The sequence below is a fragment of the Camellia sinensis genome, chromosome 10, assembly GCF_055761805.1.
Source record: "Camellia sinensis isolate YWXY chromosome 10, ASM5576180v1, whole genome shotgun sequence".
Taxonomy (NCBI): Eukaryota; Viridiplantae; Streptophyta; class Magnoliopsida; order Ericales; family Theaceae; genus Camellia; species Camellia sinensis.
In genome coordinates, this window is record NC_138970.1 from 142,226,034 (window position 1) to 142,298,122 (window position 72,089).

Consider the following 72,089-nt stretch of genomic DNA (forward strand, 5'->3'; position numbering starts at 1 on the left):
TCCTTACCAGCATATACCTAGGGTTTCGCCGAGGTCCCGATAACCCCTTAAAAATATCTTTCTTTCTGAAACCTAGCCCTCTGTCTTTAGGCCGACGTTATGGGTATGTAGAGACATAGGGTAGATACCCCGACCAAACTTGAGTACTTTAGGCGAGAGTTCTCTATTCCTGCCGATGTCCATCTGAGGTTAGCTGAAGATAATGACTCTATCATGCCCACAGATGATTCAATGCCCTTTCCTATAGTAGCTTTTACTGAGTGCGGACTCCGGCTCCCACTTAACATTCTCTTTCGCGAAATTCTTCACTTTTACAAGTTGAACCCTATGCAACTTGCCATAAACTCTTATCGAGTGATCAATGGCATCATAGCTTTAGCTAGGCAGGAGAACGCTAGGATTACCTTGGCCGACATTCAGTACTGTTATACCATGTGCCCCCTTAGCCTGAAGGAAAAAGGCTTCGTTTATTATCTTAAGCCGAGGTCGACAGAATACAAAATCGTAGCTGACCTCCCAGACTCCAACAAGGGGGCTGGAGATGACTATGTTATTGCTTCGGGAAATTGGGAGTTTGGCCCAGACGAGGATGCCTATCTCTATCCTCTTCCTCGATCTATTAAAGAGGGCAAGGGTAAGAGCCCAATGTCAATACTTTAGTTGTTTCTGTTCAAGTCTCCAATATTTTATCTGTTTCTAATGTTTGTCTCTTCTTGCAGACGTTCGTAAATTACCAAAAGACTTCCGCCAATCCTACGTTCCCAGCAGAGACTTAAAGAAGCTCCTAGATTTGCCAATCCAAAAGCGCAAGGCCCCACTGGTACTGAATTTTATTCCGACGTACAAGTTGACTTTGCCCGACGTTCCCAAACGAAAGAAGAAAAGACTTTCTCCTCCTATTGCCACAACTCAAACCACCTCTTCACGAACAGATCAAGAGTCAACATCTGACCAAGCTGATCTGCTATCTACTTCAGCCCCATACTTAATCCCAATACCAGAAAGAAAACGTCGGCGACGACTTGTCAAGACTGCTGAGATGGGTCACCCGAAGCCTGTCGTTGTTGATCTCTTAGCAGACCTACCTGCCGACGTTGATGCTGTTCCAGCTCAATCCATGCCCCCACCAAAGCCAAAAAGAATAAAAAAGGCTCAGCCCAAGGCCAAAGCTACTGAGGTTGAGGCTGAGGATGCTCTTCCCATCTCACAATTGGCTGAGAGTAAAAAGAGTGCTTCTGCTTCTGCCAAGAGGTCTGCTGAGGCCCAGCCGTCAGAGTCCACTCAATCGAAGAAGCCGAGGTCATCGTCTGCGACGACCTCGGGTTCCAAAATACCAAGAGTCCCCTGGGTGCCTGAAATCACCCTGGAGGATAAGCCTGTTCTAGCTTCTGACAGTGCCGAAGACATAAACGTCGGCGTGGCACTCAGTACTGCTGTTCTTCTTCGTGGTGATCTTGAGCGAAATGCCAAGATGAGCGAGTACGAGAACTACACCCTCATGCTCCAACGCTCTGTACAAGTAAGTTCCCCCATTTGGTAACTTGTCTTTCTGTCCCTTTTTCTATACTTGCAAGGTTTGTGTAATAACTTTTCCCTTGGGTTCTTTCAGGCCATTCAACATGCGCATTCTCTCTCCATGCAAGCTTTTGAAACAAGGGAGAAGTTGGCCGATATGAGGCGAGAGGCTTCTGCCTTGAAAAAGGAAAACAAAACTGTTCTGACAAAGATGAAGAAGCTGGAAGACCAGGCCGAGGCTGCCACTAAGGCCTAACAGATGGCCGAAGAAAAAGCGGAGTCTGCTGAGGCTATCAGAAAAGTTGCCGAGGCCGAGGTAAAAAAGGCCCAAGCCGAAAAAGAGCTTCAGAAGGCTCTGGTCACCAAAAAATCCGAAATCAAGGAAGCTGATGAGAAGGCTTACACCCAGGGGATGGCCGACGTCACTGAGGAATATAAACTTCAAGTCAGGCAGGCATGCAACAGGGGCTTCTCTCTTGGTTTGATGGCCCTTGCCAAGAAGCTTAACATTCCTGACGATTCGCCACTGCGCAAAGCCGACGCTATTCCTCTGCCGTTCCCCCCACCTCCTCCATCAAGTCAACCTGAAGGAGAATCTGAATCTGAGTCTGAAGGTGAGGACGAGGCTTTAGTAAGGAAGTCCAAGAAGGCTGGTGAGATTAAGTCCCCTTCTCAGGATGATCAAGTCCTAGACTTGACTCATGAGGAGGATGAGGAGGTTATCAAGGAGACCACTCCTGAGCAAGCGTCATCTGATGTTCCTCCAGTCAGTAAGAGCGTTGATGAAACCCTTGCTGAGATTGACGCCGAGATTGCTGCAGATAAAGAAGCCGATGTATCTCTTCAGGAGACTTCTCAGGTTCAGATCCAGCCAGTTACTGATGCTGAAAAGCCTTAGCTTTCATGTCTTTTCTTTTGCACCCTTGTACTTTGTTTTATTTTCTGGACAATGTAAGCTTCCTTTCATAGCCGATGTGCCTTTCTTTTGTACACAACTGCAAGTCTTTCTATGGATGCTTTAATCTTTTAATTTCTCTTAATTTGCTTCTGCATAGTTCTATACTTAGAATATTTTGTATGCCTTTCATACTTTGCCATCTTTGTGCAATCTTCTCGGGGTTACATATCTCGGGTGTAAGCTTTACTTCGGCAGGATACTGACCTGCAATCTTTTCATAAATTTTAACAAGTATGAAACATATACTATTTGATGTTTAACTTTTGCAAACTTTTTCTCAAGTTTCAACAAGTATTTAAACAGTGATCTTGGTCTAACCTACTTGTAAATTGCTACAAATTTCAACAAGTGTTATATACTGTAAATTTTTCTCAAGTTATAACAATGATCTACTTGTAAATTGCTACAAATTTTAACAAGTGTTTAAACAATATACTTTAACTTTTACCTCAACTTGTAAATTGCTGCAAATTTCAACAGATGATCACATGTCGGCTTAACATTATCTTGTAAATTGCTACAAATTTCAACAAGTGTTAAGCATCTTCTTTGGTTGGATCAACCTGTAGATTGCTATAGGTGTGCAAACTATAACATCGGCTTTACTTCGACTTGTAAATTGCTACAAATTTCAACAAGTGAAGAGAAACAGTAATCTCGGCTTAACTTCAACTTGTAAATTGCTACAAATTTCAACAAGTGAAGATAAGGAATAATCTCAGCTTAATTTTAACTTGTAAATTGCTACAAATTTCAACAAGTGAAGATAAAGAATCAGCTTAATTCCAACTTGTAAATTGCTACAAATTTCAACAAGTGAATTAAGGAATAATCTCGGCTTAACTTCGACTTGTAAATTGCTACAAATTTCAACAAGTGAAGATAAGGAATCAGCTTAATTCCAACTTGTAAATTGCTACAAATTTCAGCAAGTGAATTAAATGTCTCTGTCTTCTCTCTGTCCCCAATGTGAACCTGAGTTCTACTTGGGTTCTCATTACTCATGTCTTCCAAAAATACCAATATGTAACTTTATCCATCATATGTGTTTTAAAGAAAAGGGAAAAGATTTTATTGATGACATCGGCCAAAAATAGTGCACATCTAATGATAAAAGAATTTCAAATTACAAGTGTTCCAAGGTCTTGACAGTGCTTTGCCCTCTTTATCTTCAAGCCGATAAGCTCCATTGCCTAATACCAAAGTAATTCTGTACAGTCCTTCCCAGTTTGGGCCAAGCTTGCCCTCTCTGGGATCCTTCTTGTTGCCGGCGACTTTTCTCAGGACTAGGTCGCCGACTTGAAAATCTCTTGGATTGACCTTCTTGTTGTAAGCTTTGGAAAGCTGTTGCTGGTATACTGCGAGCTGAATTGCAACTTTTTCTCTTCGTTCTTCCAAAACATCCAGATCTCGGGCTAAGAGTATGTCGTTGGTGCCATTTTCTACTCCCTAGGTCCTGATACCTGGGATGCCGATCCCCAATGGGATGACAGCTTCTGTGCCATAAGCCATGGCAAAGGGGGATTCCCCTGTTGATCTTCTCAGCGTAGTCTGATATGCCCAAAGCACGTTGGGCAACTCATCTACCCATTTTCCTTTTGCTGCCTGCAGCCTCTTCTTTATTCCATCCAAAATTACTTTGTTGGATGCTTCTGCTTGCCCATTACTTTGGGAAAAACTTGGTGTTGAGAAGTAATTCTTGATCTTGAATTTCGCACAAAAGTTCTTGATGAGTTTGCTGTCAAACTGTGTTCCGTTGTCGGCAACTATTGCTCTTGGAATCCCAAATCTGGTGATGATGTTTCTCCATATAAAGTTCTTGACGTCCACATCTCAGATTTTGGCATGAGGTTCTGCCTCTATCCATTTTGTAAAGTAATCTGTTGCCACCAGCAAGTATTTTCTCTGCCCAATTGCCTGGGGAAGTTGCCTAACCAGATCCATGCCCCATTGAGCAAACAGCCAACAGCTGGACACTGGGTTTAGGTCAGCAGCTGACTGATGTATCAAAGGTGCAAACTTTTGGCATTGTTCACACTTCTTTACGTAGGCTTCAGCATCCTTTTGCATGTAGGGCCACCAATACCCTTGGGTAATGGCCCTGTGGGCTGATGATCTGCCCCCAGCATGGCTTCCACAAATTCCTTCATGAATTTCATATAGGAAATCTTCAACCTGCAAAGGGTGTACGCACCTTAAAAGTGGTCCAGTGAAGGACCTTCTGTAGAGGTGTCCATCTTCTGTCAGACAGAATCTTGCCGATTTCAGTCTGACTTTGTGTGCCTCCTTACGATCTTCTGGCAGCTTTCCTTCTTTTACGAATGCAACAATTGCATCCATCCAACTTGGCCCCATGTCCACACACATTGCTTGCTGCTCTGTGTTCTCTGGTTCTATGCTCGGGCCCAACATATAGTCGATCATAATTGTCCTTGTTTTTCCAATCTGCATTGAACTTGCCAGGTTAGCCAACGCGTCGGTGTGGGTGTTGTCATCTCGGCTAACTTGGAGTAGTCGGCAGTTCTGAAATAGGGCTGCCAATCTGATGACCTCTTTTGCATATGCCGACATCCTTTCGTCCCTGGCTGCAAATTCACCTGTTGACTGGTTAACAATAAGTTGTGAATCACAAAAAACTATTACCTCATCTGCTTCTGCTGCTGCTGCCAGTTTTAGCCCTGCAATTAATGCTTCGTATTCCGCTTCATTGTTTGAGGCCTTGAACCCCAAACGGATGGACTGTTCTATTATTTCTCCATCTGGAGATATCAGCAGTACTCCTGCCCCCTCTCCTTGTCGGTTCGAACTTCCATCGATGAATAGTCTGAATGAGTCGCCGATGTAGATACTGCAGGGTCTGAGCTTTTCCTTCCTTTGCTCTTTTGCCTTTGGCTGGGATTCTCCTTGCTTGCTGGGACAATGCTCATCCTGGCTCAACGGAGCCCGATGTTCGATGGTTTCGGGGGTGAATTCTGCCACGAAGTCGGCCAAAACTTGGCCTTTAACTGCTGTTCTCGGCCTGAACTCCAGGTCATACTGACCTAGGGCTACGGCCCATCTTGCTATCCTTCTTGTTAAGTCTCCTTGCTGTAACAAGGACTTCAGTGGATGCTCTGTTAAGACCACAATCTTGTGCGCCTGAAAGTAATGGTTCAACTTCTTTGAAGCTATTACTAAGGCTAGCATTAATTTCTCCAGTGGTAGATACCTTGTTTCTGCATCGGTCAAGGTTTTACTTACATAATAAACAACCTTTTGCTCCTCTTTTTTTTCTCGGATTAGTACTGCACTGACTGCGTGTTCTGAAACTGCCAAGTACAAGAACAGTTCTTCCCCTGGTTCTGGATTGGAAAGAACCGGAGTTGTGGTCAAGTACTTCTTTAGGTCGGTTAAAGCAGCTTCGCATTCTTCTGTCCACAGAAAGTCTGTGGCTTTTTTCACCAAGTTGAAGAAGGGTCTGCATTTATCTGAGCTTCTGCTGATGAATCTATTTATTTCTGCGGCCCTTCCAGTAAGCATCTGAACCTGTTTTGCCGACGTTGGGCTCTTTAGCTCTAGGATGGCCTTGATTTGGTCTGGGTTGGCCTCAATGCCCTTTCTTGTTACCAGATACCCTAAAAACTTACCTGATCCAACTCCAAACGCGCACTTTGATGCGTTGAGTCGGAGCCGGTATGTTTTAAGTATGTCAAAGACTTCTTTTAGGTCGGCAAGATGACCCTTAGATTCCTTGGTCTTCACGACCATGTCATCGATGTAGACTTCTACCGTTTTGCCAATCAGGTGCTTGAACATCTTTGTTACTAACCTTTGGTAAGTTGCTCTTGCGTTTTTCAACCCAAAAGGCATTACCTTATAACAGTACAGGCCTTTAGGGGTGATGAACGCGGTCTTCTCCTCGTCTGGAGGGTACATGGCAATCTAGTGGTACCGCCTGTATGCATCCAAAAAACTCATTCTTTCATGCCCTGAAGTTGCATCTACTAGCTGGTCAATCTTGGGCAGAGGAAAGCTGTCTTTGGGGCAAGCTTTGTTGAGGCTGGTAAAGTCTACACAGACCCTCCATTTGCCGTTCTTCTTCTTCACTACTACTGTGTTGGACAGCCATGTCGGGTAGTGAACTTCTCGGATGGCCCTGGCCTCTAGAAGTCTATCTACTTCTTCTTCTACTACTTCGACGTGCATCAACGTCGGTCTTCTGACTCGTTGAATCACAGGTTTTGCCGACCTGTCGACATTCAGTCTGTGACAAGTGACCTCGGGGTCAATGCCAGGCATTTCGTAAGGTGTCCAGGCGAACACCTCAATGTTGGCTCTCAAAAAATCTTCCAGTTCGCTTTCCTCTTCTTTGGCTAAGCCTGAGCCGAGAAGAAAAAAGCGTTCTTCATCGCCCTCCTGGACAAGGATTTTCTTTAGTGTCTCTTCACTCTTTTCGGTTGGCTCCTTGCCGACATCATCTAGGACCTCCATGTCCTCATCTTCAATCTCTGCCTCTTTTGGCTCTCGAATGCAGCAAGTAGACTTCATTGCTACCATGGAGCAACTTTTTGCCTGCAGTTGATCTCCTCTGAATTCTTCAATCCCATGCTCTGTTGGGAACCGTAGTAGTTGATGCAATGTTGAGGGAACTGCCCCCATTGCATGCAACCATGGTCTTCCCAAAATAATGTTATATGGCGAGGGTGTGTCAATCACCATAAATTCTGTCTTGATCTTCTTAGTACCAGCTTGTACTTCCACGCTTGCTACGCCCAGTGGTCATATCAGCGTTCCATTGAAGCCGACCATTGGGTTGCTGGATCGTTCCAGGTCGTCGGGATGAAGGCCCAGCTCCTTGTAACATCTGACGTACATGATGTCACAAGAGCTGCCTTGATCTATTAGGATGCGTTTTACTTGGCACTCCCCAACCTGGAGGGATACTACCAAGGCATCATTATGCGGATGCTGGACCATCTCTAGGTCGGCTTCAGTGAAGGTTATCATCGGTCCTTGGCATTCTTCAGGCCGAGGTCTTTTGTGTCCGACCTGGTTCACGTGCTGCAGGTGTTTTACTCTTTGGGTTTCTCCCCGAATGTCGTTTTCGCTTACTCTTGAGTGGATGACATTAACCACCCGTGGTCCTCCTGCCTGTGGTTGTTGTGCTGGGGGAGGCGGAGCTGCGGGTGCTTGAGGCAATCTTGCCTGTTCTTCTCTTGTCCTGGCCTCATCAACAAGGTTCCTTAGATGGCCTTGCCTTACCAGATCTTCTAAGTGTGCTTTTAAGGCTCTGCAGCCTTGAGTTGGGTGTCCTTCTTCATTGTGGTAAGCACAGCGCCTACCAACGTTTCTTCTCATAAATTCCCCTGGTGCTCTTGCCGATGTCCTGAAATAGGGCTGGTTTCGTATTTGATCCACAACTTTATGGATAGGGATTCGGAACACCGTCGTCACTGCCTGTTTACCCTTCAATTCCGTTTCTTGTTTGGTTGGCCCGTTGTTACCCAGGCCTCGCTTCGGCGAGCCGTTTCCTTTCTCCTGCTTTATCTCTTTGTTTCCCGATGTATCTTCCTCGGCTCTAGCGTACTTCTCGATTCTTGCCATGAGTTCTTCCATGGTTTTTGGCAGTGTTTTTGCCAAAGACTTCCGTAGTGGGCAGTCATCTTTCAGGCCATTCTTGAAAGAGATGACCGCTACTTCTTGGTTGCATTCGGGTATTCGATTGAACACCTCGTAGTACCTCTTCGCGTAGGCCCTAAGGCCTTCTTCCTTGGTGATTCTTAAAGCCATCAGGGCGTCGACCCTCAAGGGTTGTAGTTTGTTCGTCACAAACCTGGCCACAAACATCTCGGCCAGGCCTTCTCATGTCTTTACGCTTCCCTTCGGTAGTTTATGGAACCAATCGGATGCAATCTCCCCGAAAGATGAGGGGAATACTTTGCAGAGCAACGGCTCGTTCCCACTATATAATGCCATTGAATTCAGGTATAGTCCAACATGAAAGTTAGGATTTGACTTACCATCATAAATTTGGAATCTCAGCATACTGAATCTTTTTGGTGCTTCAAATTTGCCCAGTTCCACTGAGAATGGTGTTCTCGGCTTAACTGGGGAAGTCACCTCGACTTCAACATTCTGTTGCCTCCTTTTGAGGTAATCTCTCAAGTCTTCTTTACTCCTACCTGGAGCTCGGCTATCTCTGGACTTCAATCTTTTTGGTACACTACTTTCAGCCTCGTGGTGGGCCCGTTTGGATCTTTCTCCATGGGTTGTGTCAAAGCAGAGTACTTGCCCTTGAACATGCCGATGTTCTTTGGGCCTTGGATCCTTCATGTGATGTGTCCTTCGGGACTCTTCTTACCTCGGCTCCTCTCGTCCGACTTCCCTGGAAGGTCGGTGAGAGTGCCTTCCACTCCTAGTGTGCTGAGGGGCATCGGGGATTGCTTTCCTTCCTCCCTTCTGGGCATTGGTTGCTGGCATCGGTGTGTCCTGCAGCGGGTATGGTGGCTGCATGACATTATTTTGCATCATGAAGTTGACGACCGACTGTAGGTCCGCCAACTTGTTTGCCAAGTCTTTTACTTCCTCATCCCTCCGTAGGCACCTATCCCTCCATACCTGAAGGTTATCTTCGTTATAGTACTTGCCTTGGTCTGTCTTCTTTGAAGTGTTGCCCTCTTGGCCGACGTCTTTCTCTCCGTGGCCCTGGCCATGAGTTTCTGTGTTGTGGTTGTCTCCTTCAAAGTCAAGATCAATTGGTCTGCCACTCCCAGCAGGAGTGTCGCCCCCAATGTTTTCCCTCTGTTCGTCACTGGCCATCTATTCTTCTAAGTTCCCACAGACGGCGCCAGATTGTGTGGGTAATTTTCTGACCACACTGCCCGCCTAGTAATCAGTTGGAGAGCACCGGCAGAATAGATGGCTTCAGCAAACCTACAACAGAAAGAAAAGGCTCCGGCGGTGGCTCTTCCACCCGGGGGCACTCCGACGATCAAGTCAGTATATCTCTCGAAGACAAATCAAGTGCTAAACTCACAAGCTTGAGTATAAAACTGCATACCTTAGATCCACGAGGGTGCCTCTCTCTTATAACCAACTCAATCCTAGTCCCACTAGAAGCATGACTTCTATGGACTCCCATTCAGTGCTTTCTTTGGACTCCTCAAGAGATAAAGATAAACTCCCTAAGAGCTTTATCATTATCTCAGCAAAGTCTTCTCTTTACTCTAGGACTCTTGTTCCTTATCCGCTTATTTCGGATTTCGATATCTTCGGAGATCACCTCGGCCTTGCCTAGGTAACCTCGGCATAACTACCAGGACACGTGGCACCTCGGCTGACACGTCGGCGTCACCATGTCACGTGTTGGTATTCAGAAAATACATCCCCACATTAAGTATATGAAATGTTTTTAGTTTTAAATTTTTTGATTTAATGGATTAGTTTAATAATGATATCAAAGTTGTTGCCATCTTTGACTTTTAGAAAAAAAAAAGAAACTAATTTAATGAAAATAAAAACAATCACACATTACATGATCATCATTCAAACACATAAAAAAAAAATTAATTTGGTAAAATAAATAAATGTCTAAAACATTTATTAATTTTATCTTTAGTAGGTTGAAATAATTTTTAAAAATTCAAAAATATTTTTTTGACATTTATTTTTATCAAATTAGTTTATATTTTATCAAATTGATAACTTTGCCCTTGAAATTGAGCAATGGTATCTTCAATTATCCTTATTTGGAACAAGAAATAAAATTCAAAATTCAAGATCAAATGTGTCATAATTAAAAAGTCAAGGATCAAAATGACATAAAACCCAAACTATAGGAACCATTAGTGTAATTCACCTATTAATTTTTTTAAAGTGCAATAATTGTACTATAAAAAAAATTAAATTCTCCAAAATACACCATTGTTTTGTTTTTTTTTTTTTATCCAAAAAATAAACCACTATTTTGAAACAAAGGGAGTAAGCATTATCAACCAAAATGGGCTTTTCTTTGTTACAAAATGGAAACAATATGTTTAATGCCAACATAAGTGTAAGTTTTGTTGCATCAAGAGCAAGCTCCAAGAAGGCGCACACAATGCAAAATTTGTTTACTAAAATGTCCCTTTTTTGATTTTTCAAACTTTTAAAAATTTATCACTTTTGATGTAGATATGTATTTATTTATTTTTTTAATAAAATTAATATTTTTAAAATTCCCTCAATGAAACAAATTATGCAAAATCTATACCAGCTATGAAATTCTTTAAAAAAAAAAGAGAGTAAAATTTCACCGTCAAAGTTAATGTTAATAGAGAATAATTTTTCTATGTTAGGGTTAATTTAGATAATAAAATTTTACTATTTTCAACATTTAAACTGTGAAATTCTCACAACCACAACTAATCACCACGCACTATCACCAAATATTTAAGGAGAAATTTATCAAAACAATGTAAGTACGTTTACATAGTAAAATTTCACAGTCTAACGTTTAAACAATGAAATTCCACCAACAACATCAACACCCTCAGAAATATCAAAAAAATAAAATGGTACACTTACAGAGTAAAATTTTATTGCCCGAATTAAACTAACGAAATAACTTCTATGTTTGAGATCCCAATGCATGTATGTATATGTACGAAAATGTACCCATGTTTACCCAGATGACACCGCACTACCATTTTCCAACTCCAACCCTTCATCAAAACCGTCGGCATCGGCCAAGCCAAATGAGCTGTAAAACATACGATTATCAAATGAAGTAAAAGAAGGAATACATATAATACTACAAGGAACACATATACCGATTGCTTAATAAATAACATTGAGAATGATTCCTTTTCAATCTGGGAGATCCTTTCAATGACCTTATATATATATATAAACAAAATTTTATTAAAAATAAATGAAATAGAAGTATACAAAAAATAAAAGGCGACAATAAGAATGAAAATAAAGCAAAATTATGATTGACAAACAAACTTCAAATCTCTAGCTGTCAAAAACAAAGGAATCCCCTAAAATGAGACTGCATTGAAGACTTAAAAAAGCAAAAAAATTATAATAAACCATTCTTAATTCCAAACTTACTTCCATTCATGACCTTATCGATCACCATTTCTATATGCACTACTCACTCTATAAATGTAGGATGGCAGTGACGGTGGATATAGATTTTAGGGAAAATTACAACATCTAATAATTGTTCAAATTACAATTAATTGGCCATTAAATGACTCCAGCCTTCCTCAATATTTGACTTGTATTTCACCGCACCCCTCACTGTTAGGGATCCATTATACTTGGACAGAATATGATGTCATCAATTTATACATTAAATTTATTATTAATTAGCAATTTCTGATGAAATGAAAGTTATCGATTTGAACTTTCACATGAAATGCTTTTAATGTACTAGGTACAAAGGATCGAGGGAAGGATGGACTATTTGATTAATACTGAACCCCCTGTCCCTGTCCCTGTCCCTGTCCCTGTCCCCTAATTTTCGGTGACATTCAGCTTTCAATTTCATAGCATCAGATGTTAAAACTCATAATTCCGTTGTCCAACTCAGAGGGTTACAGAAAATAATATGTCACTACCTCGTTAAATAAAGAGTCCGTTGTCTAGTCATGTCACAAGAATTCATCATTATAATTTGATTACGATATAAGCAGTATGACATATTAAAGTGCTCACAGTTATATAATTTGACAGAAGATAATATGAAGTCCACCTATGGCACAGACTTCGGTATTTTTGATTATCTCTTTCCTCTTTTAGCATTTTGACCACAGCATACACAGTAAAGCATTGTCAATACAACTTTCACTAAAAATTAAATTACCTTCTAGAAAATAATAAACAATGTTGAATCTATTTCATCAAAAACACATCATGGCGTAATTATTTATTCCCATTACCCCCCAGAACATTTAATGCACAAAACTGCATGATGGTTCCCCAAAGTTACAATCTTTGTTACTCCCTATAATTACATATTCCTTTCATAATAATTTCTGTTTTGTAAATACCAAGACTCATGCAGACTGCTTTCCTAGATTCCCCTCAAATGAAGAGGTCAAATTTGTCTTTCAATAAAATATATGTGCTCCTTCAAGTTGAAGTATGGAAATGTTAAAGAATTTTTTAAGAATCAATTAGCAATTTCATTGAGAATAAGAACACCTAAGAAAGGGAGGAAGAAAAAAAAAATAATTTTACTCGAAGATCAAAATGATTCAATTTTGGACATCATGCAGCTACAATATATGTTCGAAAGAAATAGGTAAAGATGTTACATGCCTGCCCATTTGCTTGTTAATCCAGTTAAGCAAGCGATCAGCTGTCCGTCGATCATCAATGGCAAGTATCTCACTTTTGTCTTGTCTAGGTTTCCAATCACCAGCAACAAATTTAGAAGAAGGGCCCCATAATAGCATAGGATAATGAACCACAGAGAACCTATCACAAAGTTCCTTATTTACCTGTGATGCCAATAATTGAAGAGAAGAGAGAGTAATTACTACGCCATATATGTTGAAAAAAGGGACTGGATTACAAAGTATGACAAAATTAGAGAATAGAAATACAACAAAAGGAAAGGGTATAGTGTATTCACTACAACAAATTAAGATTTTAGAGACAACTTTAGGGACAAAATCACTTTTTAGGGACGAAATATTTTTGTTGTCAAAAATGTCATTTGTATGTTTAGCGATGACATATTGTGATGAATTATCCTTTTGGGACCAAAATTTGTCTAAAAAAGTAAACTTTTTGGGACCAAATTATTGTCCTAAAAGAGCACTTTTAGTGACATTTTCAAAATTTTGTCACTATAGTCCTTTTTTTAACTTTTCCAGTCGACCTTTCAGAAAATATTCTTGTGACGAAAGGAATTGGTCCCCAAATGTTTTTTGCAATAAAATTTTCACTTTTGGGGATAAAAAAGTTTAGTCTCTAAAACTCATATTCGTTGTAGTGATTATTATTATTTATATGTGCAAATAATAAAATTCCATTAAAGAGAAAAGGGAAGACCCCTGTTCAAAAAGGAGAAGAGGTCAAACCCTATTTGCTTCAAAAAACCAACAAAGCCAGCCAAAACACAGGGCAAGCATAAGTGTCTTTACAAAACTAAAGAATACACAAAAATCAATGAGGTTGTCCAAAGCAAACATGCCTCTCCCAAAAAACCAACCATACAAAATAGCCAAAAAAGCACTCTTCAACTTGTGCACAGTTTCCTCTACACCCTCGAAGGTCCTCTTCCTATGCTCTCTCCAAATAAGCCACATCACGCAAAGTGGCGCAAGGAGCCAAGCCTTGCTTTACACTTCCCCACTCTACTGCCCCACCACCCAAACATGACACTCACAAAGAATGAGCAAATGAGAGAGAGACTCCACATTCCTTTCGCACATAAAACACCAATATAATAGACTGGCTCAGAAGATTAAAAAGTAGAATGTAAGCTTGTACTAAGCCTAGTCAGGACTCATGCCCATGGATATTCAACTCAGGATCAGCACATTTTTTCCATGCAATGGTATTTAAAATGCTTATGCTAAGTGCTTATTTTATTAAAGAATGCTCAAGATATTTGTTTCTTAGGTGACAATAAAAAACAAGGAATATCATCAAGGAAAGAAAAAAGATACAAATGCATAGAAGATGAGAAACCATCAAACCTCCACAACCACTTCCCAAACAAAGCTTGTATAAAGAGAGTTAGCCTACGGGTACCCAAACCCATTTCCCTAATTGAAGAAAATATCGCATCCCAATCTATGGCGTGGTATTTAAACTCTCCCTAAATCTCTCCCAAAAGGAAATCACATTGCATTTTCACCAAACGCTTCACCACCAAGCTGGAATAGTTAACAAAGACATGAAATAGGTGGGAAGGCTAGACAAAGTACGTTTAATGAAAGTTAAAGGGGGAAAATATAAACGGGTCGAATCCAAGCCTTGGGCTAGCCCAATTCATTAAACCCAAGTCCAAGTGGGTCAAATACACATGTGGGCAAGCCAGTTAAGCCCAATTCCATGATCAACAGTCCGCCCAAATCTTCAAGCACTTGGGCCTAACTCGCAATGGAAAGGTCAGTCCAGCCGTGAAGCTGGGCTGGGCCGAGCTGCAGAACTCAATCTTTACATTGAATTGATGGGCCAAACCCATCACCAAAAACCAAAGTGGGCCGAGCCCACACAAATATATCTAAATGGACCAGCCTATCTCTATAAATAGTCTCACAAAGGGCGGAACCGAGGCACAACGGTATCGAGCTGAGGGAACCTCTCAGAGAAATGTGGAAGATGTGAATGCACACATGTGCAGGGTGCCGCCTCAGCTGGTCCCCTCCCCCTATAATCACAGAAATGGTTGATTAGGGGAATGTGGTCTGTTATCAGCATGGTAACAGCGAGTATATGCATCCAATGTCAACTACCAGATGGTCCTCTACCTTGAGCAATGCTAAAAGAAGCTTGGCAACACTAAAGCTTCATGAAACCATCTTGGACAACAAGTAAGGAGTTTTATATAAACCACAAGGACTTCACATTGAAGGTAACTAAGTTGGGTTGTAACATACTCACTTAAACACAACTCTCTACACTTATAGTGCATATTCCATTTTCTTCGATCACTTACTCCCACGCCGGAGGGGTTATCCGGCCAACTCTAGCCGGGCAACTCAAATGGTGTTCATTGTTGTAGGGTCTCAGTTCCTACATAGTCCAATCAGGTGTGGAACTCCGGTCCACAATCATCTAGTGCAGCATTCGGTACGCACAATTGGTGCAGTGAACGTGGACTTCATCCCCGAGTTCTGCATCTGATTCCGGAAATGGGAATTAAGGATATTCCACCCTTGGCGTTAACTCCCCAAACGAAGAAGACGAAGGATAAGGGCTTGGCATTGCAGGCAGCTTTGAAGGAGCAGACCGAAAACAACAACCGGACTCCGAAATCTGTTGAGCATCAACAGCCCTTCCCTGAAGTTTTTTCCCATCATTTTCTGTTGGAGAAGGACTATAGGGATTGTATCATCGATTCCATGGGAATGGAGATACAAGAACTAAAAGCGCAGCTCAAAAGGATGATGGGTGACCTAACGGAGAAGAGGACCGACGCAGAACCCTCTTGTCTGCACCGGGGGAGCCCATCCCTGGAACCACTAGTGAAAAAGGTCCCCAGAAACGAATCTAGGTGGCAAAATCAACCAATCCCGGTGTAAAGTGAAGCAGCGAGCAGCCACACTCGTGGTTCACGCCGGAGAAGAGCTAAGAGGCAGAAAACGGCCAGCTAATAGACAGAGTATCCTCCTTAGGATCTCCGTACTTGGTTGGTCGGGAATAGACAAAATGAACAACGACGAGAGCATCAGGCTCAACACCTTGATCGTACTATCCATCAGAGAGAGCACCGAGCACTGGATCAGCTCGTCTCCTCTCCTTTTCTCCTCGGAAATCGAAGCTATGAGACCCCCCAAGAAGTTCACTCCACCAAAATTCATGTCATACGATGGAAAATCGGACCCACTAACACATATCAGCCACTATAGGCAGATGGTGTCCTTGTGGAGCCGAGACGAGGCACTGAAGTGCAAAGTCTTTCCATCCAGCCTGGGAGAATCCGTACTCCGATAGTTCGATTGTCTCTTCGCCGGATTGATTTACAACTGGAAGCAGCTTTTTGAAGAGTTCTTAGCTAGATTCGTTTCCAACACAAAAATCCCGAAAGAGCCGGACACCTTGTTCGGCCTCTGAAAGAAACAAGAGGAAACGCTGCGTAATTATGCTAGAAGGTATTGGGAAGAGTATAATGATTTGGAGGAAAATGCTTGCAGTGAACAGATGGCCATAATGTCTTTTAAACACAGTCTACGTCCGGAGAGCAAGTTGAGACAATCACTTACCAAACGCCTAGCCACAGCACTGAAAGACTTCCGCACCCGGATTTAGCAGTACGCTCGCCTCGAAGATGATCAGATTCCTATCGAGGTGGTATCGACTGAACAGGCGACTGGGGGAAACAAAAGAAGAGCGAACTGGGGGGAACCCCAAGGACTCACAGTAAATGAAGTAGACAAGTCTAAATCCCATGAAGCAGTTGTTACAGTCTTTAAGGAACCTATCTATCGTATTATGGAAAAAATCAAGAGAGAGTCGTTCTTTACTTAGCCGCCAAAAATGCTAGGAGACCCAGCTCGGCACAACCAAAAGCTTAGATGCACCTATCATCAAGACATGAGGCATATGACTCAAAATTGCAGAGCATTGAAGCAACACCTGGAGGATTTGGTAGCTTCTGGGCACCTCCAAGACTATATTGATCCGGACAAAGTAGTGACCGAACAAGGAAACCCCCCACCAGAACCGAATGTCGAGCATCTGCCTCAATTGGTAATAAATGTAATTCATGGCACAACTAGTCACGAGCGCGAAGAGACACTTCAAGAGGAAATTGCAAAAGCTGTACAAATTCAACAAGTCATGTCAGTCGGACCAGCACCAAAAAAGGAACGAACAATACCTAAGACCCCCTTATGTACTGTTTCATTTACTAAGAAGGATTTGGAAGGCATTCAGCACCCACATATTGACACATTGATTATAACTGTGGGAATTGGAAAACGATTTGACGTGAAACAAGTTTTGGTAGATCAAGGTAGCGCAGCAGATATATTATATTACGACTTGCTTAGGAAGCTCGGTCTCTCTGAGCAGCACCTCACCCCAGCAGTAGCTCCGTTGGTCGGCTTTAATTCGCAGCCTGAATGGCCACTTGGTAGGATAGTATTGCCAGTTGTGGCTGGGACAAAGACCCTTCAGATAGAATTCCTAGTTATTAACACGCCGTCTCCTTACAATGCTGTACTCGATTGGCCTTGGATTCATCAAATGGAAGCAGTCCCCTCAACCTACCACCAACTCATCCGCTTCCCGACAGAATATGGAGTAGAGCAAATCTCATGGGACCAAGTTGCATCAAAACATTATTTCATGGCAGCCATAAAGGCTAAACAGCTTTGCAATCGGGTCCAAACAGTTGAAGTAGCAGAACAGTTGGTTCTAGAGGATGTCGAAGGAATCCCAGCTGAGAAGATAGTAGAAGATCCGGAGAAAGTTTTAGTGAAGGAAGATGACCCGAAAATATACTTCCTTATCGGTACCTTGCTAGGTACTAATGAGAAACTTCAACTGCTGGATTTGTTGAGGGAAAATATAAAGGTATTCGCATAGTCAGCATATGATACTCCGGGGGTTGAATCCAGAATTTGCTTGCCATAAACTCAACGTCAATCCTTCCGCTCGGCCTATTATGCAGAAAAGCCAGAGATCTTCAGTTGAGCACACCAAAGTAGTAATAGCGGAGTTGACAAGCTCCTAGCGGCGGGGGCAATCCGAGAAATCTAGTACCCACAGTGGCTATCCAACACAATCGTAGTCAAAAAGAAAAAAGGAAAATGGAGAGTCTGTGTTGACTTTACTTGCCTCAATAGAGCCTGTCCAAAAGATAGCTTCCCTTTGCCTCGCATAGACCAGCTGGTAGACTTAACCGCCGGGCATGAGTGTATAAGCTTTCTGGACGCTTACAGCAGCTATCACCAGATACCACTGTTCGGCCCAGATCAAGAGAAGACGGCATTTATTACTCCGAGAGGCACCTACTGCTATAAAGTAATGTTGTTCGGCCTTAAGAATGTCGGAGCAACCTATCAACATATGGTAACTCGAATGTTCAAGGAACAGCTCGGCCGGACTATAGAAGCTTACATAGATGATATGGTAGTAAAAAGCAAGCTTGCTACAAATCACCTCACGGATCTGAGAGAAGTTTTCAACATCGTGAAAATCCATCAACTTCGCCTCAATGCCTCGAAATGCGCTTTCGGAGTAAGAACAGGGAAGTTCCTGGGATACATAGTAACTCACAGAGGAATTGAGGCAAATTCGAATCAAATCAGAGCAATACAAGGAATCGAGATACCAACAAAGGCCAAGGAATTGCAAAAACTAGCCGGAAAGGCAGCAACCTTAAATCGATTCATCAGCAAGTCGTCAGATCAGATGAAGCCTTTCTTTCAGCTATTAAGGAAAAAGTTTGCGTTCGAATGAGGTCCAGAATGTATTGAAGCGCTGCAGGATCTCAAGAAATATCTCAGTACACCACCTCTTCTTTCCACTCCAGAACTAAGGGAAAAGTTGTACCTATATTTGGCGGTCTCAGATCATGTGGTAAACACAATACTAATTCGTGAAGTTAAAAAGGAATAGAGACTAGTGTACATCAGCAAGACTCTCCTAGACACCGGAACACGGTATCTACTGTTGGAAATGCTGGCTTATGCTCTGCTCATTGCCTCAAGGAAACTACAACACTACTTCCAAGGTCATACCATCAATGTCGGCACCAAATTCCTCTTCAGATCTGTCTTTGGCCGAGCTAATTTCTTGGGCTGAATGACAAAATGAACGGTTGAGCTTGGTGAGTTTGACATACAGTATCAGCCTAGAATAGCAATCAAAGCCCAGGTTTTGGTGGATTTTGTCGCCGAATTAACCCCCGCCTAGAACATCGAACATCAGAACTCCAGCTTGGTACAAGTGCCACGCACCACCGAACTGAACAAACAGTATGCTTCAGAAGCATGGAAACTCTTCATTGGTGACATCTGGCAGCTCTACGTCGACAAATCATCCAATAACCGAGGCTCAGGGGCAGGAGGGGTACTTATATCCCCAAAAGGATTCATCTGGGAGCAGGCTCTAAAACTTGGATGGAAGGCCTCTAACAATAAGGCAGAATATGAGGCCCTACTAGCTGGGTTGCGTAGTGCCGAACACTTCAGTGCAAATCAACTACTGGTATTCAGTGATTCTCAGTTGGTTGTCAATCAACTCACTGAGGTCTACAAAGCAAGAGACGAAATAATGGCTATGTATGCAGACAAGGCAAGAGATTTGCTTAAGAAATTCCAATCTATACGAGTGGAACAGATCAATCGGGACAAAAACAATCATGTTGATGCCCTCGCGTGTCTTGGCTCATCAGTGGACACTAAAAATATTAGAAAAGTCTAGGTTTAGTTTGCGCCAGAACCGAGCATTGGATCTCCAGATCCAGTCCTTTGCACTAACCTGTGACCGAGCTGGATGGATCCAATACTTGTTTTTCTAAGATCAGGCACTCTCCCTGAAGATAAGAAAGAAGCCAACAAAATTCGGCACCGATCAACTCGATTTTGGATTTCACCATCTGGGAAATTATACCAACGCTCCTACCTTGGCCCTTATCAGTTATGTGTGCATTCAAATCTAGTAGAGAATGTACTTTATAAAATTCACAATGGGATTTGTGGAAGTCACGTTGGTGGAAGGTCATTGGCGCACCGTGCCCTCACTCACGGGTACTGGTGGCCCCAAATGTAGCAAGATACACAGCAGTACGTTCAGAAGTGTGATAAGTATCAGAGGTTTGCTCTGCTAATTCATCAGCCAGCCAAAAATCTAACTCCACTTACTAGCCCATGGCCTTTTGCTCAGTGGGGTTTGGACATTGTTGGACCTTTGGCATGAGGCACTGGAAACAGACGCTTCTTCATCGTTGCAACTGACTATTTCACAAAGTGGGTGGAAGTTGAAGCCCTGGCAAGCATCAAAGAAGCAGACACAAAGCGGTTTGTGATGAGGAGTGTCGTGGTCTGTTTCGACACCCCACAAGTACTGATTGCAGACAATGGAACGCAGTTTGATGGAAAGATTTTTAGGAAGTTCTGTGCTGATCTCAGGATTGAATATCGGAATTCCTCTTCGGGTTACCCACAAAGCAATGGGTAGGTAGAGTCCTCGAACAAGACCATCATTAACAGGGTGAAAAAGCGGCTTGAAAATGTAAAAGGAAAATAGGTTGAAGAGTTACCCCATGTGTTGTGGGCCTACCGAACTACGGCACGGTGCTCGACAGAGGAAACGCCTTACTCCTTGACCTACGGAATGGAGGCTGTTATTCCACTTAAAGTCGGATTCCCAACCATCCGATCAGAATTGTTTGAAGATGCAAGTAATGAAGAAGCCATTGCGCAAGCATTGGACAAGGTAGAAGGCAAAAAAGAAGCAGCACTGATCAGACTTGTAGCCTATCAGTAGCAGCTTATCAAAAGTTTTAACCCAAAAGTATTCCCAAGGAAATTCACACCTGGCGAATTAGTTTTGAGGAAAGTCATGGATCACAAAAAGGTGCTTGGTGAAGGCAAACTGGGACCTAACTGGGAGGGTCCTTATAAGGTTACAATCGTTGCTAGGAATGGAGCGTACTACCTAGAGGATCTCAAGGGCAGAGCCATACCTCAGCCCTGGAATGTAACAAACCTCAAGAAGCACTATCAATAAAATTGTCCCCCAACTTATCTGTCAAAGTGTAAAGACATTTATCTTTTGATTAATGCAAATGTCTCCCCACTTCTTTCAATTTTTTATTCAATATATGAATAGCTTCATTACAAGAGCTTTTCGAAATCAGCTTTGGTGTTTACCAAACGGATTTAGCTTTAGTGTTTACCAAACGGAATCAGTTTTGATGTTTATCAAACGGATTTAGCTTTGGTTTTACCAAATGAACCTAGTTTCGAAGCAAGCAACCGAATAGAATTTAGATTTAGTTAGCGCTCAAGCGTGCCAAGTGGAATTGTTTGGTGGAAACCATACTAACAGTTGGAACAGACTTGGATCATTCTTTTAGCACCAAACTTCCAGCAACAGCCTTACTTAGCTCCAGGTGGGGGCAATCAATTATTTCTCAAAGACCAAACCTGGACCTGAGTAAGACTTCACTTCCTCATATCTTTTCATCAGCACCCCTACTATCAAGAGTTGGAATAGACTTAAACAGTTCTGCCACAAAGAACAAATCTTCAGTACCAAGCTTCAGGTGAGGGCAAACAATTGTTTTCTTAGAAACAACTTGGACCTAAGTAAGACACTCTATTCCAATTACAAGTCAAGCACAGCCCTGCAGCATGTCAAATAAACCAGACTGAGCTGTTAGCATATTATATTAAGTGATATTATATTAGCCGAAAGGTAGCCGAAAGATACACTAGGGTCTGTCTGTAATCATTTTATGCACTCAGGGATAGCACTCAGGGATCATCTTGTAATTGCATTTCTTGTAAACCCTAATCTTAATCTATAAATAGGGGGTGATATTCTATCATTCCCCAAACTGGTTACCCAAGCTTCATGGTATCAGAGCTACACCTCTAGGGTTAGGGTTCAAAACGTACCTAGTTGGATCATCTGCTGGGTTGATCTCCTTCAGCCGTCCTCTGCTTCATCTTCGTCCCTCCGCTCGTCTGCTTCGTCTTCATCTTCGTCTGCTCGTTGTCCTCATCTCCCTCGCCTTCCGTCATCGCCCTCGTCGTCCTCATCTCCCTCGCCTTCGTCACTCTGGTATCTCACACCCTTGATATATATATAAATATATGTATATGTATGCTGATATATATTAATATAACCTGATATATATATTTATATATATAAATACATGTTTATATATAAATAAATCAATATATATATATATATAAAAAAAAAACACAAAAAAAAAACACAAAAACAAAAAATAAAAATAAAAAAATAAAAAATAAATAAAAAATAAAAACACAAAAAAAAAAAGAAAAAGAAGAAGAATGGTTTCTTAATTTTTTTTTTTTTTTTCTTAATTTTTTTTTGTGTTATGTCTTTATAGTAGTCATTGTGCCTGTTATCTCACTACCACCTTCCGGGTTTGTGATTATCACTAGTTTTGTTGCGGGTTCGGTAGTATTGTATCCATGACAGATTCCACCAGTGTGTCCCCTTCTTCTCAAACACCAAAGAGTGAGAGTCCCATTCTACCTACTACCATGACTGAGAACCCCAACCCTAGTCTGAAAATCACCACCTCTCTATTTAATGGTCAAAACTACCTAGCATGGTCTCAAAGTTTGACTTTGTTTTTGAAAAGCAGAAGAAAGATGGGGTATATTGATGGCAGGATACAGGCACCTAGTACCACTGACTCAGGTTATGACCAATGGGAGATTACCAACTCTTTGATTATGAGTTGGCTTATCCATTCGATGGTTCCAGAACTTGGTGAGGGCTACTTGTCTATGGAGACCGCCCAGGACATTTGGGAGGCTGTGGCTGTTACCTATTCCCGCAAAGGAAATTTTTCACAGGCATTTGAGTTGCGCCGCTCTATTGAGAGCTCACTTCAGGGGGAGCAAACTATTCTTCAATACTTCACTTTCCTCACCAACGGCTGGAAACGCCTTGACCACCTGGAAGACTATAAGCCCGTTTGCCCTACTGATTCTATCGGGTTCAAAAAGTTCATCGCACGGGAACGGGTCTTTAAATTTTTGGCCGACTTAAATGTGGAATATGATCCAGTTAGGGGTCGAGTTTTGAGTATGGATACTCTTCCTTCACTACAGGAGGCATTTGCCTATGTACAAAATGAGGAGAGTCGCCGGTCTGCCATGATGTCCCCTGTCTCTACTGACCGTTCCGCATTACTGTCTACTCCTCGAGATGGCCTCAGCCTGCCTCTTTCGTCTGCTAATAAGGAGTCTGTATTCTGTGATTATTACAAGAAGCCGCGGCATACTCGTGAGACGTGTTGGAAGCTTCATGGGACTCCATCCGGGGGTCGAGGTGATCGGTCTGGTTCTCGAGGAGGTCGGTCAGGCCAATCTAGAGGACGTGGTTCATATTCCCGGGCTCATCAGTCAAGTACCGTTGATATCCTTGAGTCTAAATCTACTTCTGTTACCCCAACTTCTGATACTGAACTAGAGGATGCTTTGCGCCAATTGTTGGACCGCCGATCTTCTACTGCTCTCAGTACCGCTTCCTCGTCCTTTGCCCGCTCAGGTAACTTAGCATCTTCTCCTTGTGCTTTCCTGTGTCATACATCATTGCCTTGGATTATTGATTCTGGTGCCTCAGATCATATGTCTGGCTCCTCTGATCTTTTCTCTGTCTATAAGCCCTCTTCAGGTCAGGACAAAGTTAGGATTGCCGATGGTACTGTTTCTTCCATTTTTGGAAAAGGTTTAGTCCAAGTCACTCCTACCATACATCTATCTTCTGTTCTCCATATTCCCAAGTTTTCTGTTAATCTGTTATCTTTAAGTCGTCTTACCCAAGATTTGAATTGTAGTGTGACGTTTTTTCATGATCATTGTCTTTTTCAGGACCTTGTCACGGGGAGGACGATTGGCAGTGATAGTGCAGAAAATGGTCTCTACTTCCTAGATCAACCGGACAAACTTGCTTATTCTTCCACCACGTCTTCTACTACCCCCGCTGATTTATGGCTGTGGCATCGGCGTCTTGGGCATCCCTCATTTCATTTACTTAAGCATTTATTTCCTTCTAGTTTTACAAAACATCATGTGTCTGACTTTCTTTGTGAGTCTTGTCAACTTGGAAAACAACATAGAGCTTCTTTTGCTCCCAGTTTGAATAAAAGCTCCGTTCCTTTTTCATTAATACATTCTGATGTTTGGGGTCCCTCTCGTGTTCTGTCTGTGAAAGGTCATCGCTGGTTTGTTACATTTATTGATGATTTTTCTCGTGCTACTTGGGTGTATCTCATGAAAGATAAGAGTGAGGTTTTCTCTGTGTTTCGCACTTTTCATAAGATGATTTGTACTCAGTTTGGGGCCACTATCAAAATATTTCGTTCTGATAATGGCGGGGAATACATAGATTCTGGGTTAGGACAATATTTCTTTACTCATGGCATTATCCATCAGACCTCTTGCACCAATACCCCTCAACAAAATGGGGTGGCCGAACGCAAGAATCGGCACCTCCTTGACATGGCTCGGTGTATGTGTTTTTTTATGAATGTACCTCGGCCCTATTGGGGTGACGCTGTTCTCACCGCTGCCCATCTTATTAATCGTCTTCCTACCCAGGTCTTGGACAAACAGGCTCCGCTTCATGTCCTCCTTGGTTCTCCGTCCTTGTTTTCTATTCCTCCCAAAATATTTGGTTGTGTCTGTTTTGTCCATAATCACTCTCCCTCTCGTGGTAAGTTGGACCCTCACTCCCTCAAGTGTGTTTTCCTTGGTTACTCTCCTACTCAAAAGGGGTATAAATGTTACCACCCTTCTTCTCGTAAGTGGTTTGTGTCCATGGATGTCACTTTCTTTGAATCCCAGTCCTATTTCTTGTCCTCTCCGGTGTCACCGTCCTCATTTCCGGGGGAGCCTTGGTGTGAAGTGAGTCCTGTGCCTCCTATGGAGGAACCAGTTGTTCTTGCACCACCCTCTACTACTGTGCTTCCTATGGTGGAACCAGTTGTTCTTGAACCTCCCTCTTCTACTGGGACTCTAGAACCCACTGTCACCAAGAATACGGACGGGCATGTTTATGTTCGGGACATAGACAGAAAACAAGTTAACTGGATACACGGGACCGTTTCTGCTACCCCACTGCCATCTCCTGCTTCTGATGAGAGTCGAGGTAACTTTGAATCTCTCGAATCCATTGATCTTGATATTCCTATTGCCAAGAGGAAGGGTGTGAGATATTGTACTCAACATCCTATCTCACAGTTTGTATCATACTCTCATTTGTCATCCTCATACAGAGCGTTTGTGTCCAATATTTCTTCTGTTAGCATTCCTAACCATTTTCAGGATGCTCTTGCTACCTCTGAATGGAAACTAGCCATGATTGAGGAAATGAAAGCACTTAGGAAGAATGGCACTTGGGAATTGACTGAGTTACCTCCGGGCAAACGACCAGTGGGATGTAAATGGGTATATACTGTGAAACACAAAGCAGATGGGTCTATTGAGCGTTACAAGGCAAGACTTGTGGCAAAAGGGTTTACTCAGACATATGGCATTGATTATCAGGAGACCTTCGCACCCGTGGCTAAAATGAATTCAGTCAGAATACTTCTCTCTCTAGCAGCTAATCTGGATTGGCCGCTTTATCAGTTTGATGTCAAGAATGCTTTTCTCCATGGTGACCTCGAAGAAGAAGTATATATGGACATCCCTCCGGGTTTTGAGGATCATCAAACATAAGGCAAAGTATACAAACTTCGAAAGTCATTATATGGTCTCAAACAGTCTCCAAGGGCTTGGTTTGAGAGATTTACTCAGGCTATGTTTAAATATGGCTTCAAACAAAGTCAGGCAGATCACACATTGTTTGTGAAACATTCCTCACACGGTAAGACTACAGCACTTATTGTTTATGTAGATGACATAGTTCTTACAGGCAATGATAGTGGGGAAATACCTCTGTTGAAGAAATATTTAGCTAAAGAGTTTGAAATCAAAGACTTGGGCAGCTTGAAGTATTTTCTGGGAATTGAAGTTGCTCGCTCTAAGGATGGGATATTTATCTCACAGAGAAAATATGTGCTTGACCTGTTGAAGGAAACTGGGATGCTTGGCTGCAAGGCATGTGCCACCCCCCTGGAACCCAATCAGAAATTAGGGGATGATGAAGGATGAGAAGTTGTGGATAGGGGGAGCTATCAACGACTAGTGGGTAAGCTCATTTACCTATCTCACTCCCGTCTTGATATTGCTGTTGCTGTCAGTATAGTTAGTCAGTTTATGCATGCTCCTCATCAGATTCACCTTGAGGCTGTCATGAGAATCTTGAGGTATTTGAAGTCTGCTCCTGGTAAGGGTCTGTATTTTTCAAAGTATGATCATCTTCGTGTAGAAGCCTATACAGATGCTGACTGGGCTGGGTCAGTATCTGATAGGAGATCAACTTCAGGGTATTGCACATTTGTTGGCGGCAACCTAGTTACTTGGAGGAGTAAGAAACAGAATGTGGTTGCTAGGTCAAGCGCAGAAGCTGAGTTTAGAGCTATGGCACAAGGTGTGTGTGAACTTTTATGGATCAAATTATTGTTGCGTGATCTAGGTATTGATCAAACGGACTCCATGAGGTTATACTGTGATAATACGGCCGCCATCAACATCGCTCACAATCCAGTTCAACATGACAGGACAAAACATGTTGAGATTGATCGCCACTTCATTAAGGAGAAACTCACTAGTGGTATCATTTGTACTCCCTTTGTCCAGTCTGGTGAACAACTTGCTGACATTCTCACCAAGGGGATTGGCACTAAACCATTTCATGACATATTAGTCAAGCTGGGCATGAGAGATATCTTCGCACCAGCTTGAGGGGGAGTGTTAGCATATTATATTAAGTGATATTATATTAGCCGAAAGGTAGCCGAAAGATACACTAGGGTCTGTCTGTAATCATTTTATGCACTCAGGGATAGCACTCAGGGATCATCTTGTAATTGCATTTCTTGTAAACCCTAATCTTAATCTATAAATAGGGGGTGATATTCTATCATTCCCCAAGCTGGTTACCCAAGCTTCATGAGCATCTACTCGATCCTTCAGTCCCAACAATGCTCGGCTGGGGGCAAACATCACAGATAACACAAACATTAAACAGCAGATTGCAAGGTCCAAAAGGCGAATTTCATCATCCAACAAAAGGCACAACTGGCCACAACAAAAAGAAGTACAAAAAGAAAAATTGTCTTAGCATGCATCAGGGGGCAACTCGTCAAGAAGACCGAGCTTCAGTACATCAAGGAAACGAGAAAAAAAGGAAAAAAATGTGTAAAATAAACTTCAAGTCTTTTCAGATGAAAACCACTCTAACTCTCATCAGCGGAAGGAACTTCAGGGACAGCATTCATAGTCTGGTTCAGATCATCTTGGAAAGGAAAAGTAGAGGTAGCTCCAACTTCCTAAGAAGTAGAAGGCTTCTTAACCACGTCTCCCATAGCTTCAGTCTCGAAGTTTTCATCCCTTCCAACATCCACTGTTTCATTGACAGCACCGCCCTCCGAAGTCTTACTTGCAGCATCAGTCTTTAAGGGAATCTTTGCTGAAGGAGTAATAGGGTGGTATTGGTCTTCAAAACCGAGGACTTTGAGGGAACAGGAACATTCTGAAACAAAAAGGATTCTTCAGAAATTCGAGTAGCAGCAAGGGCACTCATCCAGCCTTTAAGAAAAAGCTAGTCGCGCAACACCAGCACTTCTTCTTTATAAGCGGCTCCAGCTTCGTCCCAGCTCTACTGCCAGTGCTTAGCCACCAAAGTCGAACGTTCAGCGGCTATCACTGCTACAATCGCCTCCAGTTCAGCAACCTTACTCTCAAGTTGGGCCTAAACCCCAATAGCAGCCTCTTTCGATTTTTCAGCAGAAGCGACAACCTTGTTCAGGCAGAACAATTCCCTTTCTGCAGTCCTTCGGCCTTCCTTTTTGGTCTCTAAATTTGCCGTTCACCTTTCGGCATCCATGGCAGCCTCCAGTACGACCCTTTCCAATTCTTCAGCTCGGGTGATGAACAGATGCATTCTCTAGATACACTACAGCAGATAACAAGGTATTAAAAAAAAGCAAATGGCACAGACCAGTAAAGAACACCAAAAGGAGTAAAGAAACGCTTACAGCAGAAATCATTTGAAGGGTCCCCTTCAGGATAGGAATATTAGGGGGCTTGTTGTGACTCGCCATGTCTACTGGCATCAACAAAGTCTTCGTTAGGTCAAAAGCAAAATCCCCAGAAGCAACAACCGAATCAGAGATAGAAATGGGCCTGCCTTGATGCAATATAGGCGGCTCCCACTTCTCAAACGACGTATCCTCAACGGGATCCTCAGAAGCTCTCCAACTATGGCCTTGCTAGTCTCCTTCCTCCTCTTCTTTTTCTTCGCCCTTTCAGCGATTGAAGCAAAGGGATTGGTAGTGGCGACAGAAGGTCCAGAAGCCCCTATCTCCAGTTTTACGTCCATAAGGCTCTTTTGCTCGGCCTTGACCAAAGAAGCCTCCAGAGCGTCAGAAGAGCCAAAAGCCTTTGCCTCTAAATCCACCAGCACTCTCCTTTTCGACATTGATCCACCCCCTGTGAAACTAGGGGCAGGAGAAGGGGTCCTCTCAGTAGGCAAGCTTTGGCCACGGCGGTGGTTTGTAACTAGGGGGCAACGGATGTGTCAGTCTCAGTATTGGAATCAAGAAAAGATGCAGCAAGCCTTGCTTTTTCTGGATTGTGGTACGGTAGGTTTCCTGGTTGTCCAATAGTTCGGATGCAGACATCTTTTTGTACCTCAAAATGGCCTTGATCGCCTCAGCATTCTCTCGGTTCGACTTGCGTTAGAAACAGGAAGCCTCTGTAGAGATAAGGAACAACGTTAGCACAACATTCAAAATAAGACAAAAGTACAGAAATAATAGGGCACAAGACTTAGACCTGGGTAGCCATCTTTTTGAGGCATCCGTTCAGGTTGGAACTTGGTCCCAGCAAGAAACTCCCAGTTACTACCAACTTGTAAGAAATCATCATTGTGTTTGTCGGAATCAGGTAAGCCGGTGACAAGGTGACAGTTAGCTGAATGGACATGGAGATAATAAGTGCTATGATTTTTATTGTGTGAAAGGGTATCACAACCCAAAATGTTCCAAATGTCCAGGTTCAGACCCAATCGCCTGGTTAGGGCGGAGACACCATAGACAACTCGGAACAAGTTTACGGACACTTGCATTGGGGTAAGTTGAACTTGGTGCAGGAAACGGCGTACTAATGGATCAAGGGGAAACCGGACCCCTCCTTCAACAATGGTAGCAACGGGGAAAGAAATAGTGTTTCTGGTACCCATATGCTTGGCGATAACTTTTGCCAGCGTAAGGATCACATCATCAGGGATACCATAGTCATGGTGGAACAAGGCCATTGCCTCAAGAGTATCCACCAACGCCCGAAATTTTCCCATTATCTAGACCAAGTAGGGCAAGGACAAAACTCAACAAAGCAAGGGATAGAACCAGTCACCAGAAACAATGGCACGAGGGCCAAAGAGGGCGATCAAGACAGAAAAGCAAAAGAGAAAATAGATTTCAGGGGAACTTGCAGAGATTTGACGAAGAAATAGCGATAAGCAGAGATCCTTGAGACTGGAACGAGAACGGCAGCGGTAATGGCGGTGAGAGTCTGGGCAGAGCACCGTCGGGACCAAGGTAGAAGAATGAAGGGGTTTTTTGGGTTTCCTGAAATTTGGAGATAGACGAAGGTGTTTGAATTGGCACGCCTAGGGCATTTATTATCCTCAACCGGCGCGAAGGTACAAGATCATGACCCTTTGTATGGATTCGGCGCATTACCTCTGCACACCAGTACAACGCCACCGCGTGTCATCATGAAAGAACACATGCAAAGTGCATGTGTCAGGATCAAACCGCCACCAAGGCCGAACTGGGGCAGATCCGAAGCAACACGACACTTGGAGTGCTGGACAGTAGCTCTCCCCACGGGGAACCCTAGCGCGAGCTAGGGGGCAAATGAAGGGGGAAAATATAAACAGGTTAGATCCAAGCCTTAGGCCGGCCCAATTCATTAAACCTAAGTCCAAGTGGGTCAAATAAACATGTGGGCAAGCCAGTTAAGCCCAATTCCATGATCAACAGTCCGCCCAAGTCCTCAAGCACTTGGGCCCAACTTGCAGTGGAAAGGTCAGTCCAACCGTGAAGCTGGGTTGGGCCAAGCTGCAAGAATCAATCTTTAGATTGAACTAATGGGCTAAACGCATCACTAAAAACCAAATTGGGCCGAGCCCACACAAAGATATCTAAATGGGCAAGCCCATCTCTATAAACAGTCTTACAAAGGACCAAGCCGAGGCACAACGGTACCGAACTGAGGGAACCTCTCAGAGAAATGTGGAAGCTGTGAATGCACACATGTGCAGGCTGCCATCTCAGCTGGTCCCCTCCCCTATAATCACGGAAATGGTTGATCAGGGGTATGTGGCCTGTTATCAGCATGGTTACAACGAGTATATACACCCAATGTCAACTACCAGATGGTCCTCTACCTTGAGCAATGCTAAAAGAAGCCTGGCAGCACCAAAGCTTCATGAAACCATCTTGGGCAACAAGTAAGGAGTTTTATATAAACTACAAGGATTTCACATTGAAGGTAACTAAGTTGGGCTGTACCATACTCACTTAAACACAACTCTCTACACTTAGAGTGCATATTCCATCTTCTCCGATCACTTACTCGTACACCAGAGGGGTTATCCGGCCAACTCCGGCCGGGCAACTCAAACAGTGTTCATTGTTGCAGGGTCTCAGCTCCTGGATAGTCCAATCAGGTGCGGAACTCCAGTCCAAAATCGTCTAGTGCGGCATTCGGTACGCACAAAAGTCAACCTAAGGAAAACTACAATCTCCATTTGAATGCTATTAATAAATCTTGCCTCGAACTAGTGTTTGCCATCCTATGGAAAAAAATGGGTAATCTTGTCACCCTCTTTAAGCCACAGTTGCCTCAACTTATCTCCAACTGTTTTCTTCCATCTTGGCAACATTCCAACTCTTCTTTCAAAATGGATCTAGTCAAAGCTTCCTCCTTTGACAAGGCCCCATTGCTCTATTAATAAAATTTTGCCTTCCTACAAGTGCTGGCCATCCTATGAAAAAAGTGGGTATTCCTATCTTCACAACCCTCCCAAACTCTTCTTTCAAAATGGATGTAGCCAAAGCTTCCTCCTCTGACAAGACCCAATTACCCTCTTTTTTTATCATCCAGCACCCGAATTTTCCACAATGTTTCCACCTTCCAAACTTCCAACCTGCACAACCTGAGACCCCAAACATCACTAAGATCAAATTTCAAAGCTTCTTAGCCACTTGAAATTGAGTGAGAAGATAACCTGATACGTAAATTAGTGCCTAAGGGGATGTATACAACATGTATACCAGTGCAATAAATAAATAAATAAATCCCTTCACCCCACTACAACTCTCAAAAGTCCATTTTGTCTACAAACTCTGAAAACCTGTCCACAATTGGTGCACCTTTCTTGTGACCCAACGATACAAAAAATCCAAAAATCTACTCTTCACAGCAAATACTGGAGCCTGTCCATCAAAGACTGCCTGTTTCTCTCACCCCATAGATGCATCATCACATGTGAAGGAGCTACCAACCATGCCATGTTTCTTCTCTTGCTAACACTACACCCTCTCCAATAATGAAATAATTCAGCCATAGACTTAGGTATTGCCCATGAATTAACCATAAAAAACAAAAGTGACCATTTTTTCAGTCAACATATCTCTCCTACCACCATACAATGAATGAAAATGAGTCCACCGGTAGCCTATTTCCATAACAAGTGATACCAATTGGAGATAATTTTCCTACTTTAATCTTCCTACTCCAATCAAGCTATTAATTGTAAACATCTTTCCATGAGTGGCCTCCCACTCAAAAGAATGCCCAATTGGAAAGAACTTTAACTCTCCAAATCTCTTTCCATCCAAGGGTCCTAATAGACTTTTAACCTTGTAAAAAGATTTTACCTCAAACTTCCCAACCTTGGGGGGTTTTCTCTTATCCCATCCGCTCCCCATCCTGAAACGTTCCTATACAAACTCATAAGAAACTACACCATTGACTCAATTTCCAAATCATTAGCTTGTATGCAATAAACAACGAGGCAAATCTATCGATTGACATCTCATACAAAAAGGGAAAAAGTATTCCATAAAGAGGCAACTCCTCACTGAATTTCAAGCCAAAAGCTCACCCCATCTCCATCTCCCATTGCAAAATAAAGATGGTTTGCAAACTCATGTCACCTCTTTCCAATACCTTTTCAAAGGCCGACTCCAAACACACTAAAGTTTTCTGTAGTGTTCCAATCGCCGACATCCCTTTGTTCGTTGAGACGATAATTCTTCTCCAATGCTCGTCTTTCATGAGCAAATATACTGCTGCTATTAGCTGTTGCAAAGCATCGAAAGAAAGAAAAAAGTGCCATGTATATAATCATAGTTAGGGTTAATTTGACTCTAATATTATGTTTCTACAGGTTCTAATACTATTTTAATTTTGTTGTATATTTTCAAAGGGCTATATGATGAGGGGGTCATTGGTTCAATGGTTAAAACTCGACCTATCAACCGTTATGTAACGGCCGCAACCGTTACGTAACACCGCTTTTTGAAACCTTGATCTTATCACAAACAACTTGATTGAAAAAACTAACCCTCCTAATTTTCTTACTTAGATACTTGTTTCAAATATAGAATAGTTTTTGCTTATTAATAAATTTAAGTCTAACATAAGTTGAGTCACAAATCTATATAGTTTGAAGATTGATTTATTAATCTAACATAACTGACATAAGTTGAGTCACATATCTATGTAGTTTGAAGACTGATTTTTAAGTCTAACTGACATAAGTCGAGTCACAAATCTATATAGTTTGAAAACCGTAATGACACATTTCTTGCCTCCTAATCACATGCATGTGCATATAAATATATATATATATATATATGATTCTATTATATAAAGCAAAGGCTTGAGATGGTATAGAACCTTCTTCTGTCACTTTTTCTCTCTTCCGAAACACCCCTAACAATTTGATAACTATCAATAATCAAAATTTCACAAATGATTTTTATTCATTTTTCTCCATTGCTAAATTACATATATTTGCACATGCACTATGTGTGCACCCACCTCTAGTATATATATAATGACTGGCTATATTATGTCACATTTCAAAGGAAGTAAAGCAACAAATGAAGATGACAAAACACTGCAAACCACTATGGTTAATATAATCGAGATTTAGTGTCCTTGAATTATATAGATAGGACTATATCATTCTTGAAGCTCTTCCATTTTTTGACAGAATGTATCAACAGTGGAGAACTAATATCTGAGTTCATTAATATGACTATATGAGCATAATCCCACCCATGGAGGAAGTATCATGTAAGCACAGCAACAATACCTTCAATGCACAGTCTACCCTTGTCATCAATATGATCCCCGGATGAACTGCTTCAGGTCCATTGAAAAGCCTCGCTACCTTTTCGTAATGTGGCTGCAAGTTGTGGCTCGAGCAACAGAAACATAAGGAAATATTTCCCCATTTAATTTAAGATGCTAAACACAACATTCAGCAAAGAGAATACCTATTACCTTGTACATTCTGCAAGCTGGGCACCTGCAAGACCAATAAAGCATGTAAAGAACTAATACTGTAACATGACAACAGTAACGAAAGTTCAGCATTTTCATACCTATAAGCCATCAGTATCTAAATTATTTGGTAAAAATACTGAAAGTATAGTTATGTTTTCCCAAAATTGACACTTGCAACCCAAGTATGATATGATCATATGCCCTCCATGGATTTAGAGCAAAAACTTTACTCAAAATATCTTGTTTCTTTGTCTAAGGTTATAAAAGCTATCTAATATATTTTTAGTTCATTACTGGAATGCACCCTTTCTTCTCCCATGGGCCACAAGAAGATGTCAGGAGCACAAAATGCATGGTATTGCACATGAACAGGCAAACATTCATATATGTATATATATTCCTATGACAGCTTGATGTGGTGCTGAAAAACTGAGACTGTGTTTGGTTTAGGTGAGGAATCATAATTCCACACCCATATTTCAGTGTTGTGTTTGGATATAGTTTTCAAAAATTGATTCCACATCCACGTTTGAAAATTCTTTTCAGAATATGTTTGGCAGAGTGAGTTTTTTAATTTTGAATTTTGAAATTGGGTCTACCCGGTCGTCCTCCAGGACATCCTCCTGGACGTCCGGCCGGTTGACTGGAACAGTAATTTTTTTTTTTGGGCAATTGCCACCTGTTATTTGAAGAAATATATATATATATATATATTTGATTTTGATATTTTTAAAATATATAAATTATTATTTGAATAAAAAATAATTTCAGAATATTTTTAAATTTTATTTTTTAAATAAAAAAATATTTTCAGAAGTTTTTGAATTTTTTAAATAAAAAAATTATATTTTTCAAAAATTATTTTTTTGAATTGAATTTTAAAAAGAGTTTGGTTATGAGTTTTGAATAGAATTTTCAATAGAGTTTTAAGTTGTGTGTTTGGTTATAAGTTATAAGTTTTTAAATTAAGTTTTAAAAACTCTTTTCAAAACTCATAACTAAACAACTTTTCTTATTTCAAAATTCATTTCAAAAATTCAAAATTCTTTTCAAAACTCATAACTAAACAAAATTTTTTCTTCTCAAATTATGATTGCACAACTCACAACCTCAAAATACAACTTCATTCTCAAATCATAATTCTAAAACTAAACCAAAAGCTACCTGAAATTTTACCAATGGTTGTCGTTCACCAACCATATCTCCTATGAATTTACAAAAGAAGAGAAGGCTACTAGCATATTGCGATCATTAGCATTTTATTGAAAATGGGAAATCATAATGCTTTTGTGAGACGTTATAAGAGCATAAATAAATTCATTTGTTGTCTTGTAGTGATCCTAGAGTGATTAAAGAATAATAAGAATCAGTTATCATAGTGATCATTAACTTCGTTATGGATAAATAGGATGTCAAAATGCTAGTCAAAAAATGTAGGGCATTACAAGAGCATAAAAAACTTCATTTCTATGTTACTTGGAACGTAGATCTTTTTAGTACACGGAACAGGACACATTCTTTAAAATGTGATATGATAAGGTTAGACATATTTAGATTAAACTCTAGAATTTAGTGTACTTCTAGAGCAATTTTCTTTTAACAATTAGCTTTTCTTTTTCAAATTAATCATGTTACAACACATTTTATTAAGTTTTTTCCCCTCCCAAAGTAAATTTTAAGGTTTATATTGAAAACTATTTTTTGGATCGCTAAATTCACTATTTTGAAATGAAAGTGTTCCATGTTTTGGAACGTTCATTTCAAAACGTAAATCACTACGGTATTAGCGTTTTCTCGAAACACTGCTTCATTTGCTGTCTTAATTTGATTTCGGTATCACTAAGGAGAATGAGAATGAGGCGGTTAGTATTTATCACCTTATTCCTCTAGTCAAAACCGAGGTCAACTTTCCTACCACTAGCCAAGATAAAAAATGTGCGAGGCAGTTATCAAAGAATTGCATTAATTGTTTATTTGTAAGCATACATGCAGGATATAATTGAGCCCCCCAAAACTGTGTTGCCTACAAAAAAATTCAAATCACCTAAAGAAAGTTCACCATCAAATATTTCAGATTCAGGATCAAGAACTCTATATCATCAAAAGTACACCTATTTTGATCCTTCAAGCACACCATATATTACAAAAAGGCACATGTTTCCAAATTTGAGTAACAAGCTTGATTTGATATGCGCTACTCAAACCCTTTCATCAAAATCTTTTAAAAAAATTACTTTCTCATCCAAAATTTCACTTTTCATAAATTTTGGTGAAAAAATCCAGCTCCAATCCTTGATATTTTAACAATTTCATCAAAATTAAGTGGAAAAAGGCTTGTTGGAAATCTGGTGAAAGATTCGGTTCATCCTTGGTTTGATGAAAAATTTGCTTCTCCCTTGATTTGATGCAAGTTTGATGAAAGGATTGGACCTCATTTTCATCAAATTTAAATTTGATCAAGGATTGGAGATGCTCTCTCTTGACAACACAGGCCCATGCTTATAAAATTAAGTAAATTTTGGAAAATGTTTACAACTTGTTTATTAATAATGAAAACAGAAACCAAAAAAAACAAGGAGAAAACTGCAAATCAAAGTTACCAAACAGGATTGGATAGATCCTATAGGTCATGTTTGATTCACAAGATTAATAGCGAACTATTAATCATCCTATTAAATTAGTATTAAATTAGTGTGTTAATCACTATCCAATTGGATTAATATCCATTAGATTAATAATCTCACACCTATCCTATTACTAATAATCCTACAAATTTATTGGATTAATTATCCATTGAATTAATAATCCTAAACCAAAATATTAAAACAAACATGAGATAATCGAGCCCCCGGATTAATAATCTCAACAACATGCTTTAATCCACCCAATCAAACATGCCCATAAAGAATTATCAACACAGTAAAACTGGAGCATTAAATATACATAAAGACTGAAAACTGGAACGAAGTAAAAATCTTAATTTGAGCAGACCAAACAAACGACTACTAAACACAAACAAACACACTAGAAAGAAACAAAAAAGTTACAGACCAGTTAGCGGAGAATTGGACAATAGCGTGGGTAGATGGTGTGTCCCTCAGAACAGCATCGAAATTCGTGGCGTTCAAATCGACAGCGAAATCAGGCTGATCGCCCTTGTTGTTGTTGTCGATAACAGTGCTCAGAATTGAACCAGAATCAATTGAAGCCCATGATGATGATGGAAAAGCTCCGAAGATCAAGAGAAACAGAGCCAGGGCCACCATAAGAATACACGACATCGAATAAGATCGATATGAGAGAGACAGAGAGAGAAAGGCACTGCTTGGGCGATGATCTACAAGTGTCCGAAAACGTAAATGACGGGTGCTTCTATTTACAAGCGCGAGGGAAAAGATAGCGCGCACACACCCAATCTCTCTCTAAAAAATTAAAATTACAAATACATCCATTTTCACAGGAAAAATGGTAGGGATCCACCTTTATGGATAAAAAATTTAAGAATTTATTCTGAATGTATTTATGTAATGAAATTTGAATTGATAAAATATGAGACCTATATTTAAAATAAATTTGAATTATTAATTTTTTTAAAATAAAATTTTGAGCTGATAATGATAAATTTGTAGTGTCGTTGTTTGCACATAACTTAAAGAATGCATTAGCACTCAACTTATTATTTGGATTTTTTTTATTATAATAATATCTCAAATAAAATTATTAAAAAAGATGTGAATGTAATTAGAAGATCTCATCTCACAACTAAATCTCTCACCAATTCATAACGTAGGATTTTTTAGAGTATACACCTCCATTATTACCCATATACTTCAAAATCTTCATAACACCCAATTTGTGTAAGCTTCTCCGACAATGCCAGCTAGTATTCTCTAGAAAGCCTTAGATAGTTTGCACTTTTCCGACAATTGTAATGAGTGAAAGTTTTTTCGACAACCCCAATATTATGAAAACGAATGGAACATCACAATGGTTCACAGCTTGAAAGAAATTGACCTTGTAATGGTGTGGTTTTTCAAACATACAAAAAATAATAATAATAATAATGTAAACGATTCGACGTTTTTTGATACTGAACTCCAAAATATATGCCAAAAAATAGCAATATAAGATGAATTATAGACAGTAATTCGGCAAGGTCTAACTAAATTAATTTCATTTGTTTGAAAGTTCAATGTCCAACATAGTTTAGAACAAATCTAAACACGGTCCCATGAGGTCGGCGATGAAAGATCAAAGGTGAAAAGAGATCAATGACACAATGAGTTTGAACGTGAGAGAGGTCAATTTTCAAATACTTTTGAGAGTAATAAATTGTTAAGGTTTTAGAAACTGGAAGAGTTTTTAGGAAGGGGTATGCATTTTAGTGGGTGTAGTGTTTTAAGAATCATAGTTTTAGTATTATGCGAGGGGTTCTTAGTAATTTTTTCAATTTTGAATTTTGTAAGTAGACGTTCAAAGAAATGGGAGCTCCAGAGTATTATTAATTGGGATGTTATTAACAGCACTCTCATCATAATTCTCTTAATTAGATTTTTACCTCCTGATAATCCTTCGTAGCTCGAAATCTCTCTGCCCCGAATGGCTCAACTGCCCAAAACGACATTGTTTTAGGCATTTTTTTTTCCCCTCCTTATATGTCTGAAACAGAGAGAACAGAGAGAAAAGAGAAGAAGAGGAAGAGAAAGAGAAAAAGAGAGAGAGAGAAGAGAGGGGAAGAGGGAATAGAGAGAGAGAGAGGGGGGTCGATCGCCGCCTCCGATTTCTTATTCTTCTCCACCGCCCGTCAATCGCTGCCTCCAATCTCCGATTCTTCTCCATCGCCCGGCCTTCGATCTGTGTACGAGGATGATGTGTTGAAATTTTTTTCTAGATTTTTACATTTTTTTTTTGGTTGATCTCTATGGTGGGCTCGTTTTTTGGTTGACCTTTATATGTGATGATGATGATGTGCTTGGTTGATGATGATGATTCTCTCTCTCTTTGTTGTGTTGATAATGGTGTATTAGGTGGGTTTGATTTTTGGTTGATGATGATTCTCTCGCTCTCTCTCTCTCTGCTCCTCTCCTCTTCTCTTCTTTCTTCTTCTTCTTCTTCTTCTTCACCTCATTCTTCTTCTGCCAGTTATTGAAAGAAAGAAAAAAATCAAAACAATGTCGTTTTGAATTTGGGCCAATTTCGAGTTACGTAACGGAACTATTTTACCTCCCAAGCAAATTACATTTTTATCTATTAATCCATATCTCAATCCACACTACTACCAGCCACACTACCAATCTCTGCCACATTCACTGCCAAAACCTGTTCCCTCCTTCACCAACCCATCGCCACCCATTTCTTAGTCCACTATATGTCCAATCACTTCGTCACTAGCTGCGACACTTGTCATAACCTTCTCAACCCCATCACTGCCTCTACCATTACAATGATCATCCCTAGCAACCCACTACTTGCAACCTCCACCATTGAACCTTTCATTATTACCATTGCAGCTTGCAGTAAGAGAAAAAGAGAGAGAGAGAGAGAGAGAGATTCGTATTTGACGGCAAAAACTTAGGGCTAGCATTTTAATGGGGCAAAAATGAGAGAAAGAGGGTTAGGTTTCGAGAATGAGGAGAATGAGAGATGATGACGGTGGTTAGGGTTTCAGAGGGAGCAAAAAATGGAGATGGTAGGGAAAGGTTTGCATGGAGGTTGAGGGATTCACTGCGGTTGGAGGTTACGATGTGGTGATCGCGAGAGTAGATGAGGAGGCTAGGGAGGGATGATTGGCCTGGTAGCAGAATGTGCTAAAGAGAGACAATTGGCCTGCAATAGAGATTGGGCAGGTGCGGTGGTTGATGGTGGTAGCATGAGAGAAAGGAGGCTGTGGAAATGGCTGTGCTAAAAGTTAGGGTTTGTTAGAAAAGCGAGTAATTTGGTATTATTTGAAAAAGGGTGGTGTGGATTGGGACAAAATCAAGATTTTTAATTTAGATGTGATGTGAACTGGGTAAAGAGTGAGAAAATAGTGTGTACTAAGATAATTAGTGGCGTGCAAATAAAATTATTGTTGCATTTTATTTAAAATATGGATTGCTTTTGTGGTTTTGAAAATTATAGATATCCTCTTGACATAATTTTTTATTTAACATAAAAAAATAAAATTCCTATCTACCCTCTTATACAATAATAAAATTATATGAATTATTAATTAAAATATATTTATGATATCCAAAATAATTAACTGACTTGATTTATTAATAAAAAGGGAAATTACATGCAAGTGGGAGTTGGGAAAAAAATTAGCAACACATGGAGGGGTGCAAGTGACACTTGCACCCTCACAGTCTTTCATTTGCACTCCACCACAAGTACACTTGCATTCCCTATGTGTTTGTAAAAAAAAATTTCAACTCCCATCTGCATGTAGTTCTCCCTTAATAAAATGAGTCATTTTTTATGCAATTAGAAACTTGAAGGGATGTGATGTAATTTTTAGAACATAAGAGGCAATCCGTATTTAAAATAAACCTTAGGGAGTGTTTTTTTATTTTATCCAAAAAATTATTAGGTGATTCAGGGCACTGATCAGTGTGTTTATGTTCGTTTGATTTTTAGAATCTATTTTAAAAGAAAATTTTTAAAATTTGGTAAAATAAGTAAAAAAAAAATTAAAAAATACTTATTATTTTCATATAGTTTGATTTTTGGAATGGAAAAAATAATTTTTGAAAATTTTAAAATATTTTTTTGTTGTTTAATTTCGTCAAAATAATTTCTATTTATTCAAACAAATTTCTAAAAATAGTTTTAAGAAATCAAATAAAACATGAACTATGTGGTCTCTGTTCCCCACCAACAACTAAGGCGAAGTTTGGCATATTGCAAAAAAGTCAAAAAGCCAAAAAGTTACTCAAAAAGTTAAAAAGTTAACACTATTCATCAAAAGTCAACAATTACGGCTGCACAACTCCCAATCCTAATTTTTCTCTACAAATCAATTTTTATAATTTTTTATTACACATTTTTTTATAAAAAGTCAAAAAGTTAACCCAAACATCCATATTTTCTTCCTCAATTTTTTAGTCCAAAAAGATAAAAGTGCACTTATTTAGGACATTCCAAACAACCTCTAAATGCCAAGCTCATGTTGTTTCCATGCTTAAAACAGTGTTGTAAATTCCAGGGATGGAGGGAAGAGTGGACAGAGGGCCTGGCCTTGCAAAAGTTTCAGAAAACATCGCTGTGTTTGGTTTGAGTTTTTTGAATTAAGTTTTTTGAAAATTAAATTTTTTATTTTTCGTGCTTTTTTGTTTTTAGTGAATATTTTTTAAAATTTTAAACATTTTTTTTAGTTTTTTAGATGTACCTTATTTAGATGTATCTAAAAAGTAAAAAATTTGTGAAAAAATATTTTAAGAAATTAATAAATACATAAAAATACAAAAAATTTATTGAATTCTCGTATTTTTTTTGTATTTTTAGTATTTAGTGAATTTTTAAAAGGTTTTTTTCATAAATGTTTTACTTTTTTAGGTATATTTATGTTAGGTATATCTAAAAATTAAAAAAAAATATTTAAAATATTAAAAAGATTCATTAAAAACAAAAAAATACAGAAAATAAGAAAATAGAATTTTCTGAAAACTGTTTTTAGAAAAACGAAACCAAACAAGCACAATCTTTATTTTGTGGCTCTCTAGTGCTGTGCCAAGCAAGCTGTCTGGGAACTTGGTTGGGTTAAATTAATCCATTAAAAGATCAAATATGTTAATTTAATTAATAAAACAAAATATCATATTTAAATAATAATCATTTCACATTTTCTTTTATAACCATCACATCCAAACAAAAAAAAAAAGTCAAAAGTTTATTCCAAATGAAACTTTTTTAACCAGACTAAATTAGTCAAAAAACTAAAAGGCCAGACTAAATTAGTTCTTCTCAAACGAAAGCTAACAATGCCAAATTTTGTAGAATTGTGCATACATGTCCTTTGCATTCAACCCATCGCCATCGCCATCCCCATCCCCATCCCCATTCAACCCCACACCGCAAATGTGAGTGTACAACCCCATACAAGCACATGTTAGATTTACGCTTTGCACATATTCCACTTGTACCTTGTAAAATTTGCAACAGTGGGGGGAGATGAGGTGCTAGGCGGCAAAGGGAAGAGGATAGAGGGTTTTAGGTAGTGCTAGTGGGTGGGGCTTATGTTATCTACTATGTTGGGTTGAGTGGCGATGGGTTGGGGTGGCGGAGGTGGATGGATGAGTATCGGTGGAAAGATTGGGAGGAGTGTCGAGGAGGAGTTGGGTGGCTAAGAGGTGGAAGTGGTGGGGGTGGCGAGGGAGGGTAGAGGAATTAATACCTAAGGGCGGAGGAAGGGAGTTGCAAAATTGGCAATAATATTTTGTAAACAAAGAGAAGATATTTTTTAAAATTATTATCATTCTAAAAAAGAGAAAATCTTTTAAAAATTAACCATAGAGGGTGACGGAAATGGAGTTGCAGAATAGACATCAATATATTTTTTAAACAGAAAAGAAAATATTTTTAAAATTTCTAAAAATTAATTTTGCTATGAAAAAGTCAAAAAAAAAAAAAAAAAAACCAAAAAAAAAAAGAAGAAGAAAAAAATCATATAAAAATGACTTTTTTTTTTTGGTACCATTTATTCACCAAACTATTTTTGTTTGTTTGCTTGCACTTGACGCAACTATGTTATTATTTAGCAATTCCAACTACACTCTTTATTTTTCACTAGCTAAAGTACAAAAAAAGTACACTTCTTATTTTACCTAATTACTTTAGTTATTGTGTTCTCCAATCACACTCTTTATTTTAGCTAATCATTCAAACTAACTTAATTAATTTTTAAAACAAAAAATACTAATTGCTGATATTTTACTAATGTAAATTTGCAGTAATAATAAATTTGCCCATACAAGCATACAAAACTTATAGAATGAGGAGAAAAAAAATACAAAATAAGTTATTCCGTAATTCATCAAACAGAATTGAAAGAACATATAAAATTGCTACATACACATATACATATATAAAATATATAAAATTCCAAATCCAAGACATAAATATACCAAAATCCAAGACATATACATATATATTTGTTTGGAGAGCCTATGGGGCTCTTTAATTGTAGCTAGTAAAAAGGTAGAATGGTAAAGTAACCAAGGATGGGTCTAGGGGGGCGGAGGGGGGCGGACGCACCCCCAAAAATTAGAAAAATATCATATATTATACTAGAAATTTTAAAATAATTTAAAATTATAGGAGTTCGCACCTCCAAATTTTTTTTAGATAATTTCAAAATTATATAGAGTAGCCCCCCAATTTGTAGTTTGATAAACATGTTCAGTGCTACTTGTGCAGTCCTAAGAAACATAATTAATGATAGAAGCAAATCGAATCAACGAGCTGAGGCAAATGGAGTTTATGATTCCATTACATCTTTTGAGTTTGTCTTCATCTTACATCTTATGAGGGATATCATGGAGATTACTGATGATCTTTACCTAGCTTTGCAAGTAAATCTCAAGATATATTAAATGCAATGCATTTGGTGTCTACAACGAAGATATTTATTTAAAAATTTAGAGAAGATGGATGGGTTCCATTTTTGGAGAAAATTAAATTATTTTCTAATGATCATGGTATACAGATTCCTGATATGAGTTGTGCTTATAAAGGAGGTCGAGGTCGGTCTCATTCTAAAAGAGATCAACTCACCACGGAACATCATTTTCGAGTTGATATTTTTATGGTTACAGTTGATTCTCAGTTACAAGAATTAAACAATAGGTTTAAGGAAGATGTAATGGAATTGCTTGTTCTTAGCTCAGCTTTGAATCCTAGGGATGGTTATAGATCATTCAAAATTGAGGATATTTGCAAACTTGCAAATAAATTTTATCCCATGGATTTCTCCGAGCAAGAAAAATTGCATTTGAAATATCAGTTGGAAAACTATAAGCTTGATATTTCCATACTTACCGAGTTTCAGAAGCTGTTAACCATTTCTGAGTTATGTCAATTGTTGGCAAAAACAAAAAAGTTGACAAGCTATCCTCTTATTGATAGATTGATCCGCCTTGTGTTGACTTTACCTGTTTCAACTGCTACATCAGAACGTGCATTTTCAGCTATGAAACTCATTAAGTCTAAATTGCGCAATAGGATAGAAGATGATTTTCTGGCTAGTTACTTGATTACGTACATTGAAAAAAGACATTGATCGAGGGTTTGATGTAGATTCTATCATCCATGCTTTTGATATTATGAAAGAGTGTCGAGTTCAATTGAAGATGCCTAATTTTAGTATATAAATGCATGTAGAAATAATTACTACTTTTTGTAAGTGAATATGGGCAAAAAAATATTCTCAATTGTATAATCATCTTTAGGGACTCAACTAGTATGTTGATAAGGAATATATAGTTCAATATTTTATCGTAACATTATTAATTTTTTCCATGTTAGTAGAAATTGGTATGGAACTTCAAATTTTATTTGTTAGAGGTTAAACCCCCCAAAGTCATAATCCTGGATCCGTCCCTGAAAGTAACTACCCTAATAACCAGTCCATTGGAGCCCAAAATTAGAGTTACATTGGCTAAAATGCCTAACAAGTTTTTTTTAGATATCTCCTTGCAGATGCTCGGTGTTTTAGAAAATTAGTAAAAAAAAAAAACTTTTTGACTTTTTGATGGCTTTTTTGTGTAAAAAAGTTAAAAAGTCAAAAAATTTGCTATTTTATCAAGTTCTCAAATTGTCCCTAAGTTATTTTTAATCTCTACGTTTTCACTTGGAAACTTAAATAACATTTTACATTCAAATAAATTTATATAATTTCATTATTCATATCGTAAATTTTTATTTATATCCATTTTAACCATACATTTTAATTTTAATTATTTTTTTGTCAACATCGTAGTTTTATTTATTTTTAAATTATTAAAGAAGAAAGAAAGAGAAGGGAAAAGAGAGAACGAGACAAGAAAATGTGTTGAAATGAGAGGATGAGAGAGGAAGAAAGGACGGATAGAGTGAGTAGTCAATCGGTGCGTGAGAGTTGGGGTAAATTTGGGAGTGACAAACAAGTTGTAAACTAGCCAAAAGTTAAGGTGCCGTTTGGTAACACTTATATTTTTAGTTTTTTGTTTATATTTATAAAAATTTTAAAAATTTCAATAAAAATTTGTTTGGTAAAATTTTTGATTTATAAATCAGTGGTCTCAGTTTATAAATTTGACAAAAAAATGAAAACACAAAAAATATGTTTCCATTTTGAGTTTTTAGTTTTTTTTTTTTTTACCACCCAACACTAGTCACCACCCGCCACCATTTTCCACCACCGTCTTCCACCACCACCACCCACCACCCACCCCCCACCTGCCACCACCACTCGCCGTCCCACCCGCCACCACCACCCACCATCACCACCCGCCACCCACCCACCGGCCACCACCTACCTGCCACCCACTCGCCACCACCACCCACTCCCTACCACCACCTGCCACCACCACTTACCACCCACCTGCCACCACCAGCCACCCACCGGCTACTACCCACCTGCCACCCCTCGCCACCACCACCACCACCACCACCCACTACCTACCTGCCATCCACACGCCACCACCCATCACTACCATCCACCGCCCACCACCACCACCTGCCACCACTTGCCACCACCACTCACCACCCACCTACCACCACTAGCCATCTGCCACCCACCCGTCACCACCACCCGCCACCCACCTAGCATCACCACCCACCACCCATCACCACTACCACCACCCACTCGCTACCACCTACCACCCGGCACAGTCACCCACCTACCCACCACCACCACCACCCGCCACCACCACCCACCACCCACCACCCGCCACCGTCACCCACCCACAAACCATCACCACCCGCCACCACCACCCACCCGCCATCCGCCACCCACCTGCCACCACCACCACTGCCACCCACTCGCTACCACCCACCACCGGCTGCCGTCACCCACCCACCCACCACCACCACCACCGGCTGCCGTCACCCACCCACCCACCACCACCACCACCCACCCGCTACCACCAGCTACCCACCACCCACCGTCACCACTTTTCACCACCGTCTTCCGCTGCCACTTGCCACCACTTGTCATTTCTCACTATTTTTTATATTTTTAAATTTTTTTAAACATTTTGTCAATTACCAAACACGTTTGTAGTTTATGTTTTTCTAAAAATAAACAAAAACAAGTTTATAAAATTTTTGTAAATATAAACTGAAAACGTAAACGTTACCAAATACAATCATTCAAATTTAATTTGAAAATTTTAATGAGTTTTAAAATTTATTTAAGTTTGATTCATTAAATTTTTAAGTTGATTTCAAAACAGTTTTTGTTGAGTCAAATTCAAGTTTATCGAATTAAGCTGAACGAATAATTGACTGTTTAAACTTGATTTGAAAATTTTAATAGGTTCCAAAATCCATTCAAAATTGACAAACTGAGCTTGGATTATATTTCAATGAATCGAACACGAGCTGAGCTTTATTTGGTTCGCATATAATTCCTAAATAAATTCCTCCATCATGTAATTATTTTGGATCTTCTCACTTGTGTTGAAATCCTAAATTTGTTTCTACAGTCTAGTAATTAAAAGTCTTATTTACCATTAGGCTGTAGTTTTCCTAATTCTTCCAATCTCTTCTTCTAATAAGCCAAACAAACATATTCTAATAGAGACTCCATCCCCTCATTTTCAACACAATTTTCTCATATATCACTTTGATGTGTATTTGAATTTGGATGCGTAACGTAATGGGAGTTGAATGTAGAGGATGGGATTGGGTAGATGGGACACAAAGAGAACTCAATCTTCAAATACATCTATACACATGTTGGTTTACTAAAGCATTATTTTTATTTATTTATAATTTTTTAATGAACATATAGGCAAGACAGGCCAAAAATAAAGATAAAAAAAATTGTCAATAACCACATTCTCTACATTGCCGGTCCGTTGTGAATCCTTCAAGCTCTAGGAGATAAGACAAAATGCTTCTTAAAGAGAATATCTTTTCGTCTAGAGAATATCAGTATTAAAATTAGGAATAATCATTTTATCTCACCCCGCTCTGTCCCTGCATCTCCCGCTCCGATGAAGAGGTGAGGCGATGATAGATTTTGCTTCTCCCATTGTATTCTGACTTGTGACCATCCCTAATTGGACCATCAATAATAGTTATGTCCCTTTATTAAGGTCTTATTTGGCATGTAACACTTATAATCTAAAAGTTAAAAAGTTATTAAAAAAATTAAAGAGCCTATAATATAATCAAAGATTCTATTTTTTTTTTCACATCTTTTCGTAAAAAATCAAAAAGTTATTCCTAATATACTAATTTTTTTATCTCATAATTTAGCTAAAAAAATCAAAAAATTATTAAAATAATATGTTTCTAAACGAGGGTCTAAGTTATTCAGTAATTCTTTTTGACTAATTAAATTGATTGTCTCTTCCAATTTAGTACTTTTGTTTTATTTTTATTTTATTTTTTTAAATTGGGATATGACTAATTATAAATTGTCGACTCCTAGTTCAAAACCAGAATTCACTACAAGAAAACCTGGCTAATAACACGGAGGTTTTTGCGACGGGGTGATTACCGTCTCCAAATTTTTTTTTTTTTGCGACGATATATATTTGCCGTCGCCAAAAGACGAATTTGCGACGGCGTGTATCTACCGTCGAGAAACATGGACTTTTGCGTCGGTGAGTATTCCGTCGCTAAAGGTTGGAAAAAAGAAATTTGCAGAAATATTGGCGACGCATGGTATACCGTCGCAAAAAATGTCTTATTAGCGACGGTTAAGTTTTACTGTCGCAAAAGGGGGACCATTTGCGACGGCAGAAGACCATCGCGAAAACACTCTGGTAAAACGACGTCGTTTCATACATTAATTAGGCTCATTTGCGACGGTTAAAATATACCGTCGCAAATAAAATTTGTTTCCCGCTGTTCTATATCCCATTTCGCGGTCCAATTCCGAAATTCCTCATATCTCCAAAATCCCTAAAATCGAAATCCCTCAATTCCATCTCCTAAATTCCCAAATTCCATCTCCTAAATTCCTAAATTCCATCTCCTGTGGCCGACGACGGTGACCGACGATGGTGAGTGACGGCCTTCGACGGTGAGCGACTGTGAACGACGACCTACGACCGACTGTGAGCGACGACCTACCATTGGTGAATGACGAAGTTCATGAACGATCTTTACCCAGGTCCTTTTTATTCAATAATTTGTGGTAGCTGCCTAATTTTAGCAAGATTATGATTTTAAAATTAAAATCTTCATTTACTTTGCGGAATGATAAAACTCTCTCTACTTGTGCAGATCACTGTTGATTCTGTGCGTGATCCAAATGTGGGTGTAGTTTTTGAACCCAAATCATTAATACAAGCCCTCGGTGACTTGCTAAGTGGATACACAAGCACAAATGCTATACGGGTTTAGTGAATCTTTGACCAAACAAATGACAAGCAAGGTGTAGCGAACGAATATACATCTGAGTGAAATATTGGCTTTAACAGGTCATCTTTTTCTGAGGTACAAGTTTTAACATCAATCTTCAATTGCACTGGTATAGATCTTATTCTGTTTTATACTAAAATTTGAATATATTATTTCATACTAAGGTAGATTTGTCTCCCTCCGTTTTGAGGATGAAACCAATTCATAACCTTTTTTTTTTTTGCCCGAACTACATTTTCTCGAGGAAGTATTGGAGGGGGTGATTTCTCTTGCATTGTTGTATGCTGTGAGAAATTTATTATAGGTATTTATTTGTTCGTTGAGATGTTTATACCTTCAAACCAGGTGTTGTTGCCATTCTTGAGGATGCAGAATGGGAAAAACATGATTTGTATAGGAAGTTCATAGTCATGTAAACCTTGTATGCTATGTATTTTGACTACACTGTTTATAAGCTTGTGCTTAGAAATTTCTCTTCTTTTAAAGTATTTTGAAAAATGGGTAAAATCTCAAGAATGATTTAGCTCCTCATGTATCTGGTTCTCTTTAACCCTTACTAGTTCTCACTTAGCCCAATTCTATAACTGTTCTTTGACTGCATGAGGTGCCAGAGGGCCTGCATTTTAGGGCAACTGGATATTTGTTTGATGACTGCACTTTCTTGAGCCTCCTCATTTTTGTCCGATACGTCTTCATAGCCTCTGATCCTTTGCAATAAGACTGGTGTCTTGTCTTCGAATATGTAAAGCCAACCTCACAGCGAGTGGTGAAAATTGTGTCGTGATAGTCGTATTTGTGTCGTGTCATTTCAGATAATCAAACCTTCAACGTGTTTGTTTTTTTTTGTAATCTTGTCGTGTCGTGTCATTTTTGAGGCTGTTCCTTCTCGCCAAAAGATAGAATTCACCTCACATTTCTATGATCAATTTCTGTATTCCTAGAAATATAATCTAAAGAACATTATTATATAAATGGAGACATATATATATAGATATATATATATATATATACCTTTCCAATCGCTTCAAAGAGAGTGACATTGAAAGAAGCCGCAGTGAGAATAACCTGAGGAAAGCTAGTAGCTCCAGGGACTAATTCAGAGAACCTTGTCCCACCATGCCAGCCTGGTGCTACACCATGTAAACCCTCAGACCACCACTTGTACTCTGGAATTCCAAGCCTACTCACACTCCCTCCAATGTCCCCCAAGGACCCAATTTTCTCTTGCAATGTCAGCCTCTTCACCAAGTCCTCAACCCTCTTCTTCACCCCCAACGACCGATCACAGAATCTACTCTCTACTGTCTATGTATTCTATCACTATAATTGATTGTTATGCAAGTCCGTGAAAAAGATTTGATTTTGCATTTGGTGAGATTTTTGTTAAAAGTAAAAAAGATGTTTTATAGAGGATATCACAGCATCCATGCATCTTGATACCGGAATAATCGATGGACGACTAAATTAGTTTGGTGAATTAATTATTATTAAATTAGTTTTTAATTAAGTGGTATGCTTTTGGCCTTTAGTTTGCTTCCTCTGTTGTAAATGGTATCACATCATATATATATATTTGAATAAAAATTATGCCAGGGAATAGGGGAGGCGTGCCATGTGTCCTATGCATTTTTTGCTCTGTTAGACACCTAGACAGAAATGGACAGAGTGTCGACATATATATAGTTTATAAAGTGCAGGCTTTTAGTTGAGAAAAATTAAAAATTAAAAGTTTAATTTGTGATTAGACAAAGCCATGGGTTATTTGTGTAATTTCCCCATCAAATATTTATTTTGTGTTTTGTTTGGTTCTTGGATTTGTAAAAGGGAAGAAAAAGAACATGGAGAAGATACGAAAATTAAAATGAAGTGAGCGATCTAAACATATCTGAAGACGAAGTGCCAGTCATATTTGTTTCCATCATATTTGTTATGTATTAATCTTTGTCTGGCCAGTAAAGGTGCCATGAGAATGATGCACTTCTTTAGTAGTGTTTACGAGATTGCTAAATCCACAACCGTTATGGCTGCATCCAGATTCCACAGCCTCCTTTCTCATGTCGGGTCCACCTATGTGAGAGGGAACAATGTGGGTAAAGCCTAAAAGTTATGATTTTAGCAGTGGCATTGTTTTGTATTTTATCTGTTTGCATCTTGTCTTATCTTGATATTATGTCTTGTAATTATATTTTTACTCTTTCATCTCATTATGACTCTTACATTTGTTGTAATTATATTTTTTTCTAGGGCATATTTGTTTTGTATGTGAGATGTATATCTCCCAGTAAGTTTGCCTGAAGCAAATTAATAGTGGGAAACACATATAAGAGAAGTACAGATGATGGATAAAAGTTGGATTGATTTGCCAAATAGGATGTCGACGGAATACATTAATGGGATTGATCAATTCCTTGTGTTTGCCTACACCAATAGGGCTGAAGGTTTGATGATTAGTTGTCCGTGTAGAAAATGTGAGAATCGATACCATCTTGTGCGAGAGGGTGTACGGAAGCATCTGATTTTGAATGGTTTTTTTAAAAAGTACAAACATTGGATTAATCATGGGGAATCTTACGTATCTCTGCATGCTAATCGAGGGAATGAAACATTGGCTAATTTAGACATTGGCGACGATATGGTTGGAATGATACAAGGGGCTGTGGGAAATCCAGATGCTGGTACAAGTGTTGACGGTAATGAAGCACAGAGCACTGATCCCCATGCATCTGAACCCCAACTCGGTCCAAATGCAGAGACTGCAAACTATTTCAAACTTCTTCAAGATGCACAAAGTGAATTGTATCCGGGTTGTCAGAAGTTCACATCTTTGTCATTCATTGTTCGGCTTCTACATTTGAAGGTGCTTAGTCAGTGGACAGACAAGTCTGTTGACATGTTGCTTGAGTTATTGAATGAGGCGTTTCCGTTGGGTGTGAAACTCCCGGACTCATATTATAAAGCTCAAAAGGTCACAACAGATTTGGGCTTCACATATGAGACATGGGATGCATGTCCCAACAGTTGCATGTTGTTTCGAAACGAGGATGCCAATCTTGATAAATGTGTCATATGCAACAGTTCAAGATGGAAATCAAATGGTGATGGTGGTTCAAATGGTCCTCACAACGGTGGCAAACAAGTAGCTGCAAAACAAATGAGGTATTTTCCTTTAAAGCCAAGGTTGCAGAGGCTGTTTATGTCATCTAAGACGGCTAAGTTAATGAGATGGCATGCAGAGGAAATATTAATACATAATTATATTGTCATTAATTATTATTTTTTTTATTTTCAGATATTTCCTGAGTAGCAGTTTGCTTCTTGTGGAATGCAGCCGTGTGAAGATTGCGACAAACTTTTGTTTATGAAGAAAACTTTTATTTTTGATTTACGTTATTTAGATTTGTGAACAACATTATGTATGTATTATGCAAAATTATGTGGTTGGATAATTTTGATGATGTGTTGTTATGAATGGAAGAGTACTTTAATTATGGATGAAATTTTATTTATATACAGGAATTTTTATATTATTATATAGTTATCGAATTTTTTTTAGCTATTTTTATTTAATACAGGTAATTTGCATATTTTTAATAAATTTATTGCTGCATTTTTTGTTGGAACCAGGTTTTGCTATTTTTATTTAATACAGGTAATTTGCAGATTTTTAATAAATTCATAGCTGCTTTTTTTCGTTGGAGCCAGGTTTTTGCGACGGTAGCGTAGCCGTCGCCAATGATATTGGTAATATGAAAAAAAACCTTTAGCGACGGTACTTTCACCGTCGCAAATAATATTTTTAGAGACGGCACAATTTTCTGTCGCAAATAACAGCATTAACGACAGTATTAAATCCCGTCGCAACTAACCTTTTTTAGCGACGGTATTTTTACCGTCTCAGATGAACCTTTTTGCGACGGTATTTTCCCGTCGCAATTACCATTTTTAGCGACGGTGTTTTCGTACCGTCTCAAATTGTGCAGATTTTTACACATTAATTGCGACAGTATTTTCCCGTCGCTAAAGGATTTTATTGCCGTCGCCAATATTTTGCGACGGCGTTTACCGTCGCTAAAGACCTTTAGCAACCCCTTTTTTTGCGACCCCCCTATTACCGTCGCTAAAGCCTATTTACCGTCGCAAAAAAGCTTTTGAGACGGCTTCTTTGGTATTGGCGACGGTATTTTACCGTCGCAAAAAACCGAATTTTTTGTAGTGATTGCACAACTTCTAGTATTAAGGATCTTTCCCATCCTAAGTTTCGCTTAACATCCCCAAAATATTTATACCGGGCCAAAAAAAGTACAATATTAGGTTTATTAGATATTTTTTTATTAGTGAGAGATCCAATTTTTATGAAATAATTTGATTAGAAATCCTCTTGTTGTTCTCGAATGACATTTTGTTTTTAATTTAATTCCTTATGTTTTTTGTTTACTTTTTTTATCTGTTGCCTATCTGCTCAAAAAATTTCCTATCTGTTCAATTTTTTTCCCTATATGTTTAATTTTTTTGACTATCAGTCAAATTTGTATCTATCTGTTGGAATATATATCTACTAAAATTTCTTATCTGTTCAATTTTTCACTTATCTGTGTAAATCTATCTGTTCAAATATTTTATCTATTTAAAATTTATGTTCAAATTTTTATTTTTTTTCCCTATCTGTTAAAAATAACTGTCACAATTTTTTGGAATTCTTTGCTCCTAGATCTACCACCACTACCACCACCACAACAACAACAAATAAGGATTCAAAGAGAGAGAGAGAGAGAGTGTGTGAGAGATTAATCCAAATGAAAACCCAAAATCATAATCAAAATGAAAACCAAAATCAAATTCATAATATGTTTTCAGACACAAACAACAAATCAACAATAGATCCAAACAACAACAACAACAAAAAAGAACAATCAAGAATTGCAAAAATAAAAAATAAAAAATTTGTTTGTTAAACAGATCTATCTATTCAAACACAAACAACAGATCAACAACATATCCAAATAGTAACACCAAATCTATCAGGTCAACAACATATCAAGTTTTTGAAAATCAACAATAGACATAAGAGACACCAAAAGCTCAATCTGTTACACGGCAATGGGTTTGATTGTCTTCTCCAATCCGATCGCTTTCCCGTCGTTTCTTCTATCGTTGTACGTCGTCATCGCCGTCATCGTCATCATCGCTTTGATTCTTATTAGATATAACATTGAACAATTTGAATCTTACCAGAACTATTATAAAAAACTTCAAATATTGTTAGATCTACTATCGAATACTGCAAATCTATCAGATGTATTAATAAAATAAAAAATAAAATCACAGATCAAAAAGCTTAAACACTCTATAAATAAAGCTTTCTCATCTCTAATCCACCTCGAAAGATATATGCGCTTCGACATATCATAATCTACTTGGCATTAGTTAACAAATTCGTGTCTTCAAACAGCTTCACCAAGTATGCTTGGACAACCTTCTATAAAGCTGCGATGAGAGCTTTCAATCTGTTTGATTGACTCAAACCATTATAGAGAGAGATGTTGTTCTCAAATTTGTTCCATACGACCTAGGATTTCAACTCAGACTATAGAAGGTGGTGGCTAGGCTTGAGAGAGAGAGAAAAAAAAAAAAACGCATAGTAGTGACGAGGTCGAAGGTATGTCTGTTCAAATCGATGGAGGATTTGAAAAGAATATATGGCGATGGCTCCGATGAAGGTGTTGGAGTGGACTGGTTCTAGGAGAGAATGAATGAGTTTGGTGGATATAATGGTGAACAGATAGAGAGAAAAGAATGAGGGTTTCTAGTAGGTTAGATATATATATATATATATATAGAGAGAGAGAGAGAGAGAGAGAGGTGATTGAGAAAGAAAGACAGGTTTGAGGTAGAATGAATACATGTAGTTTTAAATATATGAGGGTACTTTAGTCATTGTGCAGAGGTGTGTCCTTATGGATATAATAATTTCATGTCTAGACCTTTGGACAAAAAAAATTCAAATTTGGACAGTTGGACCGAGTGCCCTAAAGAATAATACTACAATAATCACATGGCTTAATTACTGGCCAATCCTACTTTTGAGGCATATTACCCATTAGGTCTTGACTTAAAGTCTTATGTACACATAAGTCTTATCTCATGTGTGTGTGTGTGTGTGTGTGTTTTTTTTTTAACCCTTGAGTGTTTTATGTTAACCTAAATAATATTTTGTTATTTCTCTTTCTTTTTGTGACGGCTTTCTGTTTCTCTTTCTCTTTGAGAAAACTCTTCTCTCTTTACCATTTCTCTCTCACTCACTCACTCACTCACTCACTCTCTCTCTCTCTCTCTCTCTCTCTCTCTCTCTCTCTCTCTTTTCATCTCCACCATTTTTCCAAAAACATCACACAATCGTTGGCCACCGCCACCACCACCATCTTAGATCCACCGCCACCATCGCATTTCTAGCTCCACCATAACAGGTCTACACTCCACTATTGTAGATCTACAATTCGTCGTTGCTAATCTATATTTTGCCATCACCGATCCACTTTAACCATCGTTTATCTATACCGATCTAGTTGTTTTAAGTAGTGAAATCGACTCTAAACAATAATGATTTTTTAGATCTCGTATATTTCTCTCTCTATAACTAGATCTGTTGCAAATCCGATTCGAATTCAAAAAAAAATTTAATGATAAAATCACCACACTCTCTCTCTCTTTTTTTTTTTTTCCTTTTGTGTATGTGAGGAATGATGATGGATTCTTATAAGTGGAACATGAGTAAGAGTGATTAAATAAAAGTTTTCGTTTGTAATTTTTTTACAAATCGATCAGTGACAAATTTATCACTGAATGTATTTTTGATTAGTTTATTAGATTAGTCTTTGTTACTTTTTTCTGTGTATATGTGTATGTGTGGTTGTGTTTCTGTGAGTGAATAAGTGAATAAGTAAATGATAGTGAGTGAGTGTGTGTATGTATGTAAATGTGAGTAAGTGAGTGTATGAGAATGAATGATTGAGTGTTGTCTGTGGTTACAGTAATGATGTGATGTGATGATAGATGTTTATTTTTGCTGAAAAAAATCCAAAAAAATGTCGCCGAAAACTATTACTGAAGGTGGTTGCTGGAAACTATCACTGGAGATGATCGCTAGCGGCCAGAGATGATGACGATGGGTAGCAGGCGATTTGCTAGGTAGCAAGTTTTGGGCAAGGGTAAAATTGGAAAAACAGGGTTACAATTTTGGGCTAGGACCTAGTGGGTATTAAGTTGTTGGACCAGGACTGGCCTGTAAACTCCCCCTAATCATATTTATATGCTATATTGGGTTTATCATTTTATTTAGAAAAATGATATAAAAGTCCACTTTCTAAATCCAATAATGTATGAAAGATATGATTCCTTGCTAATTAAGATATGAGAGGAGTTGTCTTAGATATCTTAATTGTATTACATCATTAAGTTTGAAAGATGGGTTTAATTTTTTGACTTAAATAATACTGCTCTTTCATTTATCATAATTATATTACTTGAATAGGTACCACCAGTTTATTTTATTTTATTTATTTATTTACCACTAAAATTATGTTGCTTGAGAGAAAAAGAGAAAACTTTAATCCACGATTACATTAATTGGATGAACTAAGGTTGCACGACAACAATCAAGGCCATTGACTTAGTGATTGTGTAGTGTAAGGTTGCAGTTTCAATTCTTATGGATACTTTGATTCTTTCTCCTTTATTATAAGGATTGTATTATGGAACTATAATAATATGTTGTATATCATATGTCAACTGATTCCATTAGATTGAGACAAGATTTAGAACATTATATCAAATTTTAGCATTCCCATTTGATGAGACTTAAGGCTTGTTTTGGTTTGGTATGTCAAATTTTAGCATAATGAATGTTTTACAATGACTTTTAAAATTTTACAGTATTGCCCCCAAAAAGTCATGTCATGTATTTTCTTTATATACAAAATTCAATGAGATTAATAAATTAATATAAAAATAAACTAATATTTAAAAAAAAATATTAACCATCATATTTAATGAGTGCTATTATTAGCACCCTATTTATTATTTTGAAACCCCACTTATAAATTATAAAAATCCTTAAAATTTCTTTCCTCCCCACAAATAATACCAAAATTATTCTTATGAAAATCTTACCCTCACTTAAACGCACACCATCACACCTCTAAACCCCTAACAAAAAGCAAAAAAGAAACTTCTCAAAACTCAATTTCTCTCTCATGATGGTGGAAGAAAAATATTTCTAAAGTGAATTGATCGATGTAAAGAACATGTTCTATGCGATGTATATGTCTTCCTTCATTTCCATCCATTTCTTTGATCAACCCAAAACCCTAAAAACAACATATTTAAATATATATCTATGTGTATGTATAGTTCAAAGGGAGCAAATTCGCATTTTGCTCAGTTTCAATCTTGCTCCTTCTCAATCCCCTGTAGTCTGTCTCCCATTTCTTTTACTGAGAATGTTCAAACCTGTGTTCCTGAACAAATAAGCTATATTCGGGCTTGTGTTCCCAAACAAATAACCATGGGCATGTGTTCCCGAATTTGATAAAACGAAAACTCCTACAAATGTGAACAATTTAACCTTTTAAAGTGTATCATATTTCCATATTTAGACTTGTGTTCCTGAACAAATAACCAATGTTTAGGTCTGTGTTTCCGAATTTTGTTCATATGTTTAGGAGTTCAGTATTAAAAAAAAATATGAACATTTTCCACCATTTTTGTCATGTTTTCAAGAAATTTACCCTTACAAGGCCAACCTCCCTTAAGTTGAGAACACCATCAAAACTATACTCCTCTCGTCTTATGAAGTTATGATTGTCGGAAAAAACTCTCACTCATTGCCGTTGTCGAAAATGCGTGTGTAATCGAATAGTTGCCACTGTTGTTGCCGGAATATCACTGTTGGAAGGTTCTTAAGGTTTTGAAGGTGAGACTTGGGAAAGATGGATGGGTAGTGATGGAGATGGGTACTTTCATAAATCCTATCTCATGATTTAATGGGTGTGTGGGCATAAGTGTGAGATAGAGTATCCCAAAATAATTGGTGTTCTCTTTAATAATTTCATTTAAGGTTATTATTATAATAAGAAAAGTCAAAAAATGAAGGGTCCAAAATAATAAATGGGGTGCCAATAACAACACTTTAAGTAATTTAGTTCACCCCTGATTACTTTTGTTTCTTTTTCTCTTATTAGCTTTAATTCAAATAATTTTACCCAAGCAATTGGCATGTTTAGCTGAATTGAAATTTTTATAAATACTAATTATTAGTATAACTTTTTAATTGGAAGTTAAATTTAAAAACAAAAAATAGTAAACATGTTTATGTTTATTTTGGATAAAAACGAAAACAAAAAACATATTTTGTAATTATTATAAATTTTTGTTTTTTTGAAAACAAGTGAAAATGGGATTTGCGGGAGGTGATTGTTGATGGTTGAAGATGGTGACCAGAGGTAGTTGTTGGCCATGAGAGGTAGTGACTCAAATTGTTGCCACCGGTAAGAGACAATTGACAATAGCTAGAGGTGGTTATTGGCCATAAGAAATGTTTCTCGAAAGTGATTGACAGAGGAGGTGGCTAAATGTGGTTGACAAAGGAGGTCATTGGTGATGGTAGCCAATAGCGATGAGTAGGAATGGCAACGGGACGGGTTTGGAGTAGATTTGCCATCCTCCGTCCCTACCCCATATCATATTGTGGGTGGGAGGGTTAGTTTTGTTGCTCAAAAAATAATAAAATAATAAAAATTAAAGGTAACATAGTATATTATAGATAATAGTATAATATTTTAATATTTTAGTTTATTAAATTAATTTTTTTTAATTTTCTACATATTATTTATATATAATAGGTGGTAGTCGGAAAGAGTAGGAGAAAGAAGAAAAAGAAATGAAAAAAACAAAAAAGGAAACCTACTTTTTGTGTTTATAAAATTTAATAAATTTTGTAAACTGTTTATAACTTTTTGAAAAAGAAAACAAAAACCAAATGAGTTTTTGTTTATATTCTTAATTTTTTTTTTTTTGTAAATATAAATAGAAAACAGTAAATATAAACATTACCAAACAGACCCCTCTTATCTTTATGCTTTAAATTTATTTTAGAAAATCACATTGTCCTGATTATTTGATGCCTAAAACGCCACTTTGAAGTTAGAAGTTTGTTTTTGTATCAAACCCCCTTAAAAGTGCATTATTCATGAGGGTAGATGAATAATGATATGCATATTGTTGCACTTGCATGAGTTTGAGAAATTAGAGAATGTTAAATAAGGGCTTTTGATCTTATAATATTTAAAACTGTATTTCTTGTCATATCTAATGATTTTTAGTGTAAAGATCATCATGTTGATTAGCTAACTTTGAGAAAATGTCAAAATATTAAAAAGTGTGGAATTTAGGGAAAGTGATGTGGTTAGCTTGATAATGATTTAATATGACATGGTTAAAATGATGGCATGATTTAGAATTAGTTTGATATTTTTGGTGTATTTTACAAGTTGGGTTTACTTACTAGTGTACTAGTTTAAGTATTTTAATAATATTTTCATGCCTTATATTCATTAAATAAGTTTCATGAATTGTTTAATGATTTTTGGGTTATTGAAGGCAAAATGATAATTTTGAATCCTTGGGGGATAAAATAATGATTTTGTACTTAGATATTATTCCATATTATAGCTTTATTCGCATTTTGGTAAAATGAATAAAAGGTGAATTTTTTTGAAATTTGGCTAGGCCAAGTTTGGAATATTTAAAAAAAAGTCAAAAAGTCAAAAAGGTACTTAAAAAGTTAAAAAGTTAATAATATTCATCAAAAGTCAACAATTACGGCTGCACAACCACCGATCCTAATTTTCCTCTACAAACCAATTTTTACAATTTTTAATTACACATTTTTTTATAAAAAGTCAAAAAGTTAACCCAAACATCCATATTTTTTCCCTCAACTTTTTAATCAAAAAAATAAAAAATACACTTATTTAGGACACTCCAAACAACCCAAGTGTTGAAATTGATCAAAGTAACAAGTTGGAACTGAATTATTGAATGGAACTCAGTAACAAAATGTTGGACTATTCAGATGTGTGTTGGACAATTCTGATAAGGGCATTAGCAGATCAATTATGATTTTTGAACTTTATTCTTTTCTTATTCTGGTTTGGACACTGCATTGACCAAGCCGGGATTTTTAGCAAGTTATTAATGCCTTGTTGTTAATCATTGATTTTTATTATTTAATTTAACTAGTATGTGTTAATTAAATAAAACAATTTAATTAAGTTAAATAATTAAATTTGGTAATGTGGCGTTGCATTGCACTTATTATATGTATTGTTGTACCTGCATATTATTTAAAGTAATGCCATGTGATTAAGTAAATGAGCATGTGGTTTGCTCACCCTTTACCTTATAGTTATTGACATTAAGAGCTGGATGAGCTATTTCTTGTTTAATTTTGAACATGTTAATGTAAAACTTTAAATAATTGGGTTTACGTGCCTTATTTATTTTGAATGTAACTCATTTTATTTTAAATGCAGTTCATTGTAATTCATTTCATAGTCTGTAATTTAAAGGTTGTATTTTATAATCTATATTATGAAATATATACTTTTTTAAGAAGATGATTATAATTAATTTTTTGGTGAAAAACTGCTTATAAGCAGTTTTTTTGTGAGAGAGGAAGTGGGTTGTATTAAGAGAAATTCTATTTTTAAATTAAAAATCTGATTTTTCTAAAAATTATTATATTGAGCACGCTTATCATTACGGTCTAAATTCATTAAATTGTCATTTTTAAATAAGATAATGATGATACCGGGAAATAGATTATGCCTCTGTTTGGGAAGTGAGTTGGCTTTTTGGCTTTTTTGGCTATTTTAGCCTGGGCTAAAAAGTTTGGTTTGGGAAGGGCTTTTGGGCTTTTTGGCTTTTTTGGTTTTTTTGTGAGAGAAGAATGTAATGATTATGGGTTGGATGTGATATTTTGTTTTTTGTGGCTAAAATAGCCTATTTTGTCTTTTGTGGCTAAAATAGCTAAAAAAATCTCGTTTGGCAAAAAATATTTGCCTATGGGCACGCTTTACGAGATAATAGAATTTTGACAAATTTAGGTAAAATTGCTAAGTGAGATGATTTGAGAATGGAAAAGGTCAAAATTAAAATTTCCTATTAAAAAGATTACAATTAGGTTTCATTTAATTAGAAAAAAATAGATGATAGAAAGTAAAAATAGTAAAAAATAAAGTGAAAGAATATAAAAGGAAAATAAAATACCTTTTCTCGTATGAATTTGATAGAATGAAAATTTTATAAGAAAATAAGAATTTTAATTATAAATAACTATTTTTATAACAAATTTAAACCTTTTTGTATTATTATTAATTTTTTTAAGAAACTAAAACTATTGTTATGAGTTCTACAATTAATTTTCTTGTAACTTTCACCACTTTTATGCTAAACAAACTTAGTAAATTTTTATTTTTTTTCCATTTATTTTATTTTCTACTATTTTCATCATAACCAATCTGAAAGCCTCGTTTGGGAATAGATTATTTAGTAACTTTTTGGCTTTTTGATTAAAATATGAGGTAAAAAAAATCAATATGTTTGGAGTGACTTTTTGACTTTTTACGAAAAGATGTGCAAAAAGTAGAGAGAAAATGAAATCTTTTACTTTTGGATATAAATCATAGACTTTTTGACTTTTTGAATAACTTTTTAATTTTTTTATTAAAATGTTAACTTGCCAAAGGAGGCCTAATTTTTGCTTAATTAACTTCTTAAAATTTGAGGCATGACGTTTATTTGAACAAGGACAAGAGTAGAAAATTCATTGTGCCTGTTTGGTGCAGCTTAAAAGCTGCTTATTTCAACTTTCAGCTTAATTTAAGCTATTTTGATGTGTTTGGTTTAGCTTAACAATGCAGCTTATAGCTTTTTGTAAGTCAGAAATCAGCTTATTCTTTTAGTGGGGCAGGAGATGCTTAATTTATAAGTCAGAAATCAGCTTATGTTCATGTTGGCTTTTTGGCTTTCGAAGATTATTTTTGTAATTATGAGCGTGCTAGCAAGGATCAATCAGTCCTTACAGAATTATAATTGCCAACTAATTATTCAAACGATTGTGTTATGGTTCTTTTAGCCTCAATAAAGAGGACTTTTACTGGTGACTTACTAGTAGCTTGACTTCGGAGAATTTGAGCATAAGAAAAGTTAAATAAATTGAAGCATTTCATTAGTATGAAAAACTTACAATGATCTCAGCTTCGTAGAGATTTACAGCGGCAATATACTCGAAAACTACTCCTACAAATGAAGTGCAGTGCAGGAACTTAAAGTACAGAAATGCAAAAAACAGGAAATAAAACTGGAATATGTAAAGTAAGACTGGTTTTCTTTAGATTTTTCTCCGTCCCTTTCTCTGAAGTCCTTCCTACTATTTATACTCTCCGAAGATAACCATCGAACTGTATTTCAAACCGTCGAACTGCTCCTCCATAATCGCTAATCATGCTACCTTATAAGTAGTTCCACTACGCCTTCACTTGCAGTTAGGCTTCCCTCCTATATTCGAATTTGAATGTGAGCAACCATTGAAGCCACGTCACCGTACATCTCTTTGTTGATCCACTGCTACTCAGATCTTATAACAACCAATATTAACTGCCACGTGTATGATCAGGATCGAAGACCTGACTGGTCTCCCCATATTACCCTTATTTTGCCACACGTCGAATTGTCACTGGCTAGCACAAAATATGTAGCCAACATTACCCCCCGCACTAATATGCCCAAGACTTGGTGATATTAGTGGATCAGGGTCCTTTTTCCCACGTCTTAGAACGTGCATGGGTTTTGCATCTTCCCAGAAATGCAACTGTCACTCACCATCTGTATTAATACTCTCGTTTTGATCCTCATTATTTTCACTGTCTTAGTATTCGAACAGACTGATATAGTTCATGGCCAAATTAATTCTTTCCTCCAGCGATGAAGCACACGAAGAGTCATATGTCGATGTTATTTCTCATCGAAAGCATGCATTTATTAGCCACCTTTACCCACCTTTCTATATTCAGGTCATGGATGCGTTTGCAAATTACCGACCTTTGGATTATGAACACATTGCTCTTAATCCTTCGATTCAGAAAGCTACAAACATAGACATAAGAAGTTTTTCCTCTGACCTACCTTTACAGTTTGAACAAACTGCTCTCAAACCTTTGATTCGGAAAATTGCAAATATGGACTTGAGAAACTCTTCTTCGCAAATCTCTGTATGGGATAAAGCTGCAACTTCTTCCTCTTCTGGGGGTTCTGACTGGACAAGCTGGTCAATACCTGAGACCTGTGATTTGAAGGAGCGAATCAACCATCATTTTGTTGAGTTCACTGACCCTTTAGAGTTTCCTTCCTATGCTCGAAGTTCAGTTGTTTATCCCTATGTGCCCATTGATCATCGGCGTAGTCTGGAGGAGAATCTTCTTGTAACATGGTATACATCCTCCATGTCTACAAAGATAGTGCACGCTGCCCCCCACCCAGAAGAAGCACAAGGGTATAACCCATCATTCTTAGCCCAGAAGGCGAAGATTTGTTCTTCTGACTGGCTTGATTATATTAATGCCTTTGTTCCTTCTGCTCCCGTGTCATCTCCGAAAATAGAAGCGTCCACACCTTCTTCTTCGTCTCCCGAAATTGAAGTATTCATACCTTCTCCCCCACCAATTCTTTCCTGGACAGAGAAACTGAAGCTTGCCCTATCCATGGAAAATGTCTTCCCACCTTATAAACCTCTACCTTTTCCTACTCCAGCTGAGCGAAAACAAGCTCGACTTCTACTTGCAGCTTTCTCTCATTTGCCTTTTAATGTTCTTGAGGACGAAGTCCCTCTCAAGAACCTTCGATGGGCTTGTGATATTCTGACTAGGGGCCATGTCCTTAATCCCCTTGCTCAGGCAAAACTTCATATGTTTCTGGACCAACTTCCATTGCTCCTTAACTGGCATCGAAATTCTGTGGCTACTACACAATCTTTAGACCAACTTTCGTCTCTTTGAATTCATGCTCAGTACGAGGCAAAGAACTTCATTGAAGAATTCGGTGATTTCAAGAATAAAGATTCCGCGTATTGGGATGACTTAGACATTGACGAATTGGAACAAGGATTAAGAGAGGTGGCTTTCAAAATAAAGGCTGAAGAGCTCTACTATGAAGTGAGAGCACATCAACTTATGCAGCCAATGCTAGAAAATTTGGGAGATAGAATAAGGAAAGAACAAAAGTTTATTGATCATTGTTGGACTAAATTTTATGATCTTGTTATTTATTCCATTCCTTATTTTTATGAGCTCGAGTTCATACCGAGATAGGGTCATCTGATGTAATCGCTTTGGTTTTAATATAAACAAAATTCTTCTTCATTTGTCATTGTTTGACCCTGTCTTCACTTGTGTTTTCACTTGTGTTTTAAAAGTCAACTCAGAGCTTCGAACTTCGAACAATTTCATCCTTTGAACCTGGACTTATTGTTTTAAATGAAACACTAAATGAGCCAATTGTAAACCTTTCCAATTTATGGAATAAAGTTGACAGTTTTGGCTGATTTTCAATTAGAAACAGTTCTTCGAATCTAGCAATCTTATACTTAAAGTCTGTTTGACCATAGTTAACATCTAGTCATTGTCATTATTGCTTTTGATGTTTCAAACACCAAATCTCATCCTTAAAGAATCTCAAGTTTTGCCTCGAAGGACATTACCTTTGTTAAAAACCTAAAAACAAGTCTTTAAACTCTTTTAAGTGAAATAAACACTCGAGTATTTTTATATTTTGGGTATGGCAACCTGCTTCGAAGCCGGCTTCTCTGTTTCGAAGCCGTTTGACTTGGCTTCGAAGTAAAATATCTTACTTCGAAGCTAGCCTCAACAACTGGGCTTTGTTTTCCCTCCAAAAGCATCAATATTGAAGGAAGCTTTTGTATTCGCACTTTTAATACTTAACAGCTCATGTAATATATTTTCAAATACGAGGGCTTTAAAAACCCTTTTGTTTCGTGCTCTGAAATCACTTGCTCTTCTAATCGCACAAACCCCTCTTACTACCGATCTTCGACTTCTCTCTACTTCCTTTCCCGGTTTCACTTTCAAGAAAAGCATACTATCAATGGCTTCTCCTTTAGTATCAGTCGTAGAGCGTACGAGCCCATCTGTGGCCCTGAAGAGGATTATTGATGCAGAATGTGAAAAGTACAAAGCTGGGGAGAAAAGCGCTATTGATGGACGCATCTTTGTCCCTCGTCGCCATGTGCAGCTAGACTACGTGCTCGGGCCCATATTCAAAGAGATCCTTACTGAGCTCCCAGCCCTGTATCCCCAACTAGAAAACCAATGTCTTCTTTATGAAGGTGGTCTTGACTAGAGGAACTGGAGGATAAATCGCCTCCACCGATGCTGGCCCACGGTGAGACCAGAGTAGCAAGAATGGTATGATCGGGTTATTCCTGCTAGGACCCTGGACCTTCAAGAACTCTGCCTTCTCGATGCTCTCAGACTATCTAGGGTAACTATCTCAGAGGACCCTTTCCTTATTCCTGCTGCCTTATGTTTTTGGAATCCTGTCTTTAACTTTTTCCAATTTAGATGTGGGATGATGGCCCCTACTGTTCTTGATATTTTCCATTTACTGGGACTATCTCCCATTGGCACTCCTTTTGGACCGGATTATCCTGATTTAGCAGTCTCTTTCTCTCTCCCCTCCCTTAACTCATTTTATAGTGATTTCGCTAGGGCTGAGAATAAAAGAGAGGGCCCTGTGACTGATAGGGAATTCTTTTCTTTCTTATTGTATTGGCTTTGCAAATTCCTTTTTTGCACCTCCTCTCAGAGAATCATGCTTGAATTTGCCCCTCTTGCCAAAGCCTTTGTTTTACAGAAAAAGATGGCCTTAGCCCCACATGTTCTAGGTCACGTATATAGAGTCTGCTCCCTTTTCTGTGAGAAACCCTTAGATGCTAATCAAGGGGGGTCATTCTAGATCCTTCAGTTTTGGCTTTTCGCCTATTTTACTGAGTTACAATCCAAATGCCTTAAATTTTCCGAGCCAAACCCTCTTACTCATGGCATAAGGTTGGCCAATGCTTCACTTTACCCTTCTACCTTTGCTTTTTACTTCTCTTTCTTTCACCAGCTTCCAGCCTCCCTTCCTACTTACCGTTTTCGTCCCTTCGAACCTTCCATTGGTCCATCTTGGTTGAGGAATTTCCTAAGTGACCAGTCTTGTACTTCACCTATTCACAAAGATATATGGGCTTCCATTCTGATTCCCAGAGAGTTATTTATCGGGACTTTGAACCCGAAGGCCTACAAATGCATTGCTGAACCTTACTGTCCAGCTCAATTTGCTAGACAATTTGGCCTCACACAAGGGGTCCCAATACCTCTCTGCAGCAACACAAATCTCAGCCTTACCAGAAGGGATCTGAAAGTCCGGAAATCCAGGCTAGAAGAGGCAACTTTTAAATTTGTAAATGACTTGGCCAACTTCGAGTACACCCCTTTCATTCCTCAAGGTACCGTGTTGAAGAGGTACCAAAATTGGTGGGTGACTAACATGGAGATTTATTTGGCTATTTCACCTTTAAACCTACTAACGGTGTTAGATGTGACCAAGCCCAAAGAAACTGGGGTTGTCACTTCTTCCACTGTTTCAGATATAGCACATGCTGCAACACAATCTGCTCCTGCTGCTTCAATTTCTCCTAGAGTTACTCGGGCTGCCTCGAAGAAAGGTATACCCTTGTCCCTTCTTCTTTTGCCTTTTATAATGCATTTTGCCTTATCTTTAATTCTTCTTTTGTGGAGGTGGTCAATCACAAAAGAAAATGAGGCTCTTTGAACTTGAGAAGGAAACATCCGATATCCAAGGAGAAGAAACAGATGAAGAGGAAAAGCTACCTTTGAAAAGAAAGAAGAAAGCGATCGTCCTTTCATCTGACTCGGTTAGGGATGAGACAACTGCCAGAGAGATGAAAGATGAATTCATCTCTTCAGAATCCAGATCGCAGCTTGAAGTAGTTGAGGAAAAAGTTGAGAAAGAAATTGAGAAGGAACAGACCCTGCCAATACAGAGAAAAAGGAAGAGAAAGGTGACTGTCTCTCCTTCTGATATGGTCGAAGACTCTGATTCTGAGACAATTGCCAAAGCAATGGAGAAGAGAAAAAAGATGTCTGCTTCCGCTCCTGTCTTGGTTGAGGATACCATCCATGAAGCAGCCGTCAAGACAGTAGAACAAGAACATTCTAAAGCCATGATTGTCTTCGAGAGAGCTGAGAAGAGACGGCAGCAACAATTTCTGAGAGATGGAGCTGCCGCTGCTGACATACTACAAAGGGAAACTGCAAGAAGGCAACAAACTACTAGATATTATACCCTTCGTAGTTCTCCCATCATTGTCGACACTTCTGGAGCAGGTAATTTTTATGCTCCTGCGATTTTTCCTCTGTCAGCCTTTGGTATTGAGGTTTAACATTGCATTACATTTCTTCCTCTTGCAGCAGCAACTTCTGAGTTCATCTTTCCAATGAGACCTCTCTCCGTTTCACTCGAGGTTGATCAGATGCAGGATGTAAGGACTATTCAGACCATACTCCCACTTCCAGGGTCTACACTTCCTGCACTTTTCTTGAGACCAAGCATTCCTGCACTTCTTTATCTTGGTTTGACTCCACGTCTTTCTTACTTGACTCTTGACTTTCCTCACTTTACTTCTTTGCCGAGTCTTGCTCCTCTTTTTCCTTCCAAGGAGATTCCAGCTGCTACCTTATCTCTAATGGGTGCTGACAGCTCTCCAACTCGTGACTTATCACCCTTACCTAGCTCTAGCCCTCCTTCACTTGATTCATTGGTGGCTAGGACCATGGAGACCATTAAAGATGCTCCACCCATTTCTCCTATCCCTATGCAATCTGCCGTGTCTCCCATGGCAACTCTCTCTACGCCCCTCATGTCTAATGATGAGATTGATGTCTTTGAAGCAAGATTAGCTAGTCTTTTTGACATCACCTCTACTTCTCCGACATTCGATGAGGAGGCTGAGCCATTAGTTTTGGCTGATTCTTTGCTGGAAATTTTTGAGAGCTTTTCTTCCTCCAGCAGCCAACCTTCTGTGCCTTTGATAGACTTGGACACCTGTCTGGACCTGTTAATTTCTTTTTCGAGGATTCCCTTCGAGGCTCTACAAAGGCCTATAATTAAAAATGGGTTTCTTCAATGCTGCAAACTTACTGAGCAGTCTGGTATGGATGTCTCAAATCACCTATCCCAGGCAGCAGCTACTATCGATTTTTACATCAGCATTTGTCATGCTGCCAAGGCTGCAGATGAGAAATTGGTTAGAGACCAAAGTTTTGTTTCTCAAGTGCATACTGAAGTATCGAAGCTTAAGGAACAACACTCCTCTGCCTCACACTTTCGAACTCAACTGCTGGAGAGGAAAGCTCAACTCGAAGAGGAGCTTTCTGCAGTGAATCAGGCCTTACTCCGAACTGAGCTCAAACTGCAAATCACCAATCAAGGGCTGACCGATCAAAAGAGAGACATGGCTGCAGCTATTCAACTATTTTCGTCGTTTACCAATAGGAAATCTGTTGTACAAAAACAGCTAAAACATTGTAATGATTTTTGGGCCAATTTGTGGCACGATGTACTTGACTCTTTATAAAACATTTCCTTATTTATTATCTTATGTTCTTGTACTCAGTGTTTATTTTGTTCCCTGTGTTTCCCAAATAGTTGGAAAATAAGGCTTTAAATATCTGTCATTAATCTTTTTGGGATGGATATGACCATTCAAATTTTTCAAATGGTATGCTCCAAAAGGCAAAACTCTATGAATTTGATATGGTCCTTCCCAGTTAGGTGACCATTTGCCAAATCTATGGCTTTTAATTCCTATTGGAAGTATTGTCTTCCACACCAAATCACCTTCATCAAAGCCAACGTGTTTGACTTTCTTATTATAATTTTTGGCTGCTTTCTTCTTCTGAAAGAGAATGCTATTCAATGCCAAAATTCTAGCTTCATCTATGTCTTCTAACTCCAAGCACATACTCTGATAGTACTGCTCAGGATCCAACTGGTCTTGGCATCTTACCCTTAAGGATTTAGCATTGATCTCCACAGGTAATACTGCATCATGCCCACAAACTAAGGCATAAGGAGTGACTCCTGTGCTTGACCTTGGGGAAGTTCTATAAGCCCACAATACATCTAACAATAAGTTATGCCAATCTCTAGAATTATCTTCCACAACCTTTTGTATTCCCTTTTTTAAGGACTTGTTAGATGACTCAGCTTGACCATTGGCTTGTGCGTAATATGGGGTAGAATTAACAAGGCTAATCCCAAACTCAGCCACAAAAGACTTTACCATTTTTCCATAAAAAACAGTCCCATTATCAACCGTTATCGTTTATGGGACGCCAAATCTATGGATCAAATCCTTAATGAACCCAATAACCTCCGTCTGATCTACAGCTTTGTATGGCCTAGCTTCGACCCATTTGGTGAAATAATCAGTAGCTACCAAAATGAAACAATGATGCTTTGAAGAGGGAGGGTGTATTTTTCCCATCATATCCATGGCCCATCCTCTGAATGGCCAAGGCTTTACTACTGCATGTAGATCAGTTATGGGCACATGCCTTATTGTACCATGCCTTTGACATGCCTGGCAGCCCTTTGCATATTCTATGCAGTCTTTAAGGATAGTTGGCCAATAATAGGAATGTCTTCGAAGCAGCCATCTCATTTTTACACCAGGCTGATGTGCACCACAGATGCCTTCGTGAACTTCAGCCATAGCTATTAATGCTTCTTTTGGCCCTAAACATTCCAACAATAGACCATCTCCCCCTCTTTTGTAGAGATCATTGTTATATATGATGTATTGCACAGATTGCAATTTAACTCTTCTGCTGGCTTTTGAGGATGGGCCAGCCAAGTATTGTATTATTGGATGTCTCCAATCTTGTTCCTACAGATCATTATAATTGATTTCCAGGACCATGTTCCTCTTATTTAAGGGTGGTATAGATTTTTGGTATGTTGTTTGGCTTACATCCCACTGGGTACCATCCTTTCTCTTGAAATTCGAAGCTTTCTGAGCCACATCATTAGCTCTATTATTCAAGAATCTCGGAACATAAGTTACATTTACTATTTCAAATTGAGAGAGCAAATGTAATGCGACGACATAATATGGCAGCATACTTATACTTTAACACTTGAAAATCCCTTTTACTTGGTTAATGACCAATTAGGAATCTCCAAATATGTCAACTGCATGTACTTGTAACCCAATAAGGATTTCCAATCCCACTATCAAGGCTTCATATTCAGCTTGATTATTAGAACAAGCAGTTTCATCCACTCTGAAACCATGTGTGGTTTCTATTCCTTGCGGTGACTTGATCACTATACCAATTCCAGTTAGGCCATTGGCTTTCGATCCATTGAACCACATTTGCCATGGCTCGACACTAGCCATATTGAGTTCCATTATCTCTTGACTTTCTGTTTGAGATGGATGGTCTGCCAAAAAATTGGCTAAAACTTGTCCTTTCACTGCCCTTTGGGGCACATATTCTAAGTGAAATTCTGACAAGGCTAATACCCATTTGCCAATTCTTTCCCTTAACATAGGTCTAGATAACATGTATTTAACCAAATCTGTGGTTGCAATTACCAAGACAGTCGTAGGCAAAAGGTAATATCTTAATTTCATTACAGCAAAATACAGCGCAAGGCAAAGCTTTTCTACAGCTGAATATTTACATTCACAAGAATTTAAAAACTTACTAAGGTAATAAACAGCTTGCTTCTTGCCTTCCTCATTGTCTTGGGCTAAAAAAGCTCCCAATGAATCTTCTGCTGCAGCTATGTACAACTTCAAAGGCTTAACGCCATTTGGTGGCATCAGTACTGGAGGGTTGGCCAAGTAGGCTTTGATTCCATCGAAAGCACTTTGATGCTCCGTTGTCCACACAAATTCCTCTTCATCTTTCAGCCTTAATAAAGAAGAAAAAACTTTAGTTTTCCCTGCGGTGTTAGAAATGAATCTTCGAAGAAAATTAATCTGTCCAAGGAACTTTTGTAATTCTTTCTTACTTGATGGAGGTCTGGCTTCAATGATGGCTTTGGCTTTATTCTGGTCGATCTGTATTCCTTTTTTGTGTACTACATAGCCCAAGAAGTTTCCAGATGATACGCCAAAAGCACACTTAAGAGGATTAAGCTTCAATTTGAACCTTCTCATTCTTTCAAAGGCTGCCTCTAGGTGAAATAGATGTTCCTCCATGGATTGGGACTTAACCACAATGTCATCAATATAACATTCTAAATATCCACCAATAAGGTCATGAAAGATAGTGTTCATAGCCCTCTGATATATAGCTCCGGCATTCTTTAGGCCAAACGGCATTTTAACCCATTCGAAGGTCCCGATATTCCCAGGGCATTTAAATGCTGTCTTGTGAACATCTTCCTCCGCAATGCAGATTTGGTTATAGCCTGAGTGCCCATCCATCATTGATAAAATTTGATGTCCTGCTGAGCTATCCACCAGCAAATCTACTATAGGCATAGGATATTCATCTTTTGGAGCTGCCAGATTTAGGTTTCTAAAATCGATGCATACTCTCATTTTGCCATTTTTCTTGACTACAGATACAATATTAGATAGCCACTCAACATACCTGGCTGTCCTGATAAAGCCTGCCTTGAGTAGTCTAAGAATTTCTTCCTTGACTTTCTGGATCACTTCCGAACCCATTCTTCTTGGTTTTTGTTTGTATGGCTTGAAGTTAGGTTTCATGGGGAGCCTATGTTCCACTAATGACCTATCCAATCCTGGTAGTTCATTATACGACCGTGCAAAACAATCTTTATATCTTCTCAGAATAACCAACAACTGGTCCCTATCAAGAGAATTCAACCAAGCACTTATATAAATGGGTTGTTGTACAGAATCTTCTCCTAAATTTATTTCTTCTAAGGGGTCTTGTATCTGAGTACTTACTGGAACTCCTTCTTTGACCTTCTCTGACTTCGAAGAAGTCTCCTTGCTGTGTTCTGTTTCCAGGCTCTTTGATTCCTCCTCTTTATTCTCCTCCTCATAGACAAAGTCTGTCCACAAGGTTTCTTCTTCCTTTATTTCTTGGACTTTCATTTCTATGTCCAATGCACAGTATTTATCAAGGGTCAAAACTCTGGCTTGTTGCTGCTCCCGCTTGCAGCCAATTGTCATGACTTCTTTCTCTTGCTCTCGTACTTTCTGGACTATTGACTTTATATCAAATATTGAAAACTTAATTAAAGCCAAAGACCTGGCTTCTGGTGCTTCATCTTGCTGCCTATAACCAGGCATCATTGTCATCTTTAACAACTAGCTCTTCATCAGCACTCTCCTGGACTAAATGCTTCAGGTGTGCTACTTCCTCATCAGCCGGTACTTCGGCTGAGCCATTGAATTCCATCAGTATACTGAGCGGCGCCACGCCATCAATATACAACTTGGCTTCTGCGAAATCAGCACAGGCCATGAAAGGTTAAGGATCTGCATTAATTCCCTCCGTCTCCCCATTGCCTAGAGCTATTATCATTTTTTGATGCAAAGAGGAAGGCACACATTTATTAGTGTGGATCCAATCTCTACCAAGTAAAGCATTGTACTTCGCATTGCTGTCGATGACGAAAAACGCCGTCATGCAATCCTTGGTTCCCACACTCAGGTTGATGGGTAGAATTCCCTGGGCCATCTGCTTGTCTCCAGCAAAACCAGCGATGGTTGTACTGGTTAGGATCAACCTGGGATTCTTCTTCCCTAATTTCTTCAAGGAGGATTTCGGTAATAAGTTCACCGCTTCTCCATTATCCACCAAGACTCGGTT

General features: G+C 38.6%; 2 protein-coding genes across 2 annotated transcripts; one reads left to right on the forward strand and one right to left on the reverse strand.

Annotated features, from left to right (window-relative positions):
• Positions 1–10,879: 10,879 nt before the first annotated feature.
• Positions 10,880–37,046, reverse strand: LOC114317124 (sulfhydryl oxidase 2). The gene is made up of 5 exons (XM_028263824.2): positions 36,586–37,046; positions 33,532–33,556; positions 33,341–33,433; positions 12,764–12,945; positions 10,880–11,192 (listed from the first exon to the last, which is right to left on the reverse strand). Exons 1-5 carry the CDS (start codon positions 36,813–36,815, stop codon positions 11,114–11,116), a joined length of 609 nt encoding a protein of 202 aa, XP_028119625.2. The 5' UTR covers positions 36,816–37,046; the 3' UTR covers positions 10,880–11,113.
• Positions 37,047–42,908: 5,862 nt separating this feature from the next.
• Positions 42,909–43,792, forward strand: LOC114283994 (uncharacterized). Its single transcript, XM_028226871.2, has 2 exons — positions 42,909–43,085; positions 43,220–43,792. The coding sequence occupies exons 1-2, from the start codon at positions 42,909–42,911 to the stop codon at positions 43,790–43,792; spliced, it is 750 nt and encodes a 249-aa protein (XP_028082672.2).
• Positions 43,793–72,089: the final 28,297 nt, after the last annotated feature.

Excerpts from the sequence above, each read along its gene's own strand:
- LOC114317124 (XM_028263824.2), bottom strand. The coding sequence starts at position 36,815 with ATGTCGTGTATTCTTATGGTGGCCCTGGCTCTGTTTCTCTTGATCTTC. Across the intron at positions 33,557-36,585 it reads GTCCAATTCTCCGCTAACTG|GTGCCCAGCTTGCAGAATGT; the intron begins GTCTGTAACTTT and ends TTGGTCTTGCAG. Across the intron at positions 11,193-12,763 it reads ATTAACAAGCAAATGGGCAG|CTCATTTGGCTTGGCCGATG; the intron begins GCATGTAACATC and ends TATGTTTTACAG.
- LOC114283994 (XM_028226871.2), top strand. The coding sequence starts at position 42,909 with ATGTTCAGTGCTACTTGTGCAGTCCTAAGAAACATAATTAATGATAGA. Across the intron at positions 43,086-43,219 it reads ATCTTTACCTAGCTTTGCAA|ATTCCTGATATGAGTTGTGC; the intron begins GTAAATCTCAAG and ends CATGGTATACAG.